General features: G+C 42.5%; 2 protein-coding genes across 4 annotated transcripts; both read left to right on the top strand.

The window, feature by feature from the left end:
• Window positions 1-15,948: 15,948 nt before the first annotated feature.
• Window positions 15,949-18,059, top strand: LOC308292117 (visinin-like protein 1; the record flags this gene model as incomplete). 2 transcript variants are annotated; one of them, XM_080734373.1, is made up of 3 exons in its annotated part: window positions 15,949-16,110; window positions 16,881-17,096; window positions 17,862-18,059. In XM_080734373.1, the coding sequence occupies 3 exons, from the start codon at window positions 15,949-15,951 to the stop codon at window positions 18,057-18,059; spliced, it is 576 nt and encodes a 191-aa protein (XP_080590499.1). The 2 variants fall into 2 exon arrangements, with proteins under 2 accessions (XP_080590499.1, XP_080590500.1); XM_080734374.1 differs by lacking the exon at window positions 16,881-17,096.
• Window positions 18,060-34,983: 16,924 nt separating this feature from the next.
• On the top strand, window positions 34,984-59,808 carry nt5c1aa (5'-nucleotidase, cytosolic IAa; the record flags this gene model as incomplete). 2 transcript variants are annotated; one of them, XM_080734496.1, is made up of 7 exons in its annotated part: window positions 34,984-35,142; window positions 42,145-42,189; window positions 48,395-48,562; window positions 50,212-50,341; window positions 55,034-55,156; window positions 57,324-57,508; window positions 59,470-59,808. In XM_080734496.1, the coding sequence occupies 7 exons, from the start codon at window positions 34,984-34,986 to the stop codon at window positions 59,806-59,808; spliced, it is 1,149 nt and encodes a 382-aa protein (XP_080590622.1). The 2 variants fall into 2 exon arrangements, with proteins under 2 accessions (XP_080590622.1, XP_080590621.1); XM_080734495.1 differs by having other exon boundaries at window positions 34,984-35,170; window positions 42,152-42,189.
• Between the last annotated feature and the right edge of the window lie 12,281 nt (window positions 59,809-72,089).

Here is a 72,089-nt window from a genome sequence, read left to right as displayed (position 1 = left end):
GTGACCGGTCAAATCAATTAATATCTTCCGGCTTAGAACAATTTACTCAGGTATTACGGAACTTTTACTTCACTTGACTATTTCAATTCCTTGATACTTGATGGCAAATGTTGCACTTTGTATTCCACTACATGTATTTGACAGCACTACATTTATTTGACAGCTTTAGTTACTTTGTAGTATTAACAATTAATCAAACAATTACTCAAACATTTTCAAATTCTTTCAGAAATTGTGGCTCTGCCTCAGCCCTTTCTTCAAAATAGCCTATTCTGCATAATGAGCACAACTTTGGACTTACAGTAAGTTCAAAACCACCATTGCTGGTCTCTCTCTCTCTCTCTCTCTCTCTCTCTCTCTCTCTCTCTCTCTCTCTCTCTCTCCTTTACACTTTTCACAGTTTGGTGGACTTGCCGCAAGTTCTGTATTGGACTGGTATTCCTATTGATCACCCCCTGTTAGTGTCCATTGCGCACGCACGCACGCACGCACGCACGCACGCGCACGCACGCACGCACACACACACACACACACACACACACACACACACACACACACACACACACACACACACACACACACACACAGTCTGTCTGTGGGTTTTATAAATATTTTACGAATGAGAAGTATTAGCAAGAGCTTGTGACTGAATAATATTTTTTTCTAGCCTGACATTTACAATATGATTGGTTATGGAATCTGACAACAACAGAATCACAACAGAAAGTTTCCATAGGCTCATAATCTCTCCAGACAGACGTGTTGGCTCAACACAATGTCACTTCCACCTAACAGTCTGTAAATCAGAAGCGTTGACAATGATTAGAATATCCTCCAACATCAGTGGTGGAAAAAGTAAAAGTACCAATACTGCAATACCGCAAGACATTGTGAGCTTGTAGATCAGCTATTTTCAAATGGCCAAATAAGTTGTTAAGGTAGGTTTTGTAATAATGATCAAAATATTTGGCTAACTAAAGCCTAACTAAGGCTTCTAATAAATGGAATGGAATGGAATAAACAATATTTGGATCCAGGATGTAGTGGAGTAGAAGTAAATGTATTGGAAATTGGAAGTACTCAAGTAAAGTGCAAATAACTCAAAATTATACTTAAGTACAGTACTTAATAAAACGTAAATGTACTTGGTTACTTTACAGTTACACCACTGAATTCCGTTTGCAGTGAATTCAATTCTGTCTCACTCCTCAAAGGCATACTGGGCGCGTTCGGAAATGCGCACTCAACGCACTGGTGTGCCATGTTGTCGTTCGTTTATTCGGTGCACTTGGTGCGTTGTCGTTCGGAAATCCAGTGCGCGGCGCACTGGTGTGTTGAGTGCACGCACTCGCCAACCCTACTCAGAGGATGGGGTTAGGCGGTGTGGTGCGGTGGTTCGGTGTTCTGATTGGTTGGTTTTCATGGCCGTGTCTCGAATGCTTCTCAGCTGTACAATGGAGGAAATGACCGCAAAATACAGCACTTGCAGCTTAATTGGTCGTTTGGGCTTGATAGTTTCACACGCATAAAGATGTAAACTAACAGCAGGTGTCGAGGTGTGCCAATGTTATGAATTACATCTCCTTTCAATAGCAACGTTACGTTAGCATACTTAGCAACTGCTGCTTTTCAGAAAGTTTAGGCTACTGAAAAAGCACACAGCTGCCTCTTAAAACTGGTCGTTCGTAAATAAGCCACACTGAACGCACTATACAACGACACGCCCACTGCACTCACTACACCGAGCACACACCCGGTGCGGGTTTCCGAACGCACCCATTGTGACAAGAAGTCACAATATGCCTTTTGTGGAGTGAGACAGTGTTGTTAAATTAGTCCTACTGTAAATCCAAGTACTGTAGATCAAAGTAGTAGGAAATGACAAACAGATAACAGTTCCTGTGCAGAATACCCTGGGTCCAGGGGAGAAAATAAAAGTTACTTTTAAATATAAATCCATGAATGTCTCTTTGTCTATCTGTGCTGGTTATGTTGTTAAATTACAGTAAAATAACTACAAATGCTAAATTTTACAAAATGGTCCCTTTAACAAGGTATTATATTCTACTACACACCTGTATTCTCCCCATCTTGACAAAATGGTACTGTATATTTCCAGGTTCCGCAGGTCAGTTGCACAGGTGCAATGCATTATTGTTAATTGTGGCACGTTTACCCACATGCCAAGTTTAGCTGCACTTGAACAACCGTTCAAAGCTGCCATATCCAGCAGCCCGAGAAACCGTAGAAACGGGGGTAAAATATAAAATGTACTTCTTAAAATAAATGTATCATGCCTGTTGCTAAGGTATGGCAACATGACTGGTGCTTCGCACGCGTGCAAGACACCAGTCATGTTGCCATACCTTAGCTTTTTCTGAACTGACGCCGCTGCTAATACCATAACAGATATATCCTCCTACAAGTTTTTGCTGTCAAACGTTATTTAACTCTAAGGAGTTTAAAAGCGGACCTGTGTGGGTCTGACTTCACACTCAGCGAGAGTCAAATGAGCACTCAGGAATTTGCTGACACCCTCCCCCTGTCTGAGTCATCCAGGCATTAACAACTCAGACCACGCTTCCTTGTTTGCCATTTGCGCTCGACAGCCGTGAAGAACCAGCATTCGGTACAGTTCAGAGTGAACGAGATACACGTCTTTTCTCCACTCTATATGTCCCTGGCCTTCTCATCTTCCTCGCAGATCACATCTGCATCTTCATCCTACCAGGCTCGTGCACACATAGACATCAAAAGGGGCTTGAGCCCCTGCCCTTTTATCTGCCTGTAAAAATTGCCCTCTCCAGACCATGAATACAGTTTTTTCTATGATGAAAGAAATTAAATTCCCTCTTTCCATGCCATACCTGAAGGCAGCATTCAAGGGAATTGCCTCGTTCAAACTCTCCTGCTGAACGCAGCATCTTATGTCGAAAGAATTGCCCTCTCTGTGTAGAAATCCATGCCGTTATGCCACATCTCCAGTATTGACTTGATTATGCTATAATTCAGTGCGGTATCAAGCACCGAAAAAGAGCCAACCTCCAAGCTCACAACGCGTCGCAGCACGCTGCATTGTGAGCTTGGAGGTCTGCTATTTTCAATATTTTCACCAAAAGGCCCTTTTAGAAAATTCAGCCCCTGCCTCTCTAACATTCTCTGCACTTTCTCTTTCTCGTTACCCCACCTGTCAGGATGTCTGTTTCTGTATGTCTGTCAGCCTATCTCGTCACTCAGAAGTGTGAATAGATATCTTAAGGCCTGTCCATACTTTGACCAAAACCAAACTTTTCGGTCAAAAGGTCCGGTTTGACTACAAAATGACGTCACTCGCGACTTCTGAAAGGCATTACAGCGAATGAGAGTTCAGAAATGTGCACGTCGGAAAATCGCAACTCACCGAACATTTCGGAGATACCATGGACAGGCCTTTAGACATCTTAGAATCCATCCTTTCTCTCTCTCATAATTTTTCTACATCACCCAGTGACTTAATATCTCCTTTTGTCACATTTTTATTATTAGCTTCTGGTGGGCAGACTCTACCTTCTCTCTGTATACTGTGTGTGTGTGTGTGTGTGTGTGTGTGTGTGTGTGTGTGTGTGTGTGTGTGTGTGTGTGTGTGTGTGTGCGTGTGCGTGTGTGTGCGTGCGTGCATGCTTGCGTGCGTGCGTTTGTTCTTTATATATACTGTAGCCTATAGGAGACACAGGAAACCAAGGGCAGGGAGAGGAGAGACATTGGAGACAATACAGGGAGTCGGATTCAAACCCAGATCCTCATGACTCACGAGGAGCACAATGGTCTGTCTGTGCACTGAATGGCTGAGTGTGCATGTGTGTTCCATCCTGGAACTAATCTGCTCTGGTTGTCCCTGGATAAGGCTGTGTGTGTGTGCACGTGCGTGCGTGCATGTGTGTGTGTGTGTGCGTGTGCGTGTGCGTGTGTGTGTGTGTGCGTGTGCGTTTGCGTGTGTGCGTGTGTGCGTGCATGTGACACGTTTTGAGCTTGTAGGTCGGCTATTTTTTCGATTTTTAAATTGGAAACCTGAATTATTTTTATTTTTGAATCGGAATCCTGAAAAGTGTCATTTTTATTTAATTCAAATGCATTTATATGTTCTTATGTTAACTTTGTGAACTTACAAGTCAATACTAATACATTGTACATTAAAAAAAGCTAGTACTAGTCATAAGCTACTAATATAAAGTAATTAAAGCAGGTCATGTTTTCATGTTTGGAATTGTAACAACTAAAATCAATAATATATCAGTATTCCAATATTAACCTGCGGGCGGCATTAAGTATACACAGTTGCCTGTGTATGCTATATATACATGCATTTGACGTGTACGGACTGTCAAAAGCGTCACCATCCCTGGAAACACCACGTTGCCTGGCCAATCGACCCATTTAGTGTCAGCCGGAGGTCGCACAGTCCATGGGAAACTACAGCATGCAGAGCATAAAGCTATTCATTTGAGCGCCAGTGGGTATGGGCTTGATCACTTTGCTATTGGCAGTGGTGGAAAAAGTACTCACATTTTACTTGAGTAAAAGTATCAATACTGCAATGTAGAAATACTCAGTTAAAATGAAAAGTCCAGAATTCAAAATGTACTTGAGAAAAAGTATGAATGTATTGGCATAACAATATACTTAAAGTACTAAAGGTAAAATGACAAAATGTTTGAAAATAGCAGATCTACAAACTCTTGTAGATCGGCTATTTTCAAATAGCCTAAATGGTAAATGTTGCATTTATATAGCGCCTTTATCCATGGCGCTTTACATAGATTGTGCATTGCATTCACACACATTCATACACCAATTGCGTAGGAAACCATGCAAGGCACCAACCTGCTCACCGTAGGGGTTCAGTCTTGCTCAAGTACTCTTCGACACTAACTCTGGGGGAGCCCGGGATCGAACTGGGAACCTTTCGGGAAACCTCTGTGTTCTAATTACGGTTTCTCTACCCCTGAGCCACTGCCTATTCCATACTGAGCCTAGGTATATAATAGGGTTAAAGTGGATTAATGTATGTTTTATAATATAAGTAACTAGTTACTAAAGTTTTCAAATACTGTAATTGTAGTGGAGTAAAAGTACAATATTTGCCTTTGAGATGTAGTGGTAAAGTACAAATACCTCAAAACTTACTTAAGTACAGTACTTAAATAAATGTACTTAGTTACTTTACACCACTGGCTATTAGACTAGATCAAAGTATTTGTCATGTGGGATTTAAGTATAGGGCTGCAGCTATTGAATCTTTTCTGAGCGATTATTCTATTGATTACCTTTTTTGATCTAGACGATAAGCGTGCTGAGGAAGAAATGACATGTGTACTTATATCTAAGCCGACTAAGCGTTATATTTTAACATCAATTATTATACTTCTACAATGCATTATGATATGGTAGAGTGGAATGTCTCCACTAGGCCTGATAGCTGTTGTTTATGTTACATCCTGATCTTGTTATGGTTCACTTTGTCCTTGACGCAGCCATAAGCCAGCCAGGCTTAATAGAAAAAAACGTAATGCGCAAAAGGGCAATAGAAACACTAAACGAATAGGTTTTGAATTCAAATGCATTGTACTCGCGGGCCGGCTGCCTCTTGTAGGCCTACATGCAACTACTGGGGCAAGCCCCAGCCCTCCGCTTCGGATCAAAGCAGTGACAAAAACATTCGTCATTATTCTCCATCCTGCGACGGCGTCACGCGCACAGAACGGCCGAGAACAGCAGACCTCCAAGTCCAAGCTCACAACAGTCGCATCTGCAACAAGTTGCAAGCTTGTATATGAGCTGTTCTTGTGTTCTCCTATATACCGTATGTATGTGGAGCGTTCTTCTTCTCTCTCTCTTCTTAGATAAAATCTATAGGCTACCAGCGGTGTCCACGTTATTTCCGCCCGCAACAATAATTATTTAAACTTAGGTGCAAACTATGGCAGAAATTACTGGTGAATGAATACCAAATCCAACTTCATTTCATGAACTATCTCCCAGGAATCGTATTTTATCAGTGGATGGAAACTGGCAAAACGCTTTTATTTCTAAAAATTTCTGATGATTTGCTTCCTATTTTCGAAAAGGCTTTATGGAAACACAGTTAATGTCTGAGTCTTCTTCAAGACCATCATGAATACCATTCTTGCATGTAATGCCTTTACAAACTCCACATGCTGAGATGGAGTTTTGACATTGTAATATGGAATGTTTATTCCATATTGGAATATGGAATGTAGCATCATTTCTGTGCCAGTCCTTTACAGGCTTTGGATATTGAGATAATAGGAAGTAGATATTTCAGTGCTCTGTGCCATGTGGGTCCCTGGCACGGAAGTGTCTTTGTGAGAAGAGAATTGGACGCATACGGGCAAGGTGAAGTGTTTACATGTTCTATGAAGGAAAGGTTTTTCCTTTTTTTTAGCATTTGGCTGAGAAGAGCACTTATGATGCATTTCATTAATAGTGGAGATTTAGACCATCATTCAGCCCACTAGGCCACTATTGAGGATACCCAAGGTTGCCGTACAACTCTAAAAACACTCATTTAACAACAGGCAAAGGATGAATGAATGAAACTGTGTAAAACATACATGTGGATGGATGGACAATGGAAGATGAAAGCCACTCAAAACTCATAGCTACGTACAATGCCATGTGATTCACTCATCTGTGCTCTTTAAAGCTATATTATTCTGAAAGTAGAGAGAAGTAGACAACATGTCTGGCTGTTTTGTTTCTTTGTACCATGAAAAGGTCTTTAATAATACTTTTAATAGGCCTACTTAAATACATCTTAATGCCATTACTTTTCTACATAAGTACATACTGTAAGATGTGAACACACAAGTGATTTTCTTATGCATGACTTGATCTTTTGCTGGAGTAAAAATATATTTCAGTTAAGATACAGACTAGTATATGTACCTTTACTCACGTACGGCTTTCAAGCACTTTATATGCCACTGCTTATTTCTCCATGTTTAACGTTTAAGGCAGAATCAGGCTGTTACTTGCAGCTAGGGATGTCACGATACCAGAAATTTAGTAGTCGATGCCAATACCATTGAAATTCCACGATTCTCGATACCATTTCGATACCACGGTCCACGGTAAAAATAAAAAATAAACAATAAATCCCAAGTAGTTCAACATACTCTCCTTTATTAGAAGTGAACAACAAACAACAATACTGTATGATTAAACAGAAGTTGCATGTAGCTTTAAATGATTAAAATAAAATACTGTGCATGTAGCCTTAAAAAATCACACCCGTGTGAACTGAGCGGTGGTCGGTGTGTGTGTGTGTGTGTGTGTGTGTGTGTGTGTGTGTGTGTGTGTGTGTGTGTGTGTGCGTGTCTCTGGCCTGAACAACAGTGCCCCTCCCTTAACATGTGTGGTCAGAAAAGGTACTGCAGGCTCTGCAGGCTACATACAGACACGGACACACGCACACACACACGCACGCATACACACACGGCCACGTATAGGAGACGGTGTAACCACCGCTCAAAAATGTATCATTAATAAAATAAAAGTGTTGGCTGTGTGTGTTGCTGCTGCTGGCTTTGCTCTGGCCTGTCCTCCCTGTCAAAGTCCTCCTCTGGCTGATACTGTGAAAAGAACATTGAGATTTCAGTTAGTAGGTGTAGCTTAGACTACAGCAACACACACACACACACACACACACACACACACACACACACACACACACACACACACACACACACACACACACACAGTGAGAGAGTGCAAGCAGTAATTTAATGACGTGGTGAAACCCTTTTTAGTTATATTTATTTATTACAAATCATAGCCTATACAACCGCGCGCGCACACACACAGTCTATTACGACCGCATGCACGCACGCACGCGCGCACACACACACACACACACACACACACACACACACACACACACACACACACACACACACACACACACACACACACACACACACACACACACACACACACACACACACACACACACAATCCTAGCGTAAAAAAAAGGAAACTCAAAAGAACACTGGCTAAACAGAGATGCCAGCGTTCTCAAACAAAGAATAACGTATGTATTATTCCAGGGTTGTTTAACGTTACGTTAGGCGGCTGGGCGGTTCAGTAAATGAGCTGCCTGGCAACTTTATATAACTTTATTATGGGGGACAGAAGGGGGCTGCTCTCCGTGACGAGGCTGGAGCTGGACATAACGTTACTTTGCCAGGCAGCTCATTTACTGTGTGGGCTCACCATAGTAACGTTATTAGATATGGGCAACAATGATTACTCGAGAATTCAAATGCACTCACCTTGAATTCTTTGTACAAGTCTGGATGTCGGTCTTTTTAGATGTTTCGCTAGTTGGATGTGTTCCTCCCTTTCGTCTGGAAACGGTTACGGCATACAGGTTTTTTGACGACCAACTATTAATCCCCGCTCATCCTCGAATGCAAAGTACTATACGCGACTTTTGGTTAGTTTTTATTCTCAATTAATGGAGGGACAGCTGTCGCTGCTGGTAAAAGACGACGCGACGCGACGCAGATGCGTGTGGCGCCGCCATGTTGCATGTTGTTGTTTTTCTCCTTAATGCGTGGTACTCCACGACTCCACGTCGTCACGTACACAGCATCAGAGGGTGAGGGTTGCCAGATAACCGCTCATTTACAGCCCAAAAACAACACAAAAGAAGCGGCCAGATCTGGCATCTCGGTACCAACGGTACCTCGGTACTGCCGTACTTGTAGAAAAGTCAGTACCGTACAGTACCGTCACATCTTGGCATCGACTAGGTACCGAAGTATCGGTTCTGGTGACAAGCCTACTTGCAGCTATCTGTAACATGCCCTTAACACATTTACTGCCACTGCTTGAGGAACCCGAAAACATGCTGCTGTCTCTCTCCGCCAGGCCCGAGGAACCCGAGAATTGAATATGCTTTAATCGCTATAAAACAATTAAAAGTATGATCGCTGATCCGCCGTCTAGAGACAATGCTTTTGCTTGGGACCGTGAGACTATAATCCACACATTGAATCAGTTTACCGGTATATCAAACCCAGGTGCGTTATTTCTTTCCACAGTGTTCCACAGTGCACCAATCTGCACCTGTGTTGTTGGCAAAAAAAGCTGGGAACTACTTTCTTGCAGACCTTGTAGTGAAATATTAGTGAAATTGAACAGTTTTAATTGGTACAGTATGTCTATGATTTTTCATGTTGCCGTATTGTAACCCTTTTAGAAAAGCAATAAGCCCTTGTAGTGAATTATTAGTGAAATAGAACAGTTTTAATTGGTACATGTCTATGATTTTTCATGTTGCCATATTGTAACCCTTTTAGAAAAGCAATACATGCCTCGCGCGCCACGCTGAGAGGGTTGGAGACACTTGGCTTCGCCTCGTGTCTCACCACGCCTCTCAGCCGTTATAAAATACCAGGTAACCACATGCCTCTTGTGGCTTATTGCTTCAGTTTACACTCGGAGGCAGCATAGCAGCATATGCATAGCATATGTCCTCTTAGAGGGGAACCTGGCCTGTGAGAGCTTCCACTCTGGGAGAGAGAGGAGAGGAGATCCCTGGTAAACAGCATCACACACAGGAGACATTCTAATTGGCCCTGTGACGCTCTGAGCAATGTTCATTTCCCCTTGTTTTCAGGGCCTGGGTCCCAGTAGACATGCTGACATTTCTGTCCACAGGAAACTCTATTATTATCTGCCACATTGGATCGGTTACGCAAGAGGAAAACATACACCTGTGGATTGTGTTTATTTGAGCGGTGGTCACACCGTCTCCATAGCATGGCCGCGTGTGTATCCGTGTATGTATGCGTGTGTATCTGTCTGTCTGTATGTATGTAGCCTGAGTACCGCTGGTTGACCAGAGAGGTGATGTTGAGCAGCCTTGAAATGTACATGCACACATGCACACACACACACACACACACACACACACACACACACACACACACACACACACACACACACACACACACACACACACGCACACACATGCACACACACACACACACACACACACACACACACACACACACACATTGACTGCTATTTTCAAGGTTTTCACCCGACAACGACGATAATATGGTCTGTGTGCACTAACATGGGAGTGAGCCACTGCCCGGGTGCCCAAAGGATTGTGCGGTTCTGTGTTCCGTGTGTGTTTGCATCTGTGTGTCTGTACGCGTGTCCTCGGAGTCAGTGATTTACAGAGACATCTGAGTGGATACCAGGGCTGTCAATCATCACAGGAAGTTAAACTGTCACTCTAAAACCATCTGGCATGTCACTGTGTGAGGAAGAGACCCTAGAGAATGAGAGAGAGAGAGAGAGAGAGAGAGATAGAGAGAGAGAGAGAGAGAGAGCAGTGGCGTCAGTTCAGCAAAAGCTAGGGTATGGCAAAGATGGGAGTCCTCATGGAAAAGAGGCATTAGATTTTGTATAACACGGTTCTCTTGTGAAAATAGCAGATCTACATGCTCACAACGCCTTGCGCGTTGTGAGCATGTAGATCGGCTATTTTCACAATGTCTGAAAAAAAAAGAGTTTTGTCAGTTTTTTACACAGGTTTCTATGGTTTCTTGAGCTGGATATGGCAGCCTGGAACGGTTGTTCAAGTGCAGCTAAACTTTGCATGTTAGTAAACGTGCCACAATTAACAATAATGCATTGCACCTGTGCAGCTGACCTGCAGAACCTGGGCATATACCATCGAGATGTGGAGAATATAATTATAATACCTTGTTAAAGTGACCATTTTGTTAAATTTTGCATTTGTAGTTATTTTACTGTAATTTAACAACATAATAACCAGCGCAGATAGACAAAGATATTCATGGATTTATATTTAAAAGTAAGCACATAAGGAGGAGCGCACACCTAAGTGAGTGAGGTGCTGACCACGCAGATAACACTGAATGAGAAGGAAGAGGCCGCACAACTCTTCAGCCACGATGCAAATCATTTATTTAACCAGCGTTTCGAATGTTGCCAGTCTTCATCAGGGTTTATATTTAAAAGTAACTTTTATTTTCCCCCCTGGACCCAGGGTATGGCAGCTGCATGCATACAGGGCCCTGCCATACCCAATTGACGCCCCTGAGAGAGAGAGAGAGAGGTTGGGGAGGGGATCAGAGGGAGAGATGAAGCTACTACACCACACAGTCCAGTTCAATGCTGTTCCCCTCCAATGTGACCTTCCGTCTCGCTGGGGAAAATGGCGCTTGCAGGCACTGCAGCCACAACACCGTGTGACCCCTTAATGTGTTGCATCTCAAAGCTGCCGTCTCCATCCAATCTCGCTAACAGTCAACCCTGCAAACAGGGGCGTCAATTGGGTATGGCAGGGGTATGCAGCTGCCAGCCATACCCTATGGGTCCAGGGGGGAAAATAAAAGTTACTTTTAAATATAAATAAATATAATTTTTAAATATAAATATACACAGTATCTCTGTAGCCATTAAACAAAACGGGTATTTCTTACATTGATGCTCCTACATATTATCATGCAAGCACCAGTTAAAGTTACTTAGTTTCCATCCCTCATATACTGTGCACAGTGCACATCCCATAACCCACACACTGCACATCATTTCGGAGCTCATATCTTTGAACGGGTAAGGGCTAGTGTTGTTAAATTACAGTAAAATAACTACAAATGCAAAATTTAACAAAATGGTCACTTCATATTCTCCACACTTGTATTCTCCCCATCTTGCCAAAATGGTATATTCCCAGGTTCCGCAGGTCAGCTGCACCGGTGCAATGCATTATTGTTAATTGTGGCACGTTTACTCACAGATATAAAGAGCTAGATGCCTCGTTCGCCTCTGCAGTTAATTGGAGCGATGTGCAAAAGTTCTAGTCCGGACTTCCTGAAAAAACTAAGGGAACGCTGTCAGTCAAAGTGACTACTGGCCAATCACAGCGTGTCTTTTCCGTGACTTATCCAAGGACCACAATTCAATTCAACAGATCCAGTTCCGATGTTGCGCTGCTCAGCTGTTCTTATAGGCTGCATACGTAAAGACCAGCCCCTACCTGCCTCTGATTGGCTTACCGACTTCCGTATGTGTGACGCACACGGAAGCAATGAACACGGAAGCGACGAAGATTCCCTTAGTTGCTCAATGCATACGCCCCCTAGCCGAAGGAGGCGTCTACCTTTCTATGTCTATGCGTTTACTAACATGCCAAGTTTAGCTGCACTTCAACAACCGTTCCAGGCTGCCATATCCACCTCAAGAAACCTTAGAAACGGGGGGGGATAAAATGTACTAAAAATAAATGTATCATGCCTGGTGTCTTGCAAGCGACACCAGTCATGTTGCCATACCTTAGCTTTTTCTGAACTGACGCCACTGCCTGCAAAATCCTGTTATGTGCACAGTAAAAAAGACTGAGTTCATCTAACAAGATTGGGTCTTAAGACGACGTGGCAAACCTGTGACGTGAGTCATCCATTATTGCCATCATCCATGACGTGTGAATTCGACCAAGGTTTCAACCCGATCCGAGCCCCCTTCACTTCAACCCGTTATCAAATTAAAGTTTAATAAAAGCTTAGTCATATGCCGTAGATGACAGACGTCATTGATAACTGATGTCACAGACTGTTTACATCAGGGGTCTTCAACAGGGGGTCCGGGACCCCTAGGGGGTCCTCAGAGTTACTGCAGGGGGGACGCCAAATCCTTGTGTGATAGGATAATTCTTTTAGATTAAAAACTTGAACCCTCGCATCCCTATTCTGAGGAGAACTTTGGCCTAAAATAGCAGATCTACAAGTTCTCAGGCGTTGAGAGCTTGTAGATCGGGTGTGGAGGTAAAAAAAAAGAGCAGACCAAGTACGGAGTGAAAGGTCAAGTTTACGAAGTATCGACAATTAAGTGATTAAATGTCCCTGCTTCATCTGTCTCTCAGCTAAGGGGTCCTTGGCCTGAAAAGATCTACAAGCTCTTGTAGATCTGCTATTTTCAACATTTTGTACTTTTACTTTTGATACTTTAAGTACATTTTGATGCCAATACTTTCGTACTTTTACTCAAGTACATTTTGAATTCTGGACTTTTACTTGTAACGGAGTATTTCTACATTGCTGTATTGATACTTTTACTTAAGTATAAAATGTGAGTACTTTTTACAACACTGCAGGTCGGACCACTATTGCAGGTTGAAAAGTGCAACATATGCTTTGCCCAAATGGCTCTCGGTATTAGCTCAGCTGTAGAAATGTCAGTGCTCGTGTGAGGGACCCGGGGTAGAATCCCAGGTAGGACATGCATGTTACAGATTGCAGCTTTGAATGTAAAAATATATCGTCGTTGTCGGGTGGAAACCTTGTATGTCCAAAACCGTTTGTTTTGTATTTATCATTTTTAAAATGATTTAAATTAGTGAAAACAGCCGAACTACAAGCACACAACGCCTCGCACCGCGAGGCGTTGTGTGCTTGTAGATCAGCTGTTTTCACTACTTTTGTGCGATGGTCTTTTATGATGAAGCTGGGCTTTACTTTGCGAAATAAATTACAAATTTGAAACTTGGAGATAGGAGGTTTCTGCCCGACAGTGACTACAGTGACGACTACCTACTGTACACGAGTACTTTGGTACTTAATGGCCAGCCTCCTACAGGGCCATGCTGTAAAAATGTACCATTACGTGTCCTTCATCGCCTCGGACTTATCAAGGCGTCATAAAGCTGAAATACTAGTGCCGCGGTGATATGAAGTCTAGACTAGATGACTCACCCATCATAAAAGTACGACCTGGAAGCCATTTAAGCCCATAAAGGCATAAACCATCGCGTTTCCGTGAATTACTCTATATCCATACTTTAAGCCATTTAGGCCTAGTATTATTGAATGCTTTAACTATTGAAAAATAGCAGATATACAAGCTCACAGCGCGGCACTCGTAGATCTGCTATTTTTTTTTTAAGTTGTGAAAATGTATGCAAATCTTTGAATATTTGTATTTTTAAAGCAAACGTTTGTAACTAAAATTTTACTTCTGGGTAGTCCCTGGAACGAAATATTTTGAGATGGGGGTCCGTGGCCAAATAATTTTGGGGGTCCTTCACATGAAAAGGTTTGAGAACCACTGACATAGAAACCTTAAAGGATTCAAAAGACACTTATAGAATCTGGTCAAAATCGAGTCAAAAATAGCAGATCTACAAGCTCGCAGCTTGTATATCTGCTATTTTTCAATAGTTAAAGCATTCAATAACAATACGCAATAATGCGTACCCGTCTAAATGGCGGGGGGATTTGTGCCAGTCTGGCTCGGGTGAGTCAAGTGGTCGTCCGCGGTGTCAGATCAGAGTGCTGACGCCGTTTGGCCACGGTTCGCATGACTCAGACGTTGGCGTCACGGACTGAGGCCTCCAGAGGGACGCCCTGGCCCCCCGGGCTGAGTGAACCGTGTCAGGCCAAGTGGCACATTGGCCAGGTAATGGCCCGTGTTACAGCCAAAGAGCAGTCATGCCCCTGGGGCTACGCGCGTACGAGGTGTTGACGGGTGCGCCGAGATGGTCGGATTCGTTATGGGAGTGGAGGGACAGCTCACGGCTTGGACCGGTAGGGGTGTAACGATACATTTAACACATCGGGTGCCCAGAATTATTCAACATTTAATTTGCCTGTGCCCATGGCAACCCGCCATTTTACCTACCTTCCAGGTACTGGCGAAAAAAGTAATCCGAGTGAATGTAATCCAAGCATGTCCTGTTTATTTCACGATAACATTTTCTTTCAGTCAGGACCATTTTTAAACAATCGTGGGCCACAGTGTTTTTGTAACGGCCTTTAGAAAAGGCCACGTTTTGAACATGAAGGTGATTTAAAAGTTAGATTAGCCTCTTAAAATGGCACAAATACTTAGTTTCCATACAATCGATTATTTGCATTGCAAAACGATTCGATACCGATTAACTGCATTTTAAAACGATACTATACGATACAAAGCCAAAACGGTACGATATTTTTCTTTTGCAAACGGTATAGTAGATCATTGCAAATTAAAATTGATTTTTCGATTCAGTTACTATATTGTTTACACCCCAACTTGGATGTAAACTGTGGCAGAGCAACAGATGCGTGGCACGGGTGTCTGAACTAGCCACGCAAACAGGCACATCATTATTCCTGTGTGTGTATCTGTCTGTCTCAGAGGACATGTGTGAGTGTGTGAGCTTGTGCATGCCTGCAGTGCAGATGCATTCTGTGTGTAAAGTCCCTGCTCGCGTCACACTAGAGTATATTAGTGTCTGTCCCTAGAGATCAAGGCTGCTTCAGCAACACAGGGACACTGTTGTTTGTGTGGCATTTGTCTGAAGCTTTCCTCTCTCTCTCTCTCTCTCTCTCACCAGAGAGGTGTGAAGAGTCATGGCCTAGTATTATTGAATGCTTTAACTATTGAAAAATAGCAGATATACAAGCTCACAGCGCGGCACCAAGTGCCGCGCTGCGAGCTTGTAGATCTGCTATTTTTGAAAAGGTCGTGAAAATGTGTGCAAATCTTTGAATATATGTATTTTTAAAGTGAACGTTTGTAACTCAAATTTTGCTTCTGGGTGGTCCCTGGAACTAAATATTTTGAGATGGGGGTCCGTGGCCAAATACTTATCGTTTTGGGGGTCCTTCACATGAAAAAGTTTGGGAACCACTGACATAGAAACATAGGTTTTTCAAGAAACCTTAGAAGGATTCAAAAGACACTTATAGTCAAAATCGAGTCAAAATTCAAATTTTCACGATTTTTCAAAAATAGCTCGCAGCACGGCACTCGGTGCCGCGCTGTGAGCTTGTATATCTGCTATTTTTCAATAGTCTCTCTATCTCTCTCTCTCTCTCTCTCTCCCTCTCCCTCTCTCACCCCCTCCCCAGAGAGGTGTGAAGAGCCATGGGGAAACACAACAGCAAACTGGCCCCCGAGGTCCTGGACGACCTGACGAAGAGCACAGAGTTCAACGAGGCAGAGCTCAAACAGTGGTACAAGGGCTTCCTGAAGGACTGCCCGTCTGGCATCCTCAACCTGGAGGAGTTCCAACAGCTCTATGTGAAGGTGAGGAGGTGCTGTTGTAGCCTACACCTGTGTTTCTCAAACTTTTATATTTCAAGGTCTTTCCTTAACTCTGACAGTGTACAAACGGGTTCATTTGGTTCCATTTGTACACTGTCAGAGTTACAGACTTGTAAGAGTCAATTTAGACCCTCCTTAAGGAACCCACAGAGTCCCTGGAATCCATAAGAGAACCACTGGTTTATACCACTGTTTCCCAAACTGTACCCAGGCCCATTTGTGGGTCGTGGGTCCTTTTCCCAGTTTGACATTTTGTCATTACTGTAATCGTTATTGTTTTCTAAAAGAATTTCATGAATAAAATAAAATAAAAGATCTGAGAAATGCCCTACATTTGAAAACTAATTTTTAAGAAGTAGTGAAAACATCAGATCTGCATGCTCACAATGCGGCGTGAAGCGACACGTGGTGAGCTTGTAGATCTGCTATTTTCAGTAGTATGGGTCCCGGGCAAACATCAGATTTCCCTTTTTTGCTTCTTGAGCTAAAAAGTTTGGGAACCGCTGGTTTACCCTTGTACAATGATGGTGTTGTTTCACATTTGTATAAACAAGTCTATAGCCTCTTAGGACAAAAAATCAAGTTACATTCTGTTTACAAAGGTATCAAAAAGTGCAATGATGAGGTGGGGAACTTAGAAAGGATCCAAGGCAGCTCTGTTGAGTTCAAAGAAGAAAATAGTTGATTCATGGCAAGGAAGATTAAAATACGACCAGTCTATAGCTTCGCTCTGCCCTTCTGTCCCGCCTCAGTTCTTCCCGTACGGCGACGCGTCCAAGTTCGCCCAGCACGCGTTCCGGACGTTCGACAAGAACGGCGACGGAACCATCGACTTCAGGGAGTTCATCTGCGCACTCTCCATCACCTCCAGGGGGAGCTTCGAGCAGAAGCTCAACTGGGCCTTCAACATGTACGACCTGGACGGAGACGGGAAGATCACGCGCGTGGAGATGCTGGAGATCATCGAGGTACGTGTGTGTGTGTTAGTGCAGTGGTTCTCAACCTATTCAGGCCACGACCCCCAAAATAATCATATTTTAAAGGACAACTTTGTTTTTTTTACAACAAGGGTTCATAATTTATGAAAATAGCAGATCTACAGATCTACATAATTTATGAAAATAGCAGATCTACAAGCTCACAAGCGATGCATTGTGAGCTTGTAGATGGGCTATTTTCAAATGGACAAAATGTATATATGCCTGAAGTGGTTAATCTTTTGTAATAATGATAATCCAAATCATCAAGTAACTCTAACTAAGGTTTTCAAATAAATGTAGTGGAGTAAAAGTACAATATTTTAATCAGAGATTTAGGGGAGTAGAAGTAAAAGTACAGTATAGGAAAGTGGAAATATTTTAGTAAAGTACAAATACCTCAAAATTGTACTTAAGTACAGTACATACGTAAATCTACTTAGTTACTTTACACCCCTACGTGTGTGTGTGTGAGTGTGAGTGTGAGTGTGAGTGTGTGTGTGTGTGTGTGTGTGTGTGTGTGTGTGTGTGTGTGTGTGTAGGTGGGTCTTTGTACCGTTCATGCTACAGTACATCGCATTTCAAAACAGTTGGAAGGATAAATGAATTTCCCCACCAGTGATAAAAAAGGGGGATATTAAAAAAGCAGAGTCATGGATCCCTCGTCCCTCCACAGCAAATCAAACCCTGTGCACTAATTCTATTACCGTTTGCCTCGTAGGCAACCTTTCACCTCACTTTTCCTCCCCTTCCCAGGCCATCTACAAGATGGTGGGCACGGTGATCATGATGCGCATGAACGAGGACGGGCTGACCCCGCAGCAGCGGGTCGACAAGATCTTCTCCAAGATGGACAGGGACCACAACGACGAGATCACCCTGGAGGAGTTCAAGGAGGCCGCCAAGTCCGACCCCTCCATCGTCTTACTGCTGCAGTGTGAGATGCAGAAGTAGGAGGCCAGGGGTGGAGGCGGGGACGGGTGGAGGCAGGGAGGGAATGAGAGAACAGGGCAGGAGGGCGGAGAGAAGGAGAGATGCGATGGGCAGTGGTGGTCCGACAAAGTACTGGAAATATACAGTAGACACTCCTGATCAAATATTAAGTTGCTCCTGTCACATTTGTAGGCTACTTGAGCTAAAGTATAATGGGGAGGGGAGAGTTTTATTTGAAGGTCTCCCCTTAGCTCTGACAGCATACAAATGGAACCAAATGAACCCGTCAGGGTTCGTTTGGTTCCATTTGTACGCTGTCAGAGTTACAGACTTGTAGGAGTCAATTTAGACCCTCCTAAAGGAACCCGCATGCAGAGTCCCTGGAATCCACTTTGAGAACCGACAAAGTACTGAAAATATAGACGCTCCTGGTCAAATATTACTCACCCACTAGTGAAAGTTGCTCGGTCACATTTGTAGGCTATTTGAGATAAAGTACTAGACTAAAAAAAAGTAGCCTGCTAGAATAAGTATTGTTTGTCCAAAATACCAGAGCCACAAAGAGTTTGGTCGCCCCGTCTCTTGAACATAGAATGAAGTGCTGGTGGTAAACGTGAAACACTTTGCTCCATAACATCATCATGGTGAGGTGTTCAACATTTTAAGGTTATTTTGAGTTTGTTTCAAGTGTTTTGAGCTTGTAAGGCTATTTTCACTATTTTTGAAATACGGTTTTAAATGCTTAATTCGTAATTTCCCTAGAAATAGTTAAAAAAATACTCAAGTACATTTTGTGAGCATCTGTACTGAAGTACAGTACTCAAGTGCATGTTGCTGTCCAACCAACTGCTCTCCATTGAGAGGATGAGAGCAAAGTAGGGGGGGGGGGGGGGGGACGGGGGGTGTGTGTGAGTGTGTGTGAAGTGGACGTTTATTGAAACAGGAGTATGGCTTGAGAATAGATAGAATAATAACCTCCTGGGGGTGATGTCATCCTATCCTTCCAGCCCATACCACAATGCAATGCACTGCACACGTCATTTGCAGGGACCTCCTATTGGGTGTGATTGTAATCCGTTTTTAGGCTCGGGGTGGGGGTTATTCAGTACTAGGTTCAGTACTAGGTTCTGGTGTCAACAACAAGGAACTAATGTGAAGATAAAAGTGGTTCAAATTACTGCATTATTGTTTTTTTTTACCCCCTGGCAAGCTCTGTGCCGGCCTAGCATGTGTGCTAGCAATTCATTAAGACGCCGGTCCTACCTGCTGGTGCGTGCGTTCGAACTGCCGGTCCTGTTCTGTGCCTGTCGCGGCAATTCCGCGGCAGGCGCCGGTGCCTGGAAGTGTATTTGCTCTTTCTGGCCTGCTGGCATACTGGTCCAGGCGCATACTACTTAGGCATTGCCACATAGGCATAGATGCCTGCCGGCGTCACCGGTTTGATTCCCGATCCGGACGACATTTGCCGCGTGTCGCTCCCCATCTCTCCCCCATTTCCTGTCAGTCTACTGTCCTATCAATCTTTAAGTTTGAGTTATAGGCAGTTGTCTGTGGGTGCCAAGCACCGGAAGTAGGCTCACAAAGCATTGCACTGCGATGCCTTGTGAGCTTGTAGATCGCCTACCAGCATTCAAATAAGCGAGACTCCGGCTTTAGAGTACAACGTTGCACTGCAGCAGTGAACAGTGACTTGGAGCGGAGGTTTGCAAACACACCCGATGTTTGGACAGTCCGCCCTAAAGGAGAGATGTGAAAATAGCTTTACAAGCGCGCATACGCATGGTCCATGGAGAGAAGATAGCGAGATAATGAAAAACAATACCATGACCTTTGTGTTTGTGCGTGTTGTGTGTGTCCATGTTGTGTGTGCGTGTGTGTGTGTGTGTGTGTGTGTGTGTGTGTGTGTGTGTGTGTGTGTGTACGACTGTACATGCATGTACTGTATATGCGTGAGCATGAGTGTGCGTGTGTGGGTGGTTGAGTGCGTACATGCATGTGTGTGTAGTGTGTGTGTGTGTGTGTAGGTGGGTCTTGCATGCCTGCGTTCGGTGGAGGTACCGCTCATGCTACAGTACATTGCATCTAAAAAGTAACATTTGCACTGAACAATATTTTCGCCCCAAGTCCATTGGTTTGCGGAGCCGTGGGTGTGTAAATGCCTGTGTCTTCATGTGTGTTTGTGTGCGTACATTCACAGAACATTTCCATTAAGTACGGACTTAAGCTAATGTCGACAAGTGGTTACAAAAAGCGCAGCCAAGCAGAAACCAAAAAGTGGAAGAGCCAAATTTGTCACAGGGTCATAACAAGCGCTGACACTGATTGGCTCGCCACTTTTTGGTCCACCCAGCGCTTGGGGCCAGAAGTTAGTTGAACGCTAATAATGCCTAATTTATGCTCTGTCGTGCAACAAATTATACATCTGGCTTAATGGTTTCACCTCGTTAAATGTAAACGACTCGCTGTTGACAGACAAGTCACACATAATTCTAGCATAAATGAAGAAAACACACTCTACTGTCTGGTGTCTATAGCCTCCAGGCATATTATAATATGCCTGCTATAGTTGGAACACAACCAGCAATTATTACGGCAGCAGTAGCTGCTCAAACAGGGGTCAGGACTATAATTACAGGGCAGGCAGAAAGTGTTAGTATTCATCCAAAAGGCCAGAGCCTCCTTGTTCTTAATGGAAACCTTGAAATAGGGCTCGGCCATTTCTGCTCTTCCTCTCCCCCCCCCCCCCTGCCCTTCTGCTCCCTCATGTCTAAATGTCAGAGAGTAGGAGTTCTTTGATAATATGTGGAGAAGATGCTCTTAGCTGAGCTCTGCTCTCCCAAGTGAAATCGATGTGAAAAAAAGTGCAGGACGAGCCTTTGGTCTTTACGTGTGTGCGTGCGTGTGTGCGTGCGTGCGTGTGTGTGTGTGTGTGTGTGTGTGTGTGTGTGTGTGTGTGTGTGTGTGTGTGTGTGGCGTGGCTATTTGCTGGGAGGCGCAAAGCACACAAAAAGCTGCCTGTCCTGTCCTAATGTCACAGGACTGACAGTTCCCAAAAAGCGTGTCATCTCTTCTGCCAGCCTATCAGATCTCTCCTTCTCTCCCCCGGCCAATGAAAAGGGTCCGTCTGTGTCCCACTAGTGCTGATGAATGACAAAGCCCTCCGTGGCCTCCTGTGGGGCGATAATGTAATGATACAATGACATGTACATGATAATACGACAATAATCGTATTTATGAATATAAACGTATAATATATGTATATGTACCACTAGCTTAGACCTTCTTTCATATAATGACACTAGCTACTGTACAGTGGTTTGTGTATAAAGAGTGTGTGTGTGTGTGTGTGTGTGTGTGTGTGTGTGTGTGTGTGTGTGTGTGTGTGTGTGTGTGTGTGTGTGTGTGTGTGTGTGTGTGTGCCTGCGTGTGTACCTGCGTGTGTGTGTGCGTGCATGAGAGAAATGTGAAGGAATGTGTTCTTGGGCCTGATGTACAATATGTCGTACAATGGTGTCACATGCGACACGTGAGCTTGTAGATCGGCTATTTACAGCGTGCGGCGCAGTCGTGCGATGAAGTACATATTGGGCTTCTGTGTGTGGCCGCATTTTTACAAGCATTCACCTGTGTTTTTGTATGTGTGTTTGTATCATTTGTGTAAACAAAGATGCCTATTAGCCCCATTTCCACTGTAGGGCCCACCCAGAACCAGAACCAGAACTTTCCAGAAGCAACAACTTTCAAGAACCTCTGAAGTTCCAGGACCAAGTTCCGCTTACGTTTCCATATAACCAGAACTAACTGGGAAGGTCCCAAAAAAGAGCAGCAGCGCTGCTGGCCCCGCCCATAGGTTCTCAGAGGTAACTCAAGTTTAGTTCTACCTCAGGAGCAGGACCAAAAAAAAGGTTCCAGGAACCTCGTCTGAAACCGGGCCGTGCGCAATGGAAACAAAACCAGAACCAAAATAAATAGGTTCAGGGCCCTGAAAGTTCTGGTTCCACCTTGCAGTGGAAAGGGGGCTTATGTCTACTTTAACTTTGTAAATTAACACATGCTCGCATCGAAGCACTGAGTATTAACTACAAAACTCTCACACTTGCTTTTTGTGCTCCGCTGGAATACAGTATATGTACTGTCTCTCCCCTAACGGGACGTGTTGTTTTGTTCAGATACGCTGTAGTCTACCGTTGCAGTTAGAGAAGTAGTATTTACATCATAGGTATCAGGTCACGCTAATGACAATTATATCTGTTTGATAGCCAGACGTGAGGGTGATTTTTTATTTTATTGAATTGGACTTGTTGGGAAATCGATGGAGGCACAGATGCAGTCCTGTGTCACACTGCCACCCAGTGATAGGAAGTGTAACGACCGACATGCTTCGGAATTTTTAAGAGCTTTTAGGGCCAGCCATAAGATTAAAGTATGTGATAATTAGTTTTGTTTTTTTAAGAAAGACTGGCAGAGGAAAATCTAGAGGAATTTTGAATGTACTTTTGCAAATATTGTCTATGTTTCCTCACTCAGTATTTTCTGCTAGGACACTTGCTTCAGATACTGTGTAGGCTACAGTATAAATAGTCTTACATAAAGACCCTGCCGTGACCACAATCCTCAACTGCTGTTGTTGCTTACATACCAGACCTTCCCAAGTGATTTCACCATTCTCTCCCATCAGAATAGCACAGCGATCCTTTTACATTTAAATTGTATTATTATTATTTTCTTTGGTTTGTTTTTCCTTGCTTCTCTGTATGATCAGATGCCCTTGCTATTTAAATGCATAGTATCCAGTTCCAGGGTCAGTGACAGGACACCACAAAGACATTATGTGCCAAAGTCAAAGACAGTGTGACTGAGTGAAGGAACAGAATATGATGCGACATGCTTATTGAACCCTCGTACCCTATAGCAAGGGTCTTCAACAGGGGGTCCGGGACCCCTAGGGGGTCCTCAGATTAACTACAGGGGATCCTCCAAATCTTTGAGTGATAGAAAAAAAATCTCCTTTTTTATATTAACCACCCTATAGCATCCATATTCTGAGAATAGCCAAAAATAGCAGATCTACAAGCTCACAGCGCCTCGCACTTCGAGGCGTTGTGAGCTTGTAGATTGGCTATTTTCGGCAAAGAGATTTGGTGTAGAGGGGAAAAAGAGCAGACTAAGTACAGAGTGAAAGCTCAAGTTTATTAAGTATTGACGCTTCAAGTGGTTAAATATCTGAAAACACAAATTGGCATGAATCCAAAATACACTGATATAATTGTGCTGTCAAACAATGAAACTATATGGAATCTATGAACAGGTTGTGGGGGTCCCTGCTTCATCTCTCTCTCAACTAAGGGGTCCTTGGCCTGAAAACATTGAAGACTCCTGCCTTATAGCTTGAGGGCGAGCATTTTGGCAAAGATTTCACCCACTTCTTTACAACTGTAAACCTGTGATGTGACAAATAAAGCTGATTCTATACAGTACATGAAAATAGTAGATCTCAACGCATGGATTATAGATTGGATATTTTCAGCAAAAATATTTAGTGTGGGGTCTAGCATGGAGCCAATAAAGTAGAGGGTTTAAGTGGTTACCTAATAGTTTTGTTCATGATCATTTTGTAAATGAACTATTTAGATACAGTACATAGTTATCAGTCCAATGTTTAGGGAAAGTGCCAGACATACATATTGGAAGCTCCATGGCTCTTTCCCATAATCTGTATGACTTGAATATTGATATTAATATTCTACTTTTTTCCACAGGGACTCATTTGTGCTCGAACACATTTGTGTTGACAATACGACTCTATTCTCCACCATCTTATGTGATGTTCATGTACAGTAAATGCAACTTTTTTTTTTCTTTTTTTTTTTCATTTTGTCCAATATTGTTAAGCTTTTAGAACAAAAAAGGTGTAATTATTTTTCTTACATAGAATAAAAGAAATGGATGTAAAAAAAACAACAACAACGTTGTTGCTGTTCTTTTGTGTGTGTGTTATTTTGATGCTGTTTTCAATAGGAGAACATAAGCATGCAGCATGCTCACACACACACACACACACACACACACACACACACACACACACACACACACACACACACACACACACACACACACACACACACACACACACACACACACACACACACGAGTGAGTCACCGTAGCAATGATGTCAGATTACTGCAGTGATGTCACCGTTCAGGCTGTTGTCGTGGTAACCAGGCGGAGGCCGGAAGGCTGACAGACTTGCGCACACGCGCACACACGCGTGCGCGCACGCATAGACAGCTAATAACTGCATACATAACTAATGTTGAAAATTACTGAAGAGGAAATGAATTTTGCCTCTGGAATTAGCTGCCTGTCATTTAATTAATCTGGCCAGTAATTGAGAAATAATTGAAGAAAGGAAATGATGGATGACACTACGCCTCAATACAGACATTCTGAATATGAATGTGTTCATATTCTGTTGATGAATTGAATACATATAGGACCACAATAAACAGGAATTTTGTTGTGCTATCATACTTTGTTTTGACTACAGTGGCGTCAGTTCAGCAAAAGATAAGGTATCGCAACATGACTGGTGTCTTGCACGCACGCGAAGCAAGACACCAGTCAAGTTTCCCTTCATTTTAATTTTTTTCCCTTGCCAAGGTATGGCAGATGGCAGCTGCCATACCTTGGCATACCCAATTGACGCCTCTGTTGACTAATAAAGTATCCAATCAATCAATCAATCAATTCACTTTTATACAAAGAGTTAAAAGACATTTCAAATAGAACAGAACAGTTGCTGATTGCTGTTATCGAGGTATAATATTCTATCTAGACCGAGTGTGTGATTGCTTTGTACTTATATAAATTAGGCTTACAGTATATACATTATAGGCTATACATTTCTTTCTTTTTTTTAAGAATGTTACATTTTCAATAAACACACATAATATGAACAAAACAAGACGTACAAGAAACAAAGAGAAACACAAAAAGAAAAACAAAACAAAACAAGGACAAAAACAGCTCGGACACATCAACATACAATAAAATGAATAGGCTATACATCCTGAAATATTGAATTGTAGACGTAAAACATGCAGTTTGTAAAATTCATCATAAATTAAACGTGGCTGTATTTTACTCAGAATGTTGTCAAACCTTACCCACACAAACCTAGTACACACCCCAAATACTATAGTTTAACAGTCATGTATCTGATGTCTATAACATTAGTCAGATGTCAAGAGCTGAGTCATCACCTAGAGAAGAAAAGCATATCGATATTTGTTTATACATATGTATCACTGATTGGGCCTTTAAGGTAAGAGAACCATTTTATGGTCTATAACTGAAGCATACAGTAGTACCCTAAAGTGTACAGGTATAAATCTTGTAATGTTATTTCTATACCATACGGTTATATCTAAGATACATATGGTAAATACTTAGTGGTCATACTACATGTCATGAGCTTATATATCTGCTAATTTGGTAGTTAGTTAGAGAGATTGCATCACAAGTTATGATGCAATCTCATCATTCTTAATATAGCCGTTCAAGCGAGACGGTTATGATTCATAACCGTCTCGCTTGAACTGCTATATTAAGAATGATGAAACAATATGACACATATATGATATCTGGACATAGCCAGATATCATAGCCAGTGACCCCTGTGTCTAAAAGTATGTGATTCAAATAGAAATGGGATGACTTTACATATCAGGGAAACACTAGGTAAGAATAGCTTTGATTCTGTCTCCCTACCAGTTGAATAAGAGAATATATAAACCAGCACCCTGGAAGCTGATTGTGGAGCTGATTGAGATGATGCTGCTTCTCTGCCGCAGCTTGTGATGCTTCTTATGCCGCCTGCTTGTGCCAGATTAAACCTAGGATGTTGTAATGTATACTTTGTGCTGAATAAATCACGAACATGCAGACTGGTCTGTCATCGTTGCTTTCCCAGAGGAAGTAAATATAAAGAAAACAATATAGGGTCTAGAATTGAGCCCTGGGGCCCTCATGGCGCCTGTCGCCCTTAGGCGTCTTACTGGTGTATGATTGTGACCGTAGGTAGCAGTTTACTATCAGACCATCACAGCTTGTCCATATCTGTCCGTCCGGACGGACGGGTAATGCCTGACATTTTGGTTCCCCTGAGACATGACATCACCGTGACATCACAGGTGACATCACAGTGATGTCAGATACTCAGAGCAGGGATCTCCATATATGGGCATAAACAGGTGACATCACAGTGATGTCAGATACTCAGAGCAGGGATCTCCATATATGGGCATAAAAGGTATTGAGGGACAGATGATGCCCTGTTAGGAGAACCACACTAACAGATATATGACCAAGACAGATGGCACAACCTCTCCCTTTAGGCGTCTTACTGCTACAATATAACCTGCACTTAACAAGAGTGGTTGGAGAAGGTCTCCCAACTAATCTATTGAGAAATGTAGACCCTAGTGTGTCACATAGGACACCTTACTTTCTTACTTACGCCTATTATAGCCCAACTTTGGGCATAGGCCATGAACAAGAGCTCTCCAGGCATCCCGGTCCTGGGCCAGTTTCTCCAGCTGTCCCCATGTACAGCTCCATATCCAAAGTCATGGAGAAAATAGTCTACGAACAGATAGCAAGATATCTCGATGAGAATAATCTGATTTACGAGTTCCAATCTGGATTCAGAAAATCTCATTCCACTGACACATGCCTTCTCTATTTGACTGACCAAATCAAACGCGAAGCGGATGACGGCAAATATAGCGGCATGGTCATGATGGACCTCCAGAAGGCATTTGACACCGTAAATCATTCTATTCTGATTGAGAAACTAAAAGCCATCGGTCTTGACAGCGCAGCAGTGAGGTGGATGCAGTCTTACCTGGTGGGGAGGGAACAGGTGGTGGAGATTAACGGTACCCTGTCCCCCCCCCTCCCGGTGAACTGTGGTGTTCCTCAAGGTAGCATACTGGGACCTCTGTTGTTCCTAATATACGTGAACGACATGGCATCTGCTTGTGACTGCAACCTGTTCCTGTTCGCGGATGACTCGGCTCTCCTAGTCTCGGGCAAGGACCACTTGCAGGTTGAGAAGACACTTAACTCTGAACTAAGTAAGATCTGCACATGGCTTAACGACAACAAATTATCAATTCACCTGGGTAAAACAGAGTCCATCCTCTTTGGATCAAATCATAACCTCAAAAAAGTTGATAACTTCACAATCAAAGTGGGTGACAAGGTCATAACACGAAAAAACGAAATCTCTTACTTAGGATGTATCCTTGAAGCTAATCTTTCCAGTGAAAAGATGACTTCTAAAGTAATAAATAAAATCAACCAACGAACTCGTTTCCTACAGAGGATCGCCCCGATGGTCAATTCCAACACACTGAAGACCATAGCTGGTGCAATAATCCAGCCCCTCTTTGACTACGGAGTCCACGTATGGTATTGTGACGCCCCACAAGCCCTGAAAACTAAACTACAAACAGCCCAAAATAAACTAATTAGGGTCCTGCTTAGACTTCCCTATCAGACTCACCTCACCGCTACTCACCAGTTAAGAGTGGGGTGGCTCAGAGTAGTTGACAGAGTACAGCAACTTGCAATGGGCCTGGTGTACAAGATACACTACACCACTATGATACCCAAGTACCTGTCAAAATACTTTATAAACATTAAGGATGTCCATAATTACAACACCAGAGGCAGCGCCACAGATCACTTTCAACCCAGAGTCAAAACCAACAAAGGGTCAAACTCTTTTTTCTGCTATACCACCAAAATGTGGAAAGCCTTACCGAAGGCCACAAAGGAGTGTGGATCACTAGCATCCTTTAAAATTGCCCTGAAAAACCACTTACAGGCAGCAGCCGTTCGCAACTGGTAAAAAAGAATCTAGCCCAACCCTACCCTCCCCTGCCCCTTCTTTGTATATACTGTTTGTTTTGACTTACTGTCTTCTATTTTGTTTTTCTTTACATATCTACTGCATAGTACTGTGTTCTATTTGTCTGTCATTCAATGTTATATGAGATACTTCAATGGTTTCCAGTGGAAATAAGCTTAGTCTTTTCATGGATCTCCTTTTAGTAGACCTTGTACCAGTGAACTGTACCGTCATGAAACTGTACCTTTTCCTATGCAAACTTCTAATAAAGTCTTCAATCAATCAATCAATCAGCATCTTGCAATGGGCCTGGTGTACAAGATACACTACACCACTAAGATACCCATGTACCTGACAAAATACTTTAAAAACGTCAAGGATGTCCACAATTACAACACCAGAGGCAGCGCCACGGACCATGTCCAACACAGATTTGGCTCAAACAAAGGGTAAAATTTGTAGCTGCTATACACTGCCCTGACAAAGGCCTTAAAGGAAAGTAAATCCCTAACCTCCTTTAAAACCGCTCAAAACCACTCAAAACTGGTAACAATAAACCTAGCCCTAACCGGACCCTCCCCCTGACCCTTATTTGTAAATACCTTCTTATTATTGTTCATAACTATTCTTTTTCTGATATCGACTGCATAGTACTGTGTTCTATATCTGTCTGTCATTCAATGTTATATGAGTTAAAGAGAAGGAGCTCAATGGAAATAAAGACGACAGGCTTATCTGAGTTTCCTTTTAGTTGACCTTGTACCAGTGAACTGTACTGTCATGAAACTGTACCTTCTTTACCTATGCAAACTTCAATCAATCAATCAATCAATCTCTTCACAATCCACATATGCATCCAGGTCACGCTGCCTGGTTTCTTGGTACCGTCTGCCCCTCTTCCTTCTCCCCTGTGGGTTCCAGAACAGGGTGATCTTGTGATATTAGATGCAGGTTTGTGAAGAGTGTGGCCAATGCATTGCCACGTCTTTGTAGGTAGGCTACTATACAGGATGTTGTCTTGCTCGCCGCCATGTTACTGATTGTGAGTTGGCCAGGGAATTCTGAGGATTAAAGGTACGTGAATGCCTGGATTCTTGACTTTACATGGTGTTAACAGTTGTTCTCCAGGTTTCCGCTCCATACAGCAGGTAGGTTGACATAGTCAATAAAGTTATGTGTAGCAAACGGCACAACTAAATCTGAGTCGAGCTAAGTTTCATTGCTTAATTGTATACTACAGCTGCTCTCTCGCTCACACTGTCACACACACGCACACGCACACACACAAACGTGCATGCACACAGGCACACTGACGGTGGAACTACACCAAAAAATGTGCACATACGAGCGTACTGTCCGTGAAGAGGCTCGCGTATGCGTAAACGCTCCAGGCTACACCAAGGAGGGAGTATATGTGAGGAAGACCAGATAGTCTGTGTACAAAACGCATAGGCGTGCTTAAAAAATAGAACCGATCCTATTTTTAGGGAATGCGTATCCGTGGTTCGCGCTATCCGTACTATACGCCTGGTGTAGCCTGCTGAACTGACATACATTGGATCTATCCAAAACGCACATACGCGCGCGCGCCCCGCATACGCACGCATACGCACTGACGCGCGCGAAACGGCTTGGTGTAGTCCCACCGTCAAACTGTGCTGCAGCGATAAGGGGATTGCACACGGTACGCGGTCACCGCCTGCTAGTAATTCATTTTCAATGAGAGGCGGGCGGCTATTTCGTCCGCGCAGCGAAGTTTAGAGGCGGCGAGGCGAGCGGGCGCAGTCCCGTGAAAATCCCCGCGAGCGTGCTCGTTTGTGCATGCGTACGCGGGCGGTGAGAGATGGATTGTGTTCATCTTTGTGAAATACCGCGCAGCGTTTACTCAAAGAGCGAGTGTGTTTGTGTATCACCGCGGCGTGTTCCTCGCAGATCCAAGCGGGAGCCCCGGCGGCAACCGCTGTCCGTCTGTAGAGCGCCATAGAGGTCAATCAGGTCATATTGTGCACTTCACCCAGTGGCCACACGAGGGAGGTGTAAATACAGTCCAACTTCTCTACAGAGTCTAATAGTACTGAACAGTTACACTAGAAAACTCACAGGCAGATAGATGAGTCTGCTTATTAACCATTCCCCAGGCATAGACCTACAGTTTTTGTGTTTTTGTGTTTTCTGTCCTCGTTTTGTATTTGTATTTGATGTTTTTTTTTGTTCCCTGCTCCCCTTTCCCAAAAGGAAGGGAGGCAGAGCAAAGAAACTTTTTGTGTTTTTGAGTTTTCTGTTTTTAGGTCTTGTTTTATACCGATGTTTCTGGTTGACATTGGCACATTTCACTCAGGTTTTTTCATCTCACTCATGTCACGTTGTCTGCTGACCTCACTCAGCAACGAAATAAAAATAAAATAAACAACATTAAAAAAAAAACAATTCACAGGTGGCAAGCAGTGATCACCCCATGAGGTGCACTGCAATGTAGTTTCAAATGCTCTACATTGCAGGCGCCTTTTGAGAGTAAAAAAACAAAAAAAGAAGAAGAAGTCATGTGTGACATGCATGATCTGGGCAGATTGCCCCATGGAATGTGCCAATATGAACCAGAAACATTGGTATGTGTATTGTATTGTTGCTCCCTACTCCCTTCTCCAAAAGGACCGCAATGGAAACACGTCTCTGGGCTTTCTTGTGTTTTTATCCTTTCGAATTTATTTTCAATAAACTAATCAATCAATCAATCAAAAAACTAAACAAAAATTAAAAAACAAACAAACAGTGAATTGAATCAATATAATCAAACAAAAGGTGAAGTCATTGATGACGGATTTAGATTAAATTGGATCTAAATCAGTCTGAGTGTCCCCCTGTTGAAGGCGACCATACAGTCTATCCGTTTGCTGCTTGTCAAAGCTCACCTGAAGTCCCCAATGCAGGGAGCCATGCAGATACGGGGACAAACAACACTTTGTATAGAATAGAAGAGGCTGCTTAGCAACCGTTCCCCAAGTATGTTGTGAACGTCCACTTTCACAAGAGCTAGTTTAGGAATATTAATCTCTGGGGTGCCCGCTGGCCTGGTGGTCAAGGCGCATACCACATACTAGGCTATGATGCCTGCTGGCGTTGCCGGTTCGATTCCCGATCCGGACGACCTTTGCCACATGTCATTCCCCATCTCTCTCCCCATTTCCTGTCAGTCTACTATCCTATCAAATAAAGGCATAAAAAGCCCAAAAACAAATCTTAAAAAAAAAAGGAATATTAATCTCTTTAAGGGAAGGTCCTTCTCTCAAGGAGATGAATCACTCAAGAGAAGTACCGGGGGCCGTACATTTTATCTGACAAACATTGTTTCTCCTCCCCCCACCAGGGGACGAGAAACAATGTTTGTCAGATATTTTGTACTGAGGGTTCATTTTTAGTCCTGAGTGTGTGACGCCTTTGGCACAGATGTGAAAAGATGCCAATTAACCTATTTCTCCACTTGGCATCCAACCTCTGTTTTAAGCCAAGGTTAAACCCATTATATCCCCATTAACTGCTGTTATACCTTTAGGCCGCACGCATGCACGCACTCATGCAGGCACGCCAGGGACGTGCTGGGCCCCTGATTCAGCACGGGAAAAAGAGTTGGGGAGGCCCTCATTGCATGCTATAGAGAGAGATCTCTCTCTATAGCGCTGCTGCTACTCAAAGATTTGTGACAAAGTGACAAGCCAGTGGGCCAATTACATGAGTTATATTTTGTCGTTGTCGGGTGGAAACCTTGTATGTCTGTATGTTTGTATTTATCATTTTAAAAATGATTTAAACGAGTGAAAACAGCCGATCTACAAGCACACAACGCCTCGCTCCGCGAGGCGTTGTGTGCTTGTAGATCTGTTGTTTTCACTACTTTTGTGTGAGGGCCTTGTATGATGAAGCAGGGCTTTGCTTTGCGAAAGAATCTACAAATTTGAAACTTGGGAGATACAAGGTTTCTGCCCGACAGTGACGATTTACTGTGTTGGCCGCCCAGCCCCCATAATGGAACGAAGGCAGACATTTTATTTTATTTTTTTTCCTAAAGGCCGGCCTGGACCGGCCGGGAATGAACCGGCCGTTCGGGAGTTGTCCCGCTTTTCCCAATGGCCAGCACGTCCCTGACGCACGCGCACATGCGCGCACACACACACACACACACACACACACACACACACACACACACACACACACACACACACACACACACACACACACACACACACACACACACTCTGTTGGTAATTGCTGAGCGACCTGCCAGCACACACCTGCTGGCCTGCAACTTTGTTGTGTTTGTGTACATGCTCCAAGCAGCAGCACTGCCCCCATGGACAGCACACACCTGGCAGGTCGCTCAAAACAACAGCGACTACCAAAAGATCTAAGCATGGGGGCTTTGGGCAATTTTTTTTGTTTTGGGGAGTCATCACCTGATGTGTCACTCAGTCAAGATGCTTTGATCTATTGTTATCTGTTGTCTAGGATAGTTACGTGAATTTACTATTCCCTGGTTCTCGTAATTATTGCCAACTGTGCCTAGTTCAGCTGTTTGGATTTACAGTAGCAGCTGCAACAGGTTTGAGAGTGAGTGACAGCTCTCTGTCAAAAGTGACAGGGCTTTTTGGCCTTCCTCCCAATACGTTGTGGGAGTGGCTTCTGTATCAAGGCACATCTCTTGAATGTAATGTGAGAGCTCTCCTGAATAATGTTTTTTGGACAAAAGATTCATCAATAGGGATGGGTATCGTTCACCTTTGAATCAATACGATACCTTTTTCGATACCTGGGAATCGATACGATACCTTTTCGATACCATTTTCGATACTTTTTATTTAAGTTTGGTGATGATGATCACACAGTGTGGCGGAGCGGAGAGTATAGACTTTGGATAATCATCATAATAAACATTATAGGCTATTGTCGGCTATTTTCCACAGTAACGAGTGTAGCCTACTACAGCAGTCATTAAACTCTCAGTAGCCCAACTGTTACAGATGTGACCGGCCAGGGGTGTGTTCCAGAGTATCGAAACGAGGTATATTCTACGTGAACCGATACCCGATAGTATCAACGTCATGCAATCGATACCATTAAAAGTATCGCAGACGATACCCATCCCTATTCATCAACAGAGATCACCAGTGGAGGAAGGACACTTTCTACCACTGCACTACTAACTAATTGAAATCATGCTTATAGCATCACAGCGTGGCAGGGGAACCACACTCTCCTCAACCTCTAAATACTGCAGAGGGTTGTGCGAACAGCCTAGAGAGGCAACAACTTTCAGGAATCATATCAACCGGACGATGTGTCCGTAAAGCCTGTAGGATTATCAAAGACCCCAGCCACCCCGACAATGGATTGTTTCAGCTAAACATCTGGCAAGTGGTTCTGCATCCTCAAAAGCCTGGTTCCAGGACAGTTATTTCCGCCAGGGTGGTTTATTTATGAACAATAGACACTAAAAGGCCTTTGGCCTGTTACACACGCAAGAGACAGCTGTGCACACACAATCACACACAAACTTGCAAACATATCACATAGGCCTACTGTAGGCACATTTATTAAAACCACCCTTACACACAGCACCATAAGCACTTCACATTACAGTATTTGCATCATTTAAACACAAGCATCTGACACTTGTTAAGTTACCTGCGTTTTGGTACCCTGCATTGGCTGGGTTATCGTGTGGGTGAAATCTGCTTTCTCTGCCTGCAATTGTTTTTTGCTTTGTATTGTCTGTTTTTGTGAATATTGTTGTTGTATTATCATGTATCTGGCACTGCAAATGAGGCCAACCTCAATGTCTTTTCGAGAATAAATAAAGGTTGAATTGAATTGTCCCTCACTCCCACTATCTCTTATTGGGGGTTATATTTTGCTGCAAGCAGCTGAAACACACATATTTTAATATTCAAGCATCTCGAATCTTTATATTTTCCTCATTGCAACACTCTCTGAATGGTCAAGTTCAAGTCCATTTGTCGCAGGATGGAATTTGTGTTACAATGCTCATATACCAAATCCCATACAATCCCTGGGACAAGTGCAGGGCTATTATACCTCCAAAGGTGCATACTCAGATATACTGTAAGCACCTTCTTATAGCCTATGCAGCAGAATATCCCGTGAGCCTCTTGGGAATACCGAGTCTCAATGGCTCTGTTACGTAATGGTGTGTGTAACAGGAGGATGGCTTACTGAATATGGAAGCAAGTCTGTGATTGGTCAGGAGGAGGACAGCTGGGGAATGCGACCACGACCAGGGAGCAATGTGACTGAATGAGACAGAGAGAGAGGGAGGGAGGGAGGGAGGGAGGGAGGGGGGCTGTGCGTGTATGTGTGCGTGTGTTAGGAACACTGTCAGATAGACAGACAGAGAGAGGACAGCCACAGCCACAGCACCGCGTCAGTTGGGGATTGCTGCATTTAACAGGCAGGGCCAGCAGCAGTAGTATAGAGAACTGGATCAGCTTGGGACTGTTTCTGTGTATGTATCTGTACATGTGAGAGTGTGTGCATGCATGTGTAAGAGTGAGAAGGAAGTCAGTCAGTCAGTCAGTCAGTCAGTCAGTCAGGGGGGTGGGTGTGTATGTACACTACTCAATATTGTGGATTGATTTAAACTAGGGAAATGGTGTTGGAAATGCACAGCAACCTTGTTTTAATAATTGTGACCTTCTTTGCTGAATAAAAACTGGACACACTGGGGTGTCCTTCACACCTCGGCTACGTCCCATCCCAGGACGGGCAGAGAACCCAACAGAGCAGTTATCTCTGTTGTTGTTGGGACTGAGAGGATCTTCATGAAGGACAGAGACCATAGCTGGACATTTCAATACTCTCGTCAAACACGTTTTTTATATATTCTTTGCTTTCCTTCGTTTTTTTGCTCTTTTTTTGGAGTGGAGTAGGCTACGTGCAGGTCTTCAAACTATAGACCAAGGAGTTGAAGATAGTAGAAATACAGAAACCAGCAACTTGGATCACAGTGGGGATTCTATATGGTCAAGATGAGTTTGGACCCTGTACGGGTGATGACTGGGCAGGTCCAGGAGCTCAAAGTGTCCCCTTCCTCCAACGGAGACAGTAAAGGACCCTGGGAGGACGAGAAAGCCGAGTTTGACCAGGACAATCTGGGTCTCACCGTCAAACCAAAAATGGTAGGTCAGACTTGTCAGAATGATTGTCGTCGATAAATCTCTTGTGGGCATGCAGTTTCATCTACACATCCTTTGGTTTGGTGCACTTGTTTTCTGAATATAGTTATCCACTTGAACCCTATATAGCATAACTAGTCTGAGGGCGAAACCTTTGGTGAAAATATTTTCAGCGAAGAGATCTGGTGTGCAGGGAAATACCAGGGGACCTAGTATAGACCCCTGGGGGGTCTATACCGTTGTTAACGGGTGGAAACCTGGTATCTCCAAGTTTCAAATGTGTATGTTCTTTCGCAAAGTAAAGCCCTGCTTCATCGTACAAGGCCGTCGCACAAAAGTAGTGAAAACAGCAGATCTACAAGCACACAACGCCTCGCACCGTGCTTGTAGATCGGCTGTTTTCACTAGTTTAAATATTTTTTTTTAATGATAAATACAAAACAAACGGTTTTGGACATACAAGGTTTCCACCCGACAAGGACGATATAGCCAAGGGACCTGTCCTTAGATTTCTCCTCCTCTCCTCACTTATTCTGTTCATCCTCTGTGTACTGTCTCCGTGTTAAGCCAGCCTTCTGAATGAGATCACTGAGTGAGTCTCAGATGTTTACATGGCCCACGTGCAGATGGAAACGTAGCTCCAATGTGGGTCATGTTGAGGAGAGGAATGTCTGCGAACGTGATAGAGCAGAGTGGTTCCCAACCTTTGATTATTTTATCTGACAAATGAAAGCCCATGCAGTGCGTAGTCTGCATACACATATGCTGGCATGTGTGCACACACACAAACACAGAAGCTATACAGGATAACATAATATTGTATGTCAGTGGAAGACAGCAAGGACTTATTAACGAATACGTTGGTTATTAGGCCTTGTTCAGAGTGGCAGCTCAAATCCAGCCCATATCTGATTTCTTATCCAGATTGGAGGGTTTTATGCAGACATCAGACTTGATTAAAAGAAATCTGATTCCAATCTGGACAGTCCAAAGATCTGATCTGGAGTGCCGATTTGAACATATTTATTTTGTGCAAGATGTTTTGACTTCCTCAAAACAGACAAGGCCTCACAAGCAGATTTCTGATCTGTGATTTATATATTGTAATATTGTAGTTTTTGAATAAATATTTGAAGTTTCAGAAAACTTGGGTCAGGATTTAGAAGGCTTTTTTAGAATCGGACTCAGTAATACAATCATGGTGACTAAGATTTTCTTTTAAGGAAAAGTCAGACATTTGAGATAAAAGGTCAAGGTCAACAAAATGGTCCTGGGGACGTTTCCTTTGTGGTCCTACGTATTCAATTCAACAACATACAGTAGCATAAAAATAACACCAAAATATAACATCATCAACAAATATAAATTGTTGATGATGTTTTGTTATAAATGTTTTGTCTGCAGTGAATCACCTTATATAGCAAAGGTGACTTTACCTCCTCTTTTGGCCTCCTGAAAGATGGATTTCAGGCAGTGGTGGAAAAAGTACTCAAATGTTTTACTCGCCGCAGCCGAGTGTGATCTACAAGCTCACAATGGTTGCATCTGCAACGCGACGTGAGCTTGTATGTCTGCTGTTAACCAGAAGTGTCCTGCAGATAATGCTACAGTAAATTCTCGCGGAAACAGGTGGATACAAATCTTTTGAAAATAACCTGTTTTGAGGGAAACCAGTGATTCAGTTTTTTTAAGAGATGGTTTCAGGGCATTCCACACTTTGGTTGCAGTGCAGTAGAAAGATAATTTAATCATATTTGTTCTCTAGGCGTGGGTGGTACCAGCTCGTTGTTGATAGAGGGCGAGTGCCAAAGTGCGGACGGCTTGCCACTCCTGGAGATGTTGTCGCTCCCTCTAGTATGGTGGCTGTGGGTGTCACTCACTTTGGTGAGGTACTTAGGCAGGATAGGTATAAGGGTATTGAGGGCATTGAGTGAAGAGCCCCCTTGACCATCTTGAAAACCAATCCCAGTTTTAATCGCTTAACCCTGTCTTCTGTGTGTGAGCTCAGGAGGGACAGTGTGTGAGTGTATAACAGCGCGAGCGAGACATATTGATGAGAGAAAGAGGGAGTCACTGATTATTGACCAGACTGATTGAGAGACATTGAGAGAAACGTAGGCTAAGAGGCAAGGTTACTAACATTGTTTCCCCAGTGTAACCTTGTAACCAAGGATTGTGACCACTGACAACACAAGACATGGGATAAGACAGATCACACACATCTGACCACATGCCTCCAGGCCGGGAGGTTTAAATGCTGTTTATAGCTGCCCCCATCACCATGCATCTACATACTGGACAGGGCACAGCGGGACAGGGAGACAGGCTGGGGGGTGGTGGTGCTGGTGGTGCAACAGGGAGACAGGCTGGGGGGTGGTGGTGCTGGTGGGGGGTGGGGGGGTTGGGGATTAAGTTACCAAGAAAAAGACAGATTGCATTAGGGGAGCTGTAGGACAAAAGGAAAGATAAGCATAAATCTAGTTGGAAAGTGAGGATGGAGATTAAGTGAGGAGAGAGAGAGAGAAACGCAAGCTAAAGGGCAGGTATGGGGGCTGAAGGTAAAAGCTGACTAATCTGTTCTGGCTGGATCAGGATTAGTGTAGGTGGGTGGCGGGCGGCACAGCACTGGTGTATTTTCAGACTCGTTAAGATCCAACGTTAAAGAGCAGCGATTCTAACCTCCTGTCAGTCAAAACACTAAAGCTGCAATGAAACATTCGACACCAGCCAGAGCCAGACTGACACAGTGCACCACTACAGACACGTGTGTGGACCAGCTTTGATCTGCAACTCTGTGCATGCAGATGCATGTTTTGGTGTACTTGTGTGTGTGTGTGTGTGTGTGTGTACATGTGTCGTGCGTGCGTTGCTGCTTAGGCTATATGTGCTTACAGTATGTGCTTGTGTTGCATTTTTTGTAAAGCAACCAGCAATACAGTCTTAATACTGAATAGAACATATTATAGCACATGGATTATTCTGTTTATCATAGGCTACAGTCACAGTGTAATCCATTACACTACGAAGAGGATTATAGTATTATAATTTAGAGGATCTTAGCATTAGATGTGCGTTTTTTTCCATAACAAAATGAAATAAAAACACTGCATAGAACATGGTGTAATAAATAGATCATTGAATATCTACTGTAGCTTCTATCTAACAATCTCTCTCTCCCTTTCTGATTTTTAACAAAGCAATCAGCATCAACTACATAAACCCCCCCTAAAATCTCACACGCTGGCATGGAGGGCTTTCATACCACGGCTTTGATCCAGCAACCCTTTAGACTGAGGGTTTGGGATTAGTCCAATCACTTCTGCCAAGCCAAGTGGCCCCAGCCATCCGTTGGTGCACCCTTTGTAACCACACAAAAACTACACAGAAAAGCTTGGGGCGGCCGTAGCTTAGTTAGTGGGAATCGGACCTCTGGCTTTCCCAGTCACTTAACCCTGGGGTTTATGTGCTTAATGTGCACTCATTAAGCATTCACCACCAGAAGTCTCAGCTCACTTCAGTTCATATTGGATGAGATACAGTATGAGACTGAATAATCCTTTACTTCTATATTCAATAAATAATCGACTAGATGCTACAGCGGAACCACATGCTCTGTTATGGTTATTATCAGCATAGGGGTTTTTGACCTTTTGTTCTGACCTCGACCGTTGGCCTATTTTGATCTCTTTTTTAAAAATAATTAAAACCTCAATACTGCAGATCCAGATACAGCCAACTCTCATGCTAAGGGTGGTTAATTGTAGCCAGTTCTCCAACAGACAGACACATAAATAAACAGACTTGGGTAATTATAAATCACACCCAAGCCATTGAGTGTGGATGTAATAAAGGGCCCAAATAATGACCCAGAATCTGTAAATATAATATTTAATCAAATTGGCCCCACTGGAAATAATGCATAATATGCATTATCTTATCAATATTATTGTGGAGGACTCAAGAGTATCTGTACCAAAGTCCTGACTTCACTCCCACAACCCCTGCCTGGGTCACTCACAGTGTTATTTTTGTATTGGAATCCCCATAGGCAATTCTATAAACAAACCATCCTGGCAATTGTGTCAGGTATGTACTTTTTCACCGTCAGTTGATGCTTTGTATCATACTAGAAGTTTGCGGCCCTTTGGGCCGCAAAAGTCTAGAGTTCAGGCCGCTGCGCGGCCCTCACCGCCATGTTGCGGCAGTGTGGTGTGTGTAATGGCCAAATATGGGTAAGAAAAAAAAAAGTTTTGAAAAAAATAGTTTTTTGAGAAAAAATAGTTTTTTGAGAAAAAATAGTTTTTGAGAAAAAATAGTTTTTTGAGAAAAAATAGTTTTTTGAGAAAAAATTGTTTTTTGAGGAAAAAATAGTTTTTTGAGAATAAAGTTTTTTTGAGAAAAAAAGAAATTGGGGAAAAAAAAAAGAAAAAAGTATTGGTGATGCGATGACGTGGTGTATACGGATGTTACTGCGATTGAGGTGAAAGAGAAAAGTGGAAAGTTGTGAGCTAACTATTAGCTATTTGGCTAACTGTTTCCGGGTCGACTTGAGGCTATTTTATACAGAGGCAAAATATGAGGGTAATAACGAATACAACTGTATACAGAGGTTTGGAAACGACATCTTGCAAAGGTGACATGGGTGTTTGAATTTTTAAGCTATATTTAGTACATATGTAGTACATCTTGGCCAAGTGGTTTGGTATTAAGTTAGCGATACATGACCCAGCGATACATGACCCGGAAGTAGATCACTTACTCTTTTGTAATATAAAGATATCCATATGAGTAAAATTGCTGGGGTGGTTTGTTTATTCCCGGAACACCCTTTTCCGGTTCCAGTTATTACATGACGCCATCTAAGATTTGCCAAAAAATAACAATGTGACCCAGGGGTATAGCGCCCTGTAGCAGCAGTGATGTCAGACTTTGGTGCGCTCTACACTGTAACAGTAACGTTACCGCAGAAATCCACAGCAGTAGGTACAATAAACTAGTAAGACGCCTCAGGGCGACAAGCGACCTCGCCCTAAAGGGCATAAAACGATTCTGTTAGTGTGACATCACAGTGAAGCCAGAGCGTGATGTCAGAGCAGCAAACCCATTCTGGTAGAGCGGTTCCCCTGACATCACAGTGACATCAGAGCATGATGTCAGAGCGGCAAACCCATAGACCGTAAAAATGTGTCCACGTCTACACGCGGACAAGCTGTGACGTTTCTCATAGTAAACTGCGACCTTCGATCGCAATTAAAACAAAACGTTTTCTCATGCCATTCTCAGTAAGAACGGTGTGTCAACCTGCCTGTCAAGGCTTTGTTTTGTTTTGTTCACCCTTACGTCCCTGTGGCACTGTGTCTGAATGCACGCACTGCTGGCCTTTCACTCTATCTATTAATATAACCTTTCTCTGTGTCTCTGTCTCTCTCTCACTTTCCACTGTTGATCCCTCTGCACTTTCCCTTTCTGAGGTTCAGAAACACCTTACTGTATGTCTCTTCTCACGTCTCATTTGGCAGTGAAATGCACAGAAATGTCATTAAGAATATGAATGGCTTTGGGTAATACACGTCAACCACGGGTGTCACAACGGAAGACTTTTATAATGTTACTTAAGAAGTAGACACTGCTGAAACTCATCACAGTCAACTGTTGCCAAAAACCCAGTTCATTTATAGCCCATATGCCTAAGCCTTAAGCCTAGTTCAGATATTTTTTTTTGCGACAAAGAAAAGTTGCAGCAACAAAATTGCAGGGATCTGATTTGTTTACGACAATTACCCAGTCGCAGGTCAGCTGATAATGACAGAATCTTAAGGCCTTTTCCACTGCAACTATATTGAAATTATCATTATGGGGTGTCACGAAATCTTTTGCAAGCAACACATTTCAGAACGTATCATAGGCCTACATCACAGTCATAACGATTTCTATGTTTATGTTCCCATATCATGCAGCGATGCCCAGTCAGAGCACTGAGCTCCCTTATGGCTTCCCGACACATTTCATCTATGTAGTGTTAAGGAAAATGATGGGCTACAATGAGAAAGACATAAGCAGATTAAATCAATGATCATATTTCAAAATATGTTGAGGCCTGAACTCAGCGAAGATGGCATGTTGTATCAGAATAACACAATGGCTGTGAAATTACAATATAAGATATAACGGAAAACGTTTCTGCATCCCAGGCTGTCACTGTTAGTAAGAGACTCTAATATAGCACTGTGGCTGCAGAGAACAGTAGTGGTGACCGTGACAGTACACATGTGATAGTGAGAGATTACCCAAGGTCCCAAAGATCACTGCTTTGATCCCTGCAGCAGCCAATGTGTCTCTCAGCAAGGCACCCTTTACTCCGCATAAGAGCATCAACTAAAATACTTCAGGTGTTTAATGTCAAACGAGGCAATTAACAGCTCGTCCGTGGTCAAACCGTGGTCAAACAACCTCTGATCCACTGAGCTGAAAGGTGACCACGGATCATTGAAGACTTAAGAGATGTTATTCATAGAGGAAAATGACTCTATTGGATATGCTACACCAAAGGTCTCAAACAGTACAGTAGATTTACCAGGCTGTGGCACTGAGCATCATGTATAATGTTCTAATCACTATTGTGTGATGGATCATACATGATGTGTGCCCAGGGATATTTGAAAATACTTCAAAGTAAAACCATATTTTATGTAACCAGACTGCTGGTTACATTCAAGGTTCAAGGTGGTCTTTATGTGGGAGGATAATAAAATAAAAAAGCAAACATATTCAAAACAGCAGAAAGTGTAGGGAATTATCAAGAAGAGAATATTTTTGTCCATTGACAGCACTTGAGGGTGGTTTGTACAAAGTTCTTACTCCTAGGTTATGAACATGTAAATACTAATTAACCATATTGTGTGCATGCAGATGCTGTGTAAACTGTCCTGTGCCAATGTCCATTGTAAAAAAGAAAAAACAGTGCTGTGTGAATAAAAGTGAGTTTGAACTATCATTTTGCTCAAGGTGACAGGGAGACGGGCCCGGAAGGTGGAGGGAGGCATATTCTTTGTAAGTATACATGCCATGTGGGGGTCAAAGGTTGCTTCCATGGCTGTGACCTCTGACGTTTCACCCCTTCATTAACACCTGTCCGTCATGGATGTGTCACATGCCTGTGGACACAGCCACTCAACTAACCCATCGTTTCATCAATGCATCGTGGAGTGCAGCGTCATTTTTGTATTCTCCACTTAATTATACTTCATTGTTTTTACATCGCTGCAAGTGTACTTTGTTTCATTTCATCATTATGGTTTTCCTTTCATGACCTGCATGAAGACATTATCTCTGTGTTATGAAAACAAAAGTAGTCTCATTTGTGTTTTGGAACAACAAACACTCTTATATGTCAGCTTGTGTTTGTACACACCCTGGACACTACTACTGCTTATAGGTACCGTATTTTCCGGACTATAAGGCGCACTTAAAAGCCTTTAATTTTCTCAAAAAACTACAGTGCGCCTTATAGTCCAGTGCGCCTTATATATGGATCATTCATTGACATTGACATTCCCTTTAGCACAGCTCCATCTGTTGGATGCCTAACGCAACGGTAGCGTCTATTATGTGCGCCTTATAGTCAGGTGCGCCTTATATATGAAAACAGTTTGAAAATAGACCATTCATTGACACTGCGCCTTATAGTCAGGTGCGCCTTATAGTCCAGAAAATACTGTATTTTGCCAAATATTTTGCTTTTACACAAGCCAAACTATAGCGTAATGTGCTATAACATTTTAACATTCAATTACATCTTTTTAAAATTATAATATTATCCTGCTACTGTTATTTATGTTGTTTTGTGTAAAACACCTTTTATAAATGTTTTAAACAAACATATTAATATTATTATTATTACAAATGAATATGATTTCATCAAGAGTTCCATTGTCTGTGCACAAGGAAAAACCTCACACAGAAAATGCTATGATTGCATTTGCCCCAGTATTCATTTATATACTGAATCTAGGGCTACAATGAAACGATTAACTTCTTAGCTATATTATTCTGACGATGAAGAGGTAAAATTAGGTAAAATGTCAGTGGGAAATGGGAACCAGTGCAGAACTGTTGTGATTCGGGAACCGGGCCAACTACAAGGACAATCGTGCAGGGCAAGAGACTGCCAATGGCCTATTTACTATAGTTACTGAGCCACAGTACAGTAGCCTACAGAACAGTACACACTACACAGCCATCTGCGTTTATTATAGCCGAACACACGTGTGCATGAGCAACCGCACGTATACATGTTGCACATACAGTACAGTAGATGCACACGTACCCGTTCAGCAAGGATTGACTGTCTGAATGAAAGTATGAAATATTGACACTCGTTCAGCAGGCGTCAAATCGGGGGCAATAAGAGGATAAATGTATGATTTATAATAATGGACATTAAAAATCTCTGGGCGCTGAAACTTATACAGTATGCCGGTGCAGTCTCACTCACGCACACACGCGCACACATGCACAGCACGCGCACACACACACACACTCCATCAGTGTTCTAAATTTGACCCTCTATGCCCTCCCACCAAACTAAACTTACATTAAGTCAGCTGCCCAATGTGGACACTTAACGCTGGCTTATCCTGCTTGGCATGCACCCCTACCCTGCCCCCCTGTCAGTATGGCCAACACACACACACACACACACGCACGCACGCACGCACGCACGCACGCACACGCACACGCACACGCACACACACACACACACACACACACACACACACACACACACACTATACTGTTTTGAATAATTCATTCCTCAGGGAGCACAGTTGTGTTCACACATTAAGAGATGAAACACACATCCTCAACTCCTCCGCCCCGTGGTCCTCTTGTGAGGACCAGGACATGTCATTACAATGTATATTTCTCAAATTTTATCAGACCTCACAAGTATACAATAGTAACACATGTACACACACACACACACACACACAAAACCTGAGTATAGCTATCTACACTATGCAGGTAGAGGTGCTGCAGTTTCATTTTATAACATGCTGCGTTACTTAGAAAGAGGGTAAACACTACAAACATGGAAGAAGAGGAGGTTCGCACACTGTTCCAGAGCTCCAGTAAATATTTTATTTGGATACAAATTTGGATACAAATAAAATATTTACTGGAGCTCTGGAACAGTGTGCGAATCTCCTCTTCTTCCATGGTGTGTATATTCTTTGGTTCGCCACCTGTACATTTTTGGAGATGTGCGTGCTTCCCTCTCTGCTCTAAACACTACAAACAAACATGTAGTTATTATTATTCAAATATATATTTTTTATAAATAATTATATTATTGTTTTCTATCTGTATTCTATCCCTGCCCAGCTTTCTTGCAGAATAATACATAAGAGTAAAACTTGTTTTTGTTTGGCTCTTTCGGACATTGTACTAGCATTGATAATAACAAAAGACACATTAGATTTTGTGATTGCGAACAACACTATGACCGTGATATATGATATGTGAATGTTGCATAGGAGTGTTTTTATATAGGAAAGAAAATGAACTTAAATGTAAATGTAAATTCAATATAGTATCACCAACAATGGCAAAACAGCAAGGGAAGAGAAACCGTTTTATCCAATGTTTTAACTCTTAAGGTGTTAAAGAAGAAGGGAACATTTTTGGGTCCCACCCTTTTTTACAGTACACTAATAAGACAAAATAAGACATAATAAAGCCATAATTAAGAAATAATGTGTTGGTAATTAGAACTTATAATGTTTTATTAGACAAGAACAAAGACAGAATAAGACAGAATAAAGCCACAATAAGGATGATGTTTTATTACCCCTTGAATGAAACGTAACATATCAGGGTCCCAACAAACTCTAATAAGTCCTATAAGACCAATCAGGGTCCTAACAAAGTCTACTTATTTAACATTAGGCTTCATTAGAAAATAATGTGCTCTAATTACAAACAAATTAGCACTCATTATCACAGAATTGTACTGTAAAAACGAATCAACGACAAGGTAATTAGAACTTATCATTTTTATTAGACAGAAACAAAGACAGAATAAAGCCATAATAAGGGTGGTGTTATTAACCCTTGAATGAAACGTAACAAATCAGGGTCATAACAAACTCTTCTTATTTAACATTAGGCTTCATTACAAAATAATGTGCTCTAATTACAAACAAATTAGCACTCATTATCACAGAATTGTACTGTAAAAACTAATCAACGACAAGGTAATTAGAATTTATTAGACAGAAACAAGACAGAATAAGGATGATGTTATTACCACTCAAATGAAACGTAATAAATCAAGGTCCTAACAAACTCTTCTTATTTAACATTAGGCTTCATTACAAAATAATGTGCTCTAATTACAAACAAATTAGCACTCATTATCACAGAATTGTACTGTAAAAACTAATCAACAACAAGGTAATTAGAATTTATTAGACAGAAACAAGACAGAATAAGACCGAATAAGGATGATGTTATTATATGAACAATGGCCGAACTCTCCACCAGGGGGAACTCCTGAGCACATTTTTTCCCTGCCTGCTGCAGAAGAAGAGAGGAGGAAGCCAGCAGCAGAGCAGATAGCTCCATATGTTTTTCTAAGAGAGTGTTTTGACACATGTTCTTTAAAAGCTGATTCTGAGGCAACTAAATGTGATTAACCTTACAGACATTGAGTAAATGATTTTCTATGTTACTGTATGCTGCCAGATGACCTGAGAGTACCGTTTCCTTTTCTTTTGATGAAGAATCTCTGGTGAGTGTGTCTTTCTTAACACAACTACTGCCTCTTAATCTGAAGGTTTGCTTGGTGCCTCGGTGCCACGCCGTTTCCTCCATAGGCCGCCGCTATTATTTTGAAGGGCCGGAAGGGGGTTGTTTTTGTTTTTTTGGATTATCACTTGACGGCAACGATTACGTCATCTAGTCACATGACAGTGTGAGCCCAGAAGAGAACATGGCTGCGCCCAGCTTTTGTGTACAAGTATGGAGAGTGGAGACCATCCTTTGTATAAGAATGTCCCTTTTGGAGACGTGCGTTGTAAACAAATCGCGGACATTACCGATGCGGGCGGGACCGGAGCGACGTACAGTAAGTAATAATATCTTTACTGTATATACAGTAAGATTGACAGTCCTCGCCGTCAACGGCGCCATGGTATTAACCCTTTCACTGACGGTGAGCGTCGTCAAGGGCAGCAGAACAGTTAACAAGGGTGCTAAGCTAACTGTTAGTATGCAGCTTCATGCTAACAGTTAGCTTAGCACCCTTGTTAAGAAAGGCACGCAAAAGACAATTACACTCACCAGAGATTATTCATCAAAAGAAAAGGAAACGGTACTCTCAGGTCATCTGGCAGCATACAGTAACATAGAAAATCATTTACTCAATGTCTGTAAGGTTAATCACATTTAGTTGCCTCAGAATCAGCTTTTAAAGCTTTGGAACATGTGTCAAAACACTCTCTTAGAAAAACATATGGAGCTCTCTGCTCTGCTGCTGGCTTCCTCCTCTCTTCTTCTGCAGCAGGCAGGGAACAATGTGCTCAGGAGCTCCCCCTGGTGGAGAGTTCGGCCATTGTTCATATAATAACATCATCCTTATTCTGTCTTATTCTGTCTTGTTTCTGTCTAATAAATTCTAATTACCTTGTCGTTGATTCGTTTTTACAGTACAATTCTGTGATAATGAGTGCTAATTTGTTTGTAATTAGAGCACATTATTTTGTAATGAAGCCTAATGTTAAATAAGAAGAGTTTGTTAGGACCTTGATTTATTATGTTTAATTTGAGTGGTAATAACATCATCCTTATTCTGTCTTATTCTGTCTTGTTTCTGTCTAATAAATTCTAATTACCTTGTCGTTGATTAGTTTTTACAGTACAATTCTGTGATAATGAGTGCTAATTTGTTTGTAATTAGAGCACATTATTTTGTAATGAAGCCTAATGTTAAATAAGAAGAGTTTGTTATGACCCTGATTTGTTACGTTTCATTCAAGGGTTAATAACACCATCCTTATTATGGCTTTATTCTGTCTTTGTTTCTGTCTAATAAAAATGATAAGTTCTAATTACCTTGTCGTTGATTAGTTTTTACAGTACAATTCTGTGATAATGAGTGCTAATTTGTTTGTAATTAGAGCACATTATTTTCTAATGAAGCCTAATGTTAAATAAGTAGACTTTGTTAAGACCCTGATTGGTCTTATAGGACTTATTAGAGTTTTTTGGGACCCTGATATGTTACGTTTCATTCAAGGGGTAATAAAACATCATCCTTATTGTGGCTTTATTCTGTCTTATTCTGTCTTTGTTATTGTCTAATAAAACATTATAAGTTCTAATTACCAACACATTATTTCTTAATTATGGCTTTATTATGTCTTATTTTGTCTTATTAGTGTACTGTAAAAAAGGGTGGGACCCATTTTTGTTTCTTACTCGACATCTAATGTAAATATATTATGAGCATGCAAAAGCATGCAGTGGTCTAGGACTCTCCAAAATAGCTATTGCACTGGACTCAAAAATCTGGCATGGGCTCAAGACATGATGTCATTCTGCTAGTGATAGGCTCCTTCACTGTATTGGATAGTGTACTGTATCTAGTTACTGTACAAGATAAAATGACAACAAACACTGGCATGAAGCCAAAAATGATTAGAAATGGATAGATGAGTTTTTGCACGTACTGTAGGAGATGCAGACAATGCATGCCACACAGAACGAGTCTCCTAAAAACCCCACTGTAGCATGTGCACACAGTGAAATGGAACAGGCAAAGAAGCAATGGCGCTAACTTGCCTGGCTTGCACCCATGCTTACTTTCGCTATCGCTCATGTTTAATCTCCCAGCATCACTCCATTCAGTGTCAATTTAGGATGTCAAAATGACATGAAGTCAATTGAACTACAGCAGGGGTCTTCAACAGGGGGTCCGGGACCCCTAGGGGGTCCTCAGAGTTACTACAGGGGGTCCTCCAAATCTTTGTGTGATAGAAACCTTTTTTTCTCCTTTTTTATATTAACCACTTGAACCCTAACATCAATATTCTGAGAACTTTAGCCAAAAATATAAATATTATTTTCGGCAAAGAGGTTGGTTGTAGAGGGGAAAAAAAACGTTGAAGACCCTTGAACTACAGTATTAGCAAGGAGTGACACCATTCTTTCCCACTTTGATTCATATGATTTCTTTCTCCTCTCCTCTCCTCTCCAGCCCAAACCAGAGAATGCAGTGACCATTGCCGTGTCCACGCGGGTCCTTTTCCGCACGGAGCGCGAGCAGCGCGTGTATGAGGAGAAAGGCGTGGAAGAGTACTTACAATACCAAGTGGAACACGAGAACGAGCCCTTCGCCCCGGGACCTGCTTTCCCATTTGTCAAGGTCTCAGACATGCCCTCTCTGAGTGTTTCCTGTGTACAAATGCATTCTTCTACAAACTCACACACAAAAGGGCCCTGTTGTTGCCCATGCCTTATGTTATCCCTAAACCTTTTTTAAACTATTTTTAAAAACATTTTTAAAGCTATACTGTGTAAGTTGCTAAACTAGTGGTCGCCCGGAGTTATCGCGGACCACCGGAGCGGCGCCGCAAACCACCGCGACCGATACGAATCCGTGGAGGGGTAGAACGTAATTTTCTGGCCAGGATTTGGGGATTAAGAGGTTAAGAATCCTTCACCATCGTAAATACTGTAGCTGAGGGTGGCTACTTCCTGAAGAGACGGCAGATACGCTGTGATTGGCCGGTAGTGTATCATGTGTGTATGATCCGCGATGTGATTGTGAACGTATATGTCATAGTATATTAGAGAAACAGCACATTCGAGACGCGGAGCACTCGTGGTGCGGCACGGGGCGGAGCAAGCGGTCGCCATAACAACGTACTCCAGGCGGTGCGCCGCTCTATTGTCCACGACACTGCGAGCGGCTACCGAAGCCCCCCTGTATCCACGAAGCCCAAACGAGTTACGAGGCCCCCCTGGGTCCACGAAGCCCCAAGCGGCGCGAAGGCCAGCGGACCTTGGTCCTGCTCTTCGCCCCCGAGCGCCGCAGGCGCGAGTGGCCGCGAAGAGCGGGCCAGGGCCGCGCGGCCGGCGGAGCGCCGCGCGAGTTACGAAGCCGTGGTGAATGCAATCGTTATATTTATGCCCAGGCCGTAAGGCCTGGGCAAGCGCACGTTAAACGCCCTGTCCAAGTGACTACAATGGAGCTAATGGCTAGGCTAGGCTAGGCTAGGCTAGGCTAGGCTAGTAAATAAAGAGTAAACACTTCCGGTCTGCGGCGAGTTCAAAGCGTGACGTAACTCTCTTATATACACTCTGGTGAATGGCAGAGCAGTGGCTGACGTCGCCATCTGGTGGTGATTAGTGTGTGGTGAACGTCAAAACGAGTGCTCCTTGACAACTTTTACTGGTTTCTTGAACATACTGTAACATATACACAACGTATACAGATGATGCAGATGACGTAATTTTGCAGCGAAATCCGGTCCCCGGCCAGGATCATAAAAAACATATAAAGAGAAGGCTTTAGAAGCTGAAAATAACGGAGTGGGTGTTCTAAAACTTTAGCGATTTAATAGTTAGGACAATTTTAAGATTTGTTTTATAAAAAAGGTTACATGGTATAACTTTAAATTGATCAAATAGCTGATCTACAAGCTCACAACGTGTCGATGTAGACTGTCTATTTGAAGTACCGGTATTTTAAAATGTAATTCAAAATTGTAAAAAAAGGCAAAGAAGTTTAGAGATATAAAGGGGTAAGGCATGGACGAAAATATAGCTGAAAGTACACACACACTGGCTCGCACGCACGCACACACGCACAAATTGATTGAAATGTAATGGAAACAATTCCAGTTGTCCCACTTCTGCGATCCCTGCGGAATCACAGAAGCAATTCACTTCCCTGACTCCCGGCTGACGGGCGTCCTGTTGTTGTCACATACATATTGTATTGGCTCATGGCCAGTGTCCCGAGCTGTCATCTGAGGTGACTGCTCATACTTCCTTGTTGCCTCCCAACAGGCTCTGGAGGCCGTGAACACTCGCCTGAGGGAGCTGTACCCGGAGAGCGAAGAGCTGTTCGATATTGTTCTGGTGACCTACAATCACGCACACGTCGGGATACGACTCATCAACACCATCAACCACCATAGTGAGTCTGGCAAAACATACTATGCACATGCATGCACGCGTGATTATGCTCTCCCATATGCAGCCAATAATGTATCTAGTATTTGACCAGGTCCACTTTCCATGTAACCTTAATTGGTCTCATTTACATGATGTTCCTGTCTTTCAATCAGTGGTGTGTAAGTACATTCACTTAAGTAATGTACTTTGAGGTATTTCAACTTTACTTGAGTATTTCCAATTTCAATACCTTTACTTCTACTCCACTACATCTCAGATCCAAATATTGTACTTTTACTCCACTACATTTATTTGAACTTTAGTTATAGTTAGCAAAAGAGGACAAAATGTGCCACAGAGGCACAAAAATCCAGGTCCAGGCACTCAGGTGGATTTAGTAATAAAAGGCCTTTATTTATGAATGGGCTAGTTTAGAAGGCAAACGCCTTCCGAAACGTGTTGGTGTGCGTTATGTTCTAGCCCATTAATAAATAAAAGCCTTTTATTACTAAATCCACCTGAGTGCCTGGACCTGGATTTTTGTGCCTCTGTGGCACATTTTGTCCTCTTTTGCTCATTGTGTTCCCTTTCATGAGCACCGGTGGTTTGAGGGATACCAGTAGCACCCCTGCTATCTTCTTTCTCTTTAGTTATAGTTACTTTGCAGATATAAATTATGATATTACTAGTAAGACGCCTCAGGGCTTTTGGTACTTTAAGTACTTATTGATGCCAATACCTTCATATTTTACTTTATTTTTGAATTCCGTACTTCTACTTCTACTGCTTGTAACAGAGTATTTCTACATTGCAGTATTGATACTTTTACTTAAGTAAAACATTTGAGTACTTTTTCCACCACTGCTTTCAATATACTTGACTCTGGGAGCGTGGAGTTTAGGTGGTTGATTGATTTCTACGACAGTCTGGGAAATAACGAGTTCACAGTAGTCAAGTTGATTCCTGAAAAACCAAAATATGGGGAAACACCAAGGATAACCTAAAACACACTGACATAAGCTCTGTCGCAATGCAAACAACGAAGTGTATGAACAGCTGACTGCCAGATCCTTCCCATAAAACCTTCCACAAAATGTCATCTTTATCACAGACTAGCCACTTCCTGCTCGGCCCCTGGATGGTTTAACCCATTTAGGCCTAGAATTATTGAATGCTTTAACCAGTGAAAAGTAGCAGATATACGGTGCCGCGCTGCGAGCTTGTAGATCTGCTATTTTTGAAAAAGTCATGAAAATGTGTGCAAATCTTTGAATATATGTATTTTCAAAGCGAACGTTTGTAACTCAAATTTTGCTTCTGGGTGGTCCCTGGAACTAGATATTTTGAAATGGGGGTCCGTGGCCAAATAAATATCATTTTGGGGGTCCTTCACATGAAAAGGTTTGAGCACCACTAACATAGTAGTCTCTCAAGAATAGACTAACTGAGCTCCAGTTAAGTGAAAAGGACCTTTTCTTTGACGATGGCTGGCCAGATTGCTGACATAGAAACATAGGTTTTTTCCAAAAATCTTAGAAGGATTCAAAAGACACTTATAGAATCAGGTCAAAATTCAAATTTTCACGATTTTTCCTAAAATAGCAAATCTACAAGCTCGCAGCGCGGCACTCGGTGCCGCGCTGTGAGCTTGTACATCTGCTATTTTTTATATTTAAAGCATACAATATTGCGTCATAATGAGTTCAAATGGGTTAAAATGGTCAAGCAGATCCTCTGGCAGGGTCCCTGTGGGACAGGAGATTAATTCAAAAAGGCTTGAAGTTGGTTGTTATTAAAAAAATAAACATGTGGTAGAGCGGGAATCAAAGCAATGCAAGTCGCTCCAGATGCTGATGCTTCCGTGTCTGATCTCTCTAGTGGCTCTCTGTGTGAAACACAAGAAGCCCTCCTCGTACCACTGACCTTTCCTGCACAACCAAAATAAGCAAAAACAATGTTATTGGGTTGGGAGCGCTGCAGTGAAAGCAAACAGTAGAACAACATGGGGGGTATATAGGGTGTCTCGCACAGAAAGAGACGATAACCTGAGACTTACGTTTAAATATGCACGTAGGCATTGTAAACATCTCTGAGACTTGTTCAATGATTTCATGAGAAGGCCGGCTTATTAAAGCAATCATAACATGCTGTTTTTACCAATCATAACAGTCTTTGTCCTGGTCCTTTAGACGTGTATTAAAATGTTAAAATTGAAAACTCCACTCCTGTGAGCCATGGCAGGCTTTTTTTCTCTTTATATATTCTGTTGCCTTTTGACTTGAAAAAGATAATACACCAAGATTCCTGTAGGTGTCGTAGTTCAGGAACTTTCCTGTTAATCGTCGCCTCTTTTGGAACGCAACAACCCAAATGGTATGTGGTACAGTATGTGTGGTAAATGGTGCATTGGAACGATACAAACACAGTGGAAAGTAACAGCAAAGGTGACACTCATCAGATTCCCTCCATACTGTAGGTATTTTTTCGATTAAAGTCTGTTAATTTGTGAAGCTTGCAAAGATGGTCTACATCTCTATGTGGTAAAATGCAGTCATTTCATGATGCATAGCCACATGAATGCCAAATGACCTTTATCTGTCTCACTGACTTTAGTGTATGAATGTTTGTATCAACGACGTGACTTCAGTCAGGTTCAACTCATGTATTGATATAACAGGTTTATTGATGATTATGGCGTGGCATCATACAGTACAGTAGGTTTGGTTTCGGCAAACTGCTTTTATGGCAATTTGCTGAAGGCGTGTGCGTAGACTTTGGTCGGTGAGTAAGTAGCATAATGTAATAAATGAATCAACAGGTGAGCTGGAATGGAGTATGCTATATACATGCTTGACAATAGGGCATTATGATACAAGGGTGTTTGCACGTGTGTGTGTGTGTGTGTGTGTGTGTGTGTGTGTGTGTGTGTGTGTGTGTGTGTGTGTGTGTGTGTGTGTGTGTGTGTGTGTGTGTGTGTGTGTGTGTGTGTGTGTATGTGTGTGTGCTTGTAAATTCATGCTGTAAAGTCTGCTTCCTTGACTGAACTGACACATTGCAGGCCAGGGATGGTGTTACCTCACACCCAGAGCAACGGGGCAGTGCTGTAACTGTAGAATATACACGTTGCTTTCCAGCTAGAAGCTCCTGCTCTGTATTATGAAGCCATGTGCGTAAGACAGTGCATTCTCTCGTCACGGTTAGCAGGAGACAACTGCACTAGTTGTGAAATGAAGCCAAGTTGTACAGAAGTCAAACATTTTCCTAATGAGTTTATGTACTCAATCTCTAGTTTCAAGTCTTCTTCAATATAGCATATGATGTCCATTTAGTAAATCATGGTCCCGTTTATAGTCAAATGGATGATGCTTTAGGCCGGGGGTGGCTACATTGTGATTGACAGGTTTCTAGCTAGCACGATGATCAGGATATGAATGAATGAATTAATGAATGAATGAATGAATGAGCTTATTTTGAACATTAATAAAAAAAAAACTAAAACAATATCCGAAAAGGAGTAGGATGAAGTGTAAAACATAATAGCTCCTACCCCCCTTCTGCCAATGCAAACATCTTCACTTCATATTCACAGAAAAAAATAGAATAAAACTAGAACAATAAATCAATGCGTATCTCCAGCTCCACCCTCATCCAAATGGTCACTCCTGGCTTCAAAATAACATTATGATGACCGTCATTTTTTTGGAATAATAATCAAAATAAGAGTCACAAATGAGCCAAAATGGCTATAAAATATAGCAGCAATCTCTCTTGATCTTTTAAACTATATGTTTTCAAAAGACAGCCGACAAAACCAGAGTCATATTTTAAACTATCTTTTACATACAAAGAAATATGGTATGATATTACTGTTTTACCGTTAGTTGTTACTGGGTAAAGTAATAATATTACATATTATATATGTATATATATTACAGTATTACTAGAAACTAGTTACTGCGCAACACCGACCGTCAAATCCAAGAAGGCCATGGTCAAAATGCAGAACTCGAGGCTTCATATACAAGACTCCACAAACCAATGGGTTCATGGTCACTAGGTCCTTTACACTACATGACACCAGAAGGGGACACGTCTTGTTTTTAAAAGTCTAGAAGACTCTACTGTAGATGCTCCCACTCAGAGCAATGGGGCAATGGGAATCCATTCTTTGATGTTAATGGCGCACCGTGCTGCGTCTCACTCACTGTGTCCACTTCCTGTTGCTTTGCTTCAGATCCTTCATGTAAATAAATAAATAGATCTATAAGTGGATCATGTAATGATAAATGACGAGAAAACATTGGCGGAGGGAAAAGACACAGACATCAATGGTGAGAAGTGTCCCACTCAACAAGTCCACTCCCACACTACCGCATTCCCTATTAACGGAAAGGAAAATATTCAAGATCTTAAATGATTAGGAACAGTAAGCCAGTTGCCAGCATTGGGCTTAAGCTCACCAGATGCACAACTAAACTATTTCACAATGCTAATTCAAGTTCTGATGCTCCCATTAGAGAGCAGAGATTATGTTTTTTTGCCCCTCGGCAGCCTAGCCTGGTGGAGATATGCTGTTATCTAGAAGTTATCTCACTTAGGGCTGCCTGTAATTTTATGTCCCTACCGGTATATACCAAAAACAAAGGCACTTCACGGAAATGACATTACGTTTAACAGAAGGACTAAATAACCCCATTATGACGTGTGTTCTCAGACCTGTTCATCGAGAGGTTCTGCATGACCGGAGGAACCAATCCTATTGGCTACCTGAAGGCTTGGCGGACCGACCTCTACCTGTCCGCTGACGCTGAGAAGGTTAGGGAGGCACTGTCAGAAGGTAAGCATCCTTCCTCACACACCAGGAACATTTAACACTGATATTACCTCTCTGGAAACAAAGCCACTTTATATCTTTCAAAACAAGGTCGATTTTTCGAGATGAATTAAAAGCATCAACGTTTATGAATGAGGCATCACCAAATTAATAGCTTGGACCTTTAATTTAACCACTTGAACCCCATTGAGTGGAGTCCATCAGGGCTCTATGCTATATGAGTCTTTTTTTCCCTACATTAAATATCTTAGCTCTGAAAATAGCAGATCTAGAAGCTTATAGACAGATCTGCTATTTTCTGCGAAGGTTTCCCTCAGAATCTGTATCCTGCGGTTCAGATGGTTAACACACCGAGAGTGTACAAACGTACAAATGGAACCATGTGTACACTCTCAGAATAACATTAACATTCAGCAGGCCTTTATACTGTGTGGCAGTTGCGCAAAAATACTAGTATAAATAATAGTATTTTTACACATGTGCAAAAGCACAAGCAGACACTTTACAATACTTCACACCCAGGTTAAGAAAATGCAACTGTAGTGTCATTCAGCCTTGTATTCCTGACATTCAGAAAGTGGTTCCATCCTGTTTGACTAATTGGAGGGAAATGATTGACGTATGCTGCAGTATACAGTAGGCACTTCAAGGACATGCGTCACATTAGTTGAATGTCATGACTTATAGTAACAGTACACACACACACACACACACACACACACACACACACACACACACACACACACACACACACACACACACACAGAAGGTGAACTGTTCCTGACATTTTACTTGAAAGGTCTTTTTTTTATAATGGATCTATTAATAGTTAAAGTAGACTGAAGGTTGCAAAACTTGTATGCTGCACGGTGCTAAAGCTGTGAAAGGTTATTCATGAGAATCTGTCATTATATCCTTATTATTGTAGTAAAATTCTGTGGTCTGGGTCTTGGTTTCAGAGAAATGATCAAAGACGTGAGACGATAGATATTACTCAGTCAAGCATGGCTTTATTTATACTATGCAGAGGTTAGGTCTTACAGAGCATAAGTGTAGCGATGTGTGATACATGGTCTCATCTCAACTCTTGACATTAGATTGTCATTTAATACTTTTGGACTTTCTTTGCTGACTGATTATTTTGTACATGACATGTTTGCAGGTACCCAATAGGCATACAGAACCACTTGTTTTATTCTTATCCTTATTTATGGATGTGGGCATATCTATCGATCTACCTCTGGCCCCATCTTAAATCCCAATATAATTCTTACATAAACATCTTGTGACATTCAATCATGATCTTTATATTAAAATACTATTACTGTACTAGATTACACAGCACATATCATTATGTCTGTCCCTGTTCCTTATTGTTGCCACAACATCAGATGTACTGTACATGACAATATGTATTACTTTCTTCTTACACCTGTCTCCTGATACCTGGCTGGCACTAATGTCAGCATGTGTCATTATGTCTGGCAATCCCCCAGGCTGTGTACAAGCTTTGCATAGTAATGCAGCAGCAAAAAATGCAAATTTGACTAATATAGCCGGACGCAATTCTGTAGCACGCGTCAACTACCTCTCCCTATAGCAGCCTGGAGGTAATGTCTTTACCCCCCGCCTGTCCGTTTGTTTGTCTGTTTAATAGCAGGATTTCAAGCTGTTCTGAATAGGCTACAGTATATGCACAGCAGCCATTTTGGAGAGAAGTTGAGTCTCTTCTCACTTCCTTCAAAGGTGTTACCAATGATACTCTGCTCTGTTCCATGTCATGTAGCACAGTGGGTCCATTTGGTTCCATTTGTACATTCTCAGAGTTGCACACCTTTTAAGGGGTCACTTTGAGACCCAAACAGAACAGAGCCTTCATTAGTATTGGTAAGTAAGGAAGTGAAAAGAGACCCAACTTCTCTCCAAAATGGTTGCTGTTCAAATAGCCTCTGAATTTATTCAAGACCAACAAAACAAAACAGGTTGTTCCTTCCTTGTGCAAGGAAGAACTGCTTATCGTTTAATGTTGGCTAAAAGGGAGACAATGTTACCTATGGCCATAGAAAAGCTGCCACCTTGACAAAGGTCATTTTGTAGTCTGTCTTTCTTTTAGCTCTTGCACTGCAGCAATAGTTATTTTCCTATGTCTCGCTCTCTCTTTTCAATGAAGGCATTGCAGCAGCCACCATGTTCATGTCAAATAAATCGTCAGCGGTATCAGAGACCCAGCTGCGGGTGGCGTTTGATGGTGATGCCGTGCTCTTCTCTGATGAATCAGAACGCATCTTCAAGGCTCATGGCTTGGACAAGTTCTTTGAACATGAGAGGGAGAATGAGGACATCCTGCTGGATCATGTATGTATGAGAAAAGACATTTTGAACAAACATTAATGCTTTATGCTTAATTGTGCACTGGTGTCGTACACTGAAAATAGACAATATACAAGCTCATAATGTGTTGCAGTGTGATGCATTGTTAGATTGTACATATGCTATTTTCAGTGTCAAATCTATCAAGCGCTTGTCAATCAATATTTCATGTAAAGCTTTTTTTTTTTACATTATGCCCTTTAGTTCAAATGTTCTCTAAATTTAATGTGTCAAACGGGTGAGGATTAGTCCCAATTTGGGATGGATTTGATGTTTCAACAGACGAGCAGGATGCCCCGTCGGCGCGTTACATGTATGCAACCGTCGGTGCTGAGAGGGCAGAAGCGGATGTTGCATTGCTTGGCACGGTCCCACTCGCTCAAATCTCAATTCAACTTTTGACATTGCACCTGCCGTGTTTGAAGTGTTTTTAACAGACTCATCAGTCGATAGAGCGTATGCGCGTGACATCATCATCATACACGGAAGTTATTCGGGAACGCTACTGAGTGGCAAAAAACGCTAGGGTAATATAAAAAGGTAAATATAAAAAAGGGAGAAAAAAACTTTCTATCACTCAAAGATTTGACCCCCTAGGGGTCCCGGACCCCCTGTTGAAGACCCATGCTCTAGTCTAGACTCTTTCTCCCTTGTGTTAACATGGGTGGTTAGAGTGTAGCTGCGCTAGGCTAGGTCTCCCGTGGGCGTTGTAAAACGACGCAACAGGGTTCCACCGTGTCAGACGTGTGACACATGGTCAGATATTCAAACTCGTCACTACACAGTAGTACCATTTGAGAGTGATAATAACGTGTAGTCCAGGGACTGTGGTGTGTGCACCCCCTTGCGGTGCAAAGGTGCCCTCTAGGTAGGGGGTGTGTGACATGAAAAGGCAGAGTATAGGCAGAATATATGCTGCATATGCCATATTCAGGTTAAAAAGGTGGTGCCATAGTTTTGTACTTTTTCTATTTTGTATGTGTCTATGGAGTTAACATTACTCTAATAGACCCCCACTGTGTGGTTATAATAATATGTCTTTCCTGTGTATTTTTTGTTTCCTCCTGAAAGCAGGGCCCCCAATTAGACAGGGCAAAAGCTATACAAACCTGATAAATGGGTGTATCAAACTTTTCTCAGTTTAAGTTGATTCTTATGTAATTGCTGAAAATATCAAACCAGTTTGATATTCTCGTAACAGAATGGGGGTCTCAAGTCGGGGTATAAATCTAGTCAGACCACTACCTCACATCTAAAAATGGAGTAACGACTGAATCACGGGAGCGCGCAACGACTCGTCTTGATTTTATTACGATTGAGAAATCTTTTCAGAGTTGTTAAAGGCTAGCTTAAAGTAGCAGAAATAACGAGTAGAGGTCATCAGGGGTCATCACCATGCCAGCTTGTGATTTATTTTTGCCACAGACATAAAAAATAAGTGATCAATATATACAGTATATATTTCTTTTGCCAGAAATACAACGATAACAAAAAGGTTTTGGGTCTGAGAAGCTAAATCTCTTCAAACGGTGGTCGGTGGCTCAAATGCCGAATAAATAATGGACCTTGACGGCCGGGCTACACCAGAAAACGCTCACGCACGTGTGCGCTGTCTGTGCGGGTGCAAAAAGCCCCTGGCTACATACGCCAAGGAGGGAGTATATGCGGGAGATCAGGGAGTTTGTGTACAAAACGCATATGCACGCGTACAAAATAGAACCGATCCTATTTGTATTTTTACAGCATGCGTATCCGGGGCTCACGCTATCCGTGAACCTTGTGTAGCAGATATCATTGATATATATTGGATCTTTCCAAAATGCGCATACGCGTGCACGGCTGCACGCCCCGCGTACGCACTGACGCACGTGAAAAGGCTTGGTGTAGTAGCCCGGCCCTGATATGAAAAAGGCTGAAAACCACTGTCCTATATGCCACTCTTGCAGGGTCCTCTGAAGGGCTTCCTAGAGACACTGGGAAAGCTCCAGAAGAAGTTCTACGCGAAGGGACACCGCCTGGACTGCCCCATACGGACCTTCTTGGTAACGGCCCGCAGTGCAGCCAGCTCTGGGATCCGGGCCCTGAAGACGCTCAGAGCCTGGGGCCTGGAGATAGACGAGGCCCTGTTCCTGGCCGGGGCCCCGAAGGGCCCCATGCTGGAGAAGATCAGACCCCACATCTATTTTGATGACCAGATGTTCCATGTGGAGGGAGCAGCAGAGATGGGCACCATCGCTGCCCACGTGCCCTACGGCATTGCCCAGAAATATCCACGCAAAAAATAGCCAATTTAGCCTGGGCTGAGAGACAAGAAAGGGGTGGATGGACAGAATGTGAAAACAGATCACGATAAATTATAACAACAAAAAAAACAATAAATCAAAATAAATGTTTTGTTTTAGCAGCATCCAGTAGCGTTGGATCAGGGACGTGCTGGTCATAAGGAAAAGCGGGACAACTCCCGAACGGCCGGTTCATTCCCGGCCGGTCCAGGCCGGCCATTAGGAAAAAATTAAAAATAAAATGTCGGCCTTCGTTCCATTTTGGGGGCTGGGCGGCCTACAAAGTAAATTGTCACTGTCGGGCAGAAACCTCGTATCTCCAAGTTTCAAATGTGTAAATTATTTCGCAAAGCAAAGCCCTGCTTCATCATACAAGGCCGTCGCACAAAATTTGTGAAAACAGCAGATCTACAAGCACACAACGCCTCGCACCGCGAGGCGTTGTGTGCTTGTAGATCAGCTGTTTTCACTAGTTTAAATCATTTTTAAAATGATAAATACAAAACAAACGGTTTTGGACGTACAAGGTTTCCACCCGACAACGACGAAATGTAACTCATGTAATTGGCCCACTGGCTCGTCACTTGTCATGATCTGAAAATGGCAAATCTTTGAGTAGCAGCAGCGCTATAGCGCGCAATGAGGGCCTCTGCAACTTTTTCCCGGGCTGAATCAGGGGCCCTTTATCAGATATTGTACTGTGAACTAAGCAGTGGTTCCCAAACGGTGTGTCGGGGCGTTCTGGTGTGCTGTGAGACAAAGTCCAGGTGTTATCTTTGGATTTTGTGACAACCACTTATTACCATTATTATCATTGCAAACTTTACAAAAAGTTACGATTTTTTATTTACTATATCAATACTTGTACACCCATTTCCCAAAATGCAAATGCTAAACCCTAAAAAACACTTTTAACTAAATTCAACAATTTTGGGCATGTTAACAAAATGACAAAAATAACAGATCTTCAAGCTATTTTTCTAGAAATGTGTTAAAGTATGAAATAGGGCGTTAGAGGTTATACTTTTTACTAATAAAACAAATTGCCTTGGCATCAAAATAAATGTTTACACAGTGATAAGAGTGATAACACATGCTATATAGAGGCTATTTTGCACGGATATGAATACAGGTGTGCCTTGAGATTTTGACTAGGCTATTGGTATGCCTCGGACACAACATGTTTGAAAATCACTGCTGCAAAGTATGAGGGAATGTATCATTTCCATAATGTAACAATCCATGTGTTTGCAGTTGTTTTTTGTTTTTTAAATCTTAGCACAAGGGTCTTCAACAGGGGGTCCTCAGAGTTACTACAGGGGGTCCTCCAAATCTTTGTGTGATAGAAACTTTTTTTTTCTCCTTTTTTATATTAACCACTTGAACCCTAGCATCCATATTCTGAGAAGCCAACAATAGCAGATCTACAAGTTCACAACGCCTCGCAACGCAAGGCGTTGTGAGCTTGTAGATCGGCTATTTTCGACAAAGAGGTTTGGTGTAGAGGGGAAAAAGAGCAGACTAAGTACAGAGTGAAAGGTCATGTTTATTAAGCATTGACGGTCCAAGTGGTTAAATATCTGAAAACACAAATTGCTACGAATCCAAAATACACTGATGATTGTGCTGTCAATGAAACAATGTGGAATCTATGAAAAGGTTGTGGGGGTCCCTGCTTCATCTCTCTCTCTCTCAACTAAGGGGTCCTTGGCCTGAACAAGTTGAATACCCCTGTCTTAGCATATGTTATCAGGTTAGGAATCAGGTGTGGATAAAGGTCAGATGAAGGTCTGGAACCTGAGACGATGTTGATGATGTTTGATCCTTGGAGTTACGTTACAGTAATGATGATCCACTCCAGTTACAGTTTCCACTGAATTAACTGCATAAAACCCTGCTTTGTATATATAGTCCATGGGCCATACAAGATGTCGGTATCGGAAAGGTGGCAAAGGTTATCATGCATTTTTGAAAAGCTCTATATATTATGTAGATTATATTTTGGTATGATAACCCTTTCTGAGACACAGCTAAATTGGTGTTATCAGCCGCTCCCTGTAATGTAAAGTTAATGGGACACCAACTCTAGCGGCTGATAACACCAATTTAGCTGTGTCTCAGAAAGGGGTTATCATACCAAAATATAATCTACAGATATAGAGCTTTTCAAAAATGCATTTGCCACCTTTCCGATACCGACATCTCGTATGGCCCATGGACTAATAAGGGTGTTAATGTCTTTAGGGCTGTCACGATTACGACATTTTACATGACGATGAGTTGTGACTCAAATGATTGCAAGGCTTTGAAGTTGCACATGGCAGATATTGTCACATAACTTAAATATAGAAAGAAATGACTGACATATTTGACAACTTTATACTTAAAGAATAACATTGATAGTGGAAATAGCTGATCTACAAGCTCACAACGCATCGCGACTCGTTGTGAGCTTGTAGATCTGCTATTGCCACTACTTTTTTAAAGTGTTTGAAACTATATGAATATTATTCAACATGGAAACTATTATGATGATTATGCAAAATAATTGCGATTAGACGATTATAATTGTGACAGGCCTAAATGTCTTATATGACCAGGGTTCGACTAGCGGCAATAATCCCTGTTTAGGGAAAATGTGTCCAAATCTGTCAAATTTGTATTTTGTTTTATTCAGGAAAAAAAAGGAAAATAGCAGATATTTGTGATGCAATGTTTTGTGAGAAAATGTCCCCCCCCCTTGTTTTTTCTCTCTTTTTTTCACCATTCAAACCCTGCTTATGACTTTGTCTTCAGCAGCACAAAAGACATTTCCAGATGAATGCTTTGTTGTATGAGGAAAGACTGGTCGAAATGACTTTATTGACCTGTGCGTCTGAATGGGTACTCCATTAACAGATGCACCCATCAGAGGGTACAGTCAAATTGTAGTTTAGCATTTTCAATCGCATGGCATTAGGCTAAAGCCTGATTTAGCTATGCTTCATCGTACAATGGCATGTAAATAACAGAAGCCTATCGTTACACTGGAGGCTCACGGTGAAATAAGGGAAACATGTTGTGTAGCCAGTAAGTAGGCCTATCAATCATTTGAATACTCTGAAATATGTACTGTATTGCTGAAAATATTGACAGTGTTTGTTTACTGTTTAGTGTTGTATGATCACTCCAAAGCAATACGAGAAGCCATGAATTTCATTTGGTGCCTTAGTTCTGATTGTATCAAAGGTTTATTTTTAGTAAGGTCAGTGCATGTTGAAAGCTGACTATTGCATCAATAGATGCTGGACCAGCAGCCAATAAAACCTAATAGTCAATTAGGTTAGAAAATAGAAAATATTATAATAATATAAGACATGGCAGTTGAAATATGTAGGCTATTGTTCGATGACAGTATGAACATTTTGGTTTCATATGGTTTTGGTTTTGAATAAATATATTTAAACAACATATTATAAAGTGTCGAGTAACATTGTTCCAAAACATTGTTGTTACTTGTTTCAAAGCACACTGGCTACTCTTAAACCATAAGTGTTTGTGTTCAGTGCCAATAATACCAATTGCGCATAAAATGGTGCCGTTATTAAGGAATATGAGGTGGGATTAAGAGCTACATTTTAGGTGTGTGTGTGTGTGTGTGTGTGTGTGTGTGTGTGTGTGTGTGTGTGTGTGTGTGTGTGTGTGTGTGTGTGTGTGTGTGTGTGTGACTGTGTGTGTGTGTGTGTGTGTGTGTGTGTGTACAGTATGAGAATTATATCCAATATCTAACTCTATCAACAATTGACTCTACCAACAACAGACTGTTGCTGCCCTCTGCTGAACACAGAGGGTAGTACAAGACCTAAGCCTTACCAAGATGGCTTAGGTCAGGTCAGGGGTGTCCAAACCTTTTTCAAACAGGGCGACATTAGAAAATATTAAAACGCCAAAGGGCCGACTATAAGACTATGTCTTCTGACATAACGTACTTTCAGGCCATAACAAAGTCACATACATATACCTCACATATTTATATACCGTCATCAATATTTAATATGAATGGTCTTTTGTCAGGTGTCTGCTCTGAACAAAACACAAATAACAAAGCCTTAACTCACATTACCAAATGAAACCAAACGTGCAAGGTAAGATACAATAAAATAGCCTTTCTTTGACCCCCCTCAGAATGAGACAACAGGGAACAAGGAATCCTGACAAATTATACACTGGGATGGCGGGCTGTTTATAATCTAATTTAGGAATGAAGCCGGGCCGTATTAAATTTGTCTTCGGGACGCATTTGGGCCCCCGGGCCAAATTTTGGACACCCCTGGCCTGGAATTTTGTCATTTTAGGGGCAAGGCCACTTGGCCTTTCGTGTTGTCCATCTTTTTAGGGCACAAAGGCCAAATGCCAGGGCAGGAAGGCCATCAAATAAAACAAGATTTTAGTCCATTGAAAGAATTTGTTGAATTTAAGGGTTAGGGATGATCTGCAGTGAAATAGATAAATTATGGTATTTACAATCTGATCCATGCTCAGCCCTGCACCAATCAAAGTCACTGGATTGGTTTAAAGATGGGGACTCAGGGGAGTTAGGATTTCAGAATATCATCAAAAGACACTGGTGTCTACATGACAAGAAAGAGACACCAGAGTCTACTGTCTACATATTGACAAGAAAGAGAAAGAGGAGAAAGTGGTACAGTCAGCTGGGGCATTAAGGCCACTGTGGCCTCAGGTCATGCCATTGGTTTGAGGGGTACAAGGCCAAACTGAGGGGCAACGGCGGCCATGGCCTTCATGGCCTCCATGAAATTCCTGCCCTGGCTTAGGTGCACTTCTTACTCACGTCCTTACTGCCCTTTATGCTGACATGTAGGGCCGCAACAACATGATCTCCACTCTGTTCTGGGCCAGTGTCTTTATAGAACCCCAGGTGTGATGCAGGGTCTTCAGCTCTCCCTCCACTGTCCTACGCCAGGAGTTCATGGTCGGCCTCTTTTATATGCCAGTTAATTGTTGCAGTTGCTGAGGGCACCTTCCTTAAATTGTGATCTTCAAAATGAAGTCCTTAATGTGTCCAGTCATCCGGTACCTTCTTCCCCTCTGGCAGTTGAAGAGTGGTTTCATTGCTTTTTGCTGCCAGCTCTGGGTCTGCCTTGAATAGCTCTGCGTTTAAACTGTCCTGCCCCCAGGAGCTTTGCCATTCTTGAGGGATTTAATGGAGTCGAGGAGATAATTTCTTCCAGCTCTGATGGTTCCATATCAACATCAAGGTCAGCCTCTGCTTCCTGGGGTTTAGGTAGGTTTGCTTGCCCTAAAATGTTATTTCAAACTTGATCATTACTCATTACTGAGAACACAGTGCAGAGAGTGAAAATGATCAGTCAGTTGATGATGATGATGATGACTCATGACGATGATGATTTTTTGCTTTTTTGTCTCCACCAGGCCGAAAGGCATGGCCAAGAAGACTATGTTTTTCACCCTGTCCATCCATCCATGTAACTAGCTAATCTCCTGCGCTGTTGGCCTGCAGCCAAACTGTGCACACTCCCTGAATCCAATTCAGAACCTCTGCCCCACATTTTTCACATGGGCATGTTCTAGCGCCACCATGAGGCACATTTTTGCAAAACAATTTTCTTTACTTTACTCCTACTGATTTTGTTGGCTTCCCAAGTTTGCAAGATTTGTCAGTTTTGAACAAAATGCCTCAAATCATGAAGACTGGATTTCCGTGACATTTTGCACGCACATACCCACTAAGTCAAGAAACAAATACCACCCTTTTCACATTGGCCTGTTATGGCGCCACCAGCAGGTTGACTTTTGCAAAACACATTTTTGTAATAAAATACCTCAAATCAACTTGGAACGTGGTACCAACTTGGACATGGCACCCTTTTCACAGTGGCCTATTATAGCGCCACCAGGAGGCCACAGTACTACCTGACCTGGTGCGGAGACCTGTGCTCGGAAGAGCACTGCAGAGCATCTATCTATCTATCTATGATGATGATTGAACAATGAATGAACAGTTTTACAGGTAACCTGTAATGCAGCAAGGCACTGACGCAAGGAAAGGATTGAATTTGAAGGACAACTTTGACACTTTTCAACCTATCCTCATATAATAGGTCCTCACTAATGTTCATAATAAAATAGCAAAAAAGAAAAAAAAGGAATCTAGTCTACTCTGTCCAAGTCTCTTAGGAGAGCTGTGGGAAGTTCAGAAATTCAGTCTTGTGACATCATCGTTTGACTTGATAGGTTGAAAAGTGGTGAAGTCGTCCTTTAATTGAACTGATATAAAGTTTAACAAATAAGAATGTTCAATGCTACCTAATGTAGTGTTGACACAGGTTCACAGAAACTACAAAAATAAAATTCATAATCTCTGTTGGATTTGCATTTCCTCAACATGCCACGGGGTGGCAGTGTTGTATTAACATGCGGCCTTCGTAACACTATACTATATTATCACATCTCCTATCTCATTCTAAGAAACTCAATATGATTGATTCAGCTGGAAATTCCAGACGCATCAACTGGGGGCCATAGCCGCTTATAGAATAAGAGAAAATATGTCTTCATTAGTATTTTTTTTATCATGGATTCATTGGTAATTACCCACCCATTGACCTCTCATCTCAATGCACATTTACTGACAGATAGTGCTAATAATATTCACCGGGCGTTTGGTTTGTGAGTTTAGGGTGATAATAATCATAAAGAGCAGAGTGAGTGCCAAACATCTCAGTCTTGGCCTCACTGGCCCCACATTGTTAACAACACCACCGGGACAGGAAGTGCAGCTAAATGTTGATGGATTGAAGAATTGAGATTTTATGAGCTCAGAAACAGCAGGCTGATTCTGTTGGTGTTTGGAAAGCGTGGAGATGATGCACTGCTCATAAACACACACATGCACGCAGCCACGCACGCCCGCACGCACGCACGCACGCACGCACACAGAAAGAGGTTGCCAGCTGTACAACAGGCAAAAGTCCAATCAGCTTGAAATTACTCCAGCTTTGAAATTCAATTATTTGAGCTTAATCTGTCCTCCCCTGTGCTCGTCGCTCTGGTCTACCGCCCCCCAAAATCGAAGGACTTCATTAGTGAATTTGGAGATTTTCTTTCTGGGATTATGCTAAAATATGACCATGTTTTGATCTGTGGTGATATGAATATCCATGTTTGCTGTGAATCACACCCCTTGGTAAAAGACTTTCTTAATCTCCTTGAAGCATTTAACCTCACCAGATCCATTACCGGCCCCACCCATGATAAAGGTCACACACTGGACCTGCTTCTCTCATTTGGCCTCTCTACCTCTGTTTTTGACATTTTCCCAATCCCACACATTTCCGACCATTTCCCTATATTATTTACCACCTCCATCCCCTGCTCTATGGTTAATACTACTGGTCCTCCTGCACGTCTCACACGCTCTATTAACCCCTTGACTGCACCACTTTTCTCCCAGATATTCACTCAGTCTGTACTCAACACCTTGGACTCTCCATCCGCTCTTAGTGCTGAAGCCATTCTTGCCTTTTTCAACTCCACCTGTACCGATATTTTGGACTCTATTGCTCCCTTTGGCCAAAATAGACGCAATAAAGCACTTAACGAGCCATGGCTAAATGCTTCAACCCGTGCCCTCAGATGCCTCAGCAGGCGTGCTGAGCGCAAGTGGCGCAAAGACAAGTTACATGTATCACTGGAAATATTACGGGGCTGCCACCGGGATTATCAGCAAGCAGTAAAAGCCGCCAAATCCTCCTACATCTCTAATCTCGTCACCTTAAACAACCATAAACCTCAAGTTTTATTCAACATTTTCAACTCCCTCACTAACCCCCGTGATGCCCCTCCCATTGTCCCATCCCTTGCCCTCTGTGTTAAATTTCAATCATTTTTTACTTCAAAAATTTCTGACCTCAGAGCAGCACACTCTCCCTCGGCCCTAGACCACACTCCGTCCCCATGCACCGCCACTCTCTCTCACTTCGAGCCAATAACTCTCTCTGCTCTCACAGATGTGGTCATGCTCCTTCGCCCATCTAACTGTCCCTCTGACTGCATCCCCCCCCGCCTTCTAAAAGAGGTTTTTGGTACGGTTGGCCCTAGTGTCCTCTCATTGATTAATTCCTGCCTCACCTCCGGTTGTGTCCCCTGTGCTTTTAAACATGCCATTGTAACCCCGTTAATAAAAAAGAAAAATCTTGATGTTTCTATCCTCTCCAACTTCAGGCCCATCTCCCAGCTCCCGTTCTTATCCAAAGTTCTTGAAAAAGTTGTATATTCCCAATTACAGTCATTCCTCCTATCACATGGCATTCACGAAAAATTCCAGTCAGGCTTTAAACCCGGTCACAGCACTGAATCCGCGCTCCTTAGAGTTTTTAATGATTTAATTTTAACAGTCGATGATGGTACCCCTGCCGCACTTGTGCTTCTGGACCTCTCTGCGGCCTTTGACACCGTCGACCACTCAATTTTATTATCACGCTTAGAACACCACGTCGGCATCTCAGGCACTGTTCTCTCATGGCTACAGTCATATCTATCAGACAGAACTTTCTCCGTACATATTGGGGAACTTACATCACCCCCCGCCCCCCTCTCATGCGGAGTTCCACAAGGCTCTATACTAGGCCCCATCTTATTTCTTCTTTATATGTTGCCACTAGGACCAATTTTAACAAAACACAATATGTCTTTTCACTGTTATGCAGACGATGTACAAATTTATCTTCCCCTCAAATCAAATGACCCATTCCAACCACTTCTCAACTGTTTAAACGATGTCAAGGCCTGGATGGCATCCAATTTTCTCACGCTTAATGAAAACAAAACTGAAATCATATTATTCGATCATCATCCCACCCTACCATCTAACTCCCTGGGCACCCTCAGTTCCAATGTTCGCTCCTCCGCCAGAAATCTAGGTTTTATTTTAGATAGTGATTTTAAATTAGATAAGCACATTAGCACTGTTGTAAAAACTAGTTTCTTCCAGCTCAGACTGATTGCCAAGGTAAAATCCTTCCTCCCAAAAAAACAACTTGAGATGGTTATTCATGCTTTTATTACGTCCAGATTAGATTATTGTAACTCTTTATATGTCGGCCTTGATCAGGCATCACTTAGGCGCCTACAACTGGTGCAGAACGCAGCCGCGCGCCTCCTTACTGGCACAAAAAAACGTGAACACATTACTCCAGTCCTGGCCAGCCTTCACTGGCTCCCTGTAAAATTAAGAATCGATTTTAAGGTTCTTTTATTTGTTTTTAAATCCCTTCATGGCCTGTCACCCTCTTATCTTTCTGATTTAATAAAACCCTATGTCCCCACCAGAGCCTTGAGGTCCGCGGACAAAATGCTGCTGGAGGACACCCTCAATACCAACAAGAGGAGTAGAGGTGACCGCGCTTTTGCCGCCGCGGGCCCAAGGCTCTGGAATATGTTGCCCCTTCCCATTAGATCCGCCCAGTCAATTGGTGCTTTTAAATCTTTGCTAAAAACTCACCTGTTCTCCACTGCCTTTAGTTGTATATAGCTTTTTTTTTTCTGTTGTTTTTACTCTTGTATTTTGATTTTATACCATTGCATTTTAGGTAGGCCTTTTATTGTTTCTGTATTATTGATTTTATCATGTTCAGCACTTTGGTCAGCTCCGCTGTTGTAAATGTGCTATACAAATAAAGGTTGATTTGATTTGATTTGATTTGAAAGGAGAACAACAATGAGAGAGAGAGAGAGAGAGAGAGAGAGAGAGAGAGAGAGAGAGAGAAGAGAGTGAGAAGACCCCCCAGGGGGACTGAAAGAGGACAGAATAATACTCCATCACAATCATCAGACGCCACAGTCACTGAAATCCACTGCAATGCGATCATATACCGTAATTGGTCGGTGAAGCTAAAGGAAACCATAGCTGGGGTTGATCTATAGGGTATACAGTATATGCAGGAATACTGTAGGATTAAGGGATCCATTCTGCACATGGGAATCGATGAGCAATGAGAAAGGAGTTACATAAGAGGCCATAAGCCAGAGTATAAACTGTGTTACTGTGACAATAGTGTATTACCCTGTTGGATGACCAGATGTGGCCTGCTGCAGACGAGAGGAGGTTGGGGTTGGGTGTAGGGGGGTTAGGGAGGTTATTAGGCCTCCAGTGGTGCTAGCAAACGGCACAAGCTGTGAGAATGAGAGTTGGACATGAACATGGCAAGCTGATGAAAGAGAGATAGAGCAGAGAGAGACACAGAGAGAGAGAGAGAGAGAGAGAGAGAGAGGGGGGGGGGGGCAGATGGCACTTTTATTTATTTTTGTCCCAAAGACACAAATTATGTGCACATTAAAAACCGTCATGTTCATTTAGATGAACATACAGTGTGGTTACTGTGGTAGTGTAATATTAAACATCTTCTCTTCATAAAATTGGAGTATTAGCTTTTTAGAGGGAAAAGGTGGTTGAAGGACATGTGGCAATACAGGGACATGCTGCAATCCCACAATGACAATCCAATCAAGTTTCCCAAGATAACGTGCCCTTTAACACCCAATTACTTTTTTTGGTCCTTTTGTAAATTCACACTGTTATTCAAAGTATATAATATAGAAAATAACACATTTTCCCTGTTCCTTTCGTTTTCATCTGAATTAAGAAAATGCCAATGTAAATGCCACACTGGCACTGTGGTTGCATGACTAATTTGCTTGAACTTCTTATCAGACGCTTGTAATGTGCTACATCTGTCTATCACTGCTGTCTCGATACGTTTGTGTGTGTGTGTGTGTGTGTGTGTGTGTGTGTGTGTGTGTGTGTGTGTGTGTGTGTGTGTGTGTGTGTGTGTGTGTGTGTGTGTGTGTGTGTGTGTGTGTGTGTGTGTGTGTGTGTGTGCCTTGAGCACAGGCTGTTCATTCACACAGCATGGTTTGCAACTCCGCACTTCAATGTCACGTCAAAGTTTACAGGTGCGTGGAATTCTTTGGTGCACGCTACCTGAATAATAGTTTCTCGGTTTCCTGTGCAAACAAAGGAGACTTTAAATAGCAGAATATATTCAATTATGCATAATACAGTATGTATGGGAATGTACAGTATGTAGTCCATTCATATACATCAAGAGTACCGATGTGATGGGAGCATGTAAGGCTGACATAGCCTGGCGGGGCCCGACGTCATCTGCGTTCACTCACTCATTCCTTCCACAGTATAACGTCTGGACTTCCGGGGAATGGCAGCGAGTATACTGATTACTCTCTGATCGGGGCCAGTCAATGACTGCTTCCGCACAACAAACGTAGTCTTTCCTGACAACAAGTGAAAAGCTTTCCTTGATTGGTCCATGTGTAGACGGTGACGTAGATGCATGCTGCGGCATTTTCAAAACAACAATGGCTGCCCTCGCGATGCAACAAGTGTAACAGTTAACGCTCTAACAATAAAACAAGCAATAAGTGCAGTTATTTCAGAGTTGGAATCAATTACAACAATTAAAAAGTAACACGGGGGATGCGCTAGCGGAGTTCATCGGCCGAAAAAACGTGTTTGTTTGCCGTTCTTCCGACTGGCTGAGAGATGTTTTGCTACGCTGATTGGTTAGAGGAGTCTGTCTGTCAAGGTAAGTACTCCCGCCCACTTTTCAAGCTGCCAATAGGCCGAAGGCCAGACGTTATACTGGAGAAGAAATGAGTGAGTGAACGCAGTATGGCGTATGGCCCCGACATCCTTCAGCAGTCTGATGGCCTGGCTGTGGAAACTGTCCCATATCATAGTCCAGAGTTTCTCAAACTTTCAAATTTCAAGGTCTCCTCCTTAACCCTGACATTGTACAAATGTACACTGTCAGAGTTACAGACTTGTATGAGTCAATTTAGACCCCCCCTAAAGGAACCCACAGAGTCCCTGGAATCCATTTTTAGAAAACACTGTCATAGTCTGTTGGTTCAGCATTTGATACTGCAGTATCGCCTGCCTGGCGGTAGCAGTGTGAACAGATTGTTGGAATCCCAGCTCCTCTTGTCCACATGTCGAAGTGTCCCTGGGCAAGACACTGAACCCCATATTGCCCCCAATGAGTTGGTCAGTGTTAGCTTGCCACCATTGTTGTGTGAATGAGGGAAGTGAGGACGCTGGTGTCGACTGTCCAGTGTCCACAGCTTCACATCCCAATGTATGAATGAATGAACCATTGTAAAGTGTGTTGAGCACTTAGAAAATCACTTTAAAAATGCAATTGTATTAATGATCTGATCGTCCCCGAGTGTAGACCGTCTTGGTG

This window comes from Nannobrachium achirus (genome assembly GCF_963921795.1).
Source record: "Nannobrachium achirus genome assembly, chromosome: 10".
Taxonomy (NCBI): domain Eukaryota; kingdom Metazoa; phylum Chordata; class Actinopteri; order Myctophiformes; family Myctophidae; genus Nannobrachium; species Nannobrachium achirus.
The sequence above is the reverse complement of the archived record's forward strand: the minus strand, read 5'-3'. Positions and strand labels throughout refer to the sequence as shown.